The sequence below is a fragment of the Phyllopteryx taeniolatus genome, chromosome 4, assembly GCF_024500385.1.
Source record: "Phyllopteryx taeniolatus isolate TA_2022b chromosome 4, UOR_Ptae_1.2, whole genome shotgun sequence".
Taxonomy (NCBI): Eukaryota; Metazoa; Chordata; class Actinopteri; order Syngnathiformes; family Syngnathidae; genus Phyllopteryx; species Phyllopteryx taeniolatus.
The window spans coordinates 14893826-14965914 of NC_084505.1; the positions used below are offsets into that span (position 1 = coordinate 14893826).

The following is a 72089-nucleotide window of genomic DNA, read 5'->3' on the forward strand; positions in this document are numbered from 1 at the left end:
ATTAAATGATGTTGTTAATGTCCTATACTTGTGACAATGTAAGTGGTTTAAATTTAAATAATATATAATATATGTACATATAGGCGGCACGGTGGACAACTGGTTAGAGCGTCAGCTTCACAGTTCTGAGGACCAGGGTTCAAGCCCCGGCCCCGCCTGTGTGAAGTTTGCATGTTCTCCCCATGCCTGCGTGGGTTTTCTCCGCGTACTCCGGTTTCCTCCCACATCCCAAAAACATGCATGGTAGGTTTGAACACTCTAAATTGCCTGTAGGTGTGAATGTGAGTGTCAATAGTTGTTTGTTTATGTGAGCCCTGCGAATGGCTGGCGACCAGTTCAGGGTGTACCCTGCCTCTTGCCCGAACAAGCTGGGATAGGCTCCAGCACACCCGCGACCCTAGTCAGGATAAGCGGTAAAGAAAACGGATGGATGGATAATAATAATAATTATTAATAATAATAATAATAATAATAATAATAATAATAATAATAATAATAATAATTTTTTTGTCCTGTTCGGCTGTTAGGTCAAGCAGAATGGAGGATCTGTATCCCTTTTATGTCGGAACAATTTTACTGTGTCACAGTGGAGTTTTTAAGCTTCGGCTGTGGGTTCTTAGTATTATATTATATTGATGTTTATTGAGAATCAGAATCGATCAGTCGAACAGAAGAAAGTTTCGAGAGGGGAGATAGAAACGAAGACATAAGAAAAAGCACTCATTTTAAACAGGATGAGAAAAGTCAATCATTACATAGCTACAACAATGAAGCATTAGATATGATATATATGCGAGGGGATACACAAGCAATTCGAATATTCATAAGTTATTTGTTGCAATAACTGAGTGGCCCCAAACTCAGCGCAATACTCCCAGGGGTGTGTGCCTGCGGACACATGCAAGTGAATTGCCACCGTTTTGCATACACAAAGACTGACAGAAGTGTCCTGTAATTTCTGTGCCTGCACCGCGGTGGCTGAGGACCCCACCCAATCAATCGAGGGGCGGATCGGGCCAAGGGGTCCACCCGAGAGTAGCCAGGTGGACGGGACACGTCCCACACAGAGGCGCCCCGACAACTGGCCGCCCGGCGGAAGCATATGTATATGTAATTATTATGAATGATATGTTTTAATAATTAATTATTATTAATTATTATAAATAATTAATGCGGTCTTGGTTTTATCCGGGTAAATGTTTTCATCCTGAAACAGCCATGCTTGAAGTCCTGTTTTTTTTCCGATCTTTAAACAGACGTAACTTCACCAGATGTTACCCGATTTCCACATCCATCCATCCATCCATTTTCTGAGCCGCTTCTCCTCACTAGGGTCACGGGTGTGCTGGAGCCTATCCCAGCTGTCATCGGGCAGGAGGCAACCCTGAACTGGTTGCCAGCCAATCGCAGGGCACATAGAAACAAACAACCATTCGCACTCACAGTCATGCCTAGGGGCAATTTAGAGTCTCCAATTAATGCGTGTTTTTGGGATGTGAGAGGAAACCGGAGTGCCCGGAGAAAACCCACGCAGGCACGGGGAGAACATGCAAACTCCACAGAGGCGGGGCCGGGGATTGAACCTGGGCCCTCAGAACTGTGAGGCTGACACTCTAACCAGTTGTCCACTGTGCCGCTCCGATTTCCGCAATCTATACATATTCAGAAAGCATTTTTCAATTCCTTTTCGGGAAAAGTACATAGCTCAAAACATGGGCGTGCGACTTCCGATAAGTTTCATGCTTGGAGGCTCACATACAGTATGTACACATAATGTATATCCATATATACATATTATATGCATATGTATGTACGTGTGTGAATAAAAACAGTTATAATTTCCCTGGCAGTATGAGTGCAATGTGTATTGTCAAACCGTGGAGGCAACTCTTACTGGAAAAGGGTATTTTTTTGTTTCTGTTTTACACACTATTGTATTCTGTTAGTCAGACAAAAAAAAAAATAGTACAGTAACCATTGTCTGGGTTCAGACTGTGAGGTGGACATGAGGGCTTTTACAATGGTCCTCTGCCATAGTGACGAAACATCGAAACATTTTGACTTGCAGGGCTTAGACGACATCAAAGGGATGATGCATTTTGTGGGCACTGACTATTTCAATGAGAAAGGAATTTAGTTTTGACACATGGGCGAATGTTTAGTGAGAAACATGAGCTTTCGCAAGTGAGCATTGGTGTTGTGCTGAACTTTAAGGCTGTTTTGCCAAATGATCTTACAGTTCTGAAAATGTAATCTCAGTTTCAAGAAATTAGTCAAACCAATGGAGAAAAACTGTACTACACATTATTTCAGGTGAGTAGGCCTTTAAACCATTTATTATACTACTTTAGTCAATGCTAAAATATGTCCTCAGCAAAAAGATTTTCAAATATGATGAAAGGGCCCAACTATTGTAGATCTTCGTTCATAAAAATGGTATCACTATTAGTGATGCACCTGGGGATTGAAAGCTACTAATCCACCAGCTCTCAGTGGCTCAACTAGTCTCTCTACTGCTGTAAAAGTCACTGTAAAATCAAACAGTTCAATCACAGGATCAAGCCTTTTCTGTCATTCTATGTCCTCTTATTTCACCTCCATCCTCCCATCATCTTCATCCGCTGACCTTCTGTCTTTTCCATCCATGTGATTCAACTTTCTATCTCTGTCTTAAGTGTCCCCCCTGGTGTCCTTGTTGCCTCTGTCTGATCCCTCCTCCCTGCACCGACCTCCCCCTGTCTTCCTACCATTTATCTGTCTCTATCCCTGTTGTAACGCTCCCCTATACCCCCATCTGCCTATTTTCCCCTTCTCCCTTCCCTGCACAGTCTGCAGCCTGTGAAACCAATTAGACCTTGTAAGCGGGGGCCTTTTGCCCCTGTCGTGTGGTCGGTTTAACCTGCCGCTCCAAATGGACCTTGCCTGAGAGCGCGACCACCACCTTCCCTGGCTCGGTGGGTGGGTTTGAGATGGTGGGGAACTTGGGGGATAAAGGGGTTATGGAAGGCAGGGCAAGGGGGGGGGGGGGCGGGACCACCGAGCCTCTTTTGAACTGCTATCCTGAGTGCTTTGAAAGTGATAGGATGAGAATCTGTGGACTGTTCTTTAATAACACAGTGGTTGGAGAATTATAATGATTATTTCTCAGTTTCCAGCTGCTGTATTTTGGGTGTGATTACGTTTCCAGGCTGCATGGATACTGTTCAACTTCTTTAGGAATAAACAAACTCCTCTTTTGGCAGCAGACCGTCTCCTTTCACCCTCCTTTCACCCTCCTTTCACCCTCACCCTAACTGCCAGGAATGCTTTTAACAATTCACCGTCAGACGCAAGCAACATAGGACACTGGGAGATTGGTGCATTCCAAAGGGGAGCATTTTTTTTGTGCCACTCTTCACATGTCAATCAGCAACACTATCTCCTCCTTGTCACCCCTTTAACCACCGACCCTCCCTTCGTCACTAAAGACACACAAACATACATACGCCGTCTGTTTTGCCACATCTCAATTTTAGGACATTGTCGTCAAAGTGTTAAATACCCTAGAATATGGCCTCTGGGCGAGACTCCTCCATTCCAACATCTGTGATTCGGGTCACTGAGGAGCACCTGAAAAATGGATTCTAGCAGACCTCCCTTAACAAGGAGCCACTGAAGAAAAAGGAAAGTATTCGTTTCCAGCATCGTAACTTATCCGAGCTGGTCACTTTTACCAAATAGAATAAGAGAATGGCCATAGAGAAGTAAAAAGGAGTAAAAACTGAGCATCATTTTCCAGACAAATCCCATTGTTCTGTTTCTTCATGTTGAATAAACATCGGCTACACTGCATTTACACACGCAAGCACACACACATGCACACACACACACACACGCACACACACACTCACAAACACAGAGATGCAAACACACAACTTTCAACAACTCGCCTCCTCACACACACATAGCCCCCCTTCACTCCCCTCTTTACAGTTGGGATAACAGTGAAATTCCTTGGCACATTATCAGTGCGTTGAAAGCACCTGACTGGTATGTGACAGTGGCAGCTCGTGACAGTTCTCCTTCAAAACGGGGGCTGGGAGGGGGGCTGAGGGATCTGAGTCCTGCCGGATGCTTGACAGAACCTGTCAGTGGGCTTATCGATCACACACCCAGACTATCTACCATGCTGACCTTCATGTCCTAAGAAGGGCCATTTGAGTGGGGAGGCTGTAATAGGAGATGCGGGTAAGTGGGGGTTGAGGGGGTGTCGCTAAAGTCATTCTCGTCACTCGGTGGAGCGACTGGTCCCGGTCTTCCCTTCTGTACCGGCCATGTTCATTTAAGTTTGTTTTTTTGTCTCTGCAAATTCACAATTCTCAATCACATCCATTCAATCATTGAAGGATTATTTCATTATCAGACCATGAACTTCATTGTTTTAACATGACTGAAGTAGCTGAGCAAACGTTATACATTCATACCATAGAATCAGAAGTGGAATTTATTGCAATACAGGAAATCAGCACACACGCATCTTCTGTCCTGGCTTCTCAGTATAATATGGCATCCTGCAGTATGTAATCATAAAAGAACTGAAACTAGGGATGTCCCGATCCGATCACATGATCCGAAATCGGGGTAGACCACGTGATTTTCTGCTGATCGAGATCGAGTGAAAAAGATTGGTTTTATTCAATTTCTGACCTTTTAAATTTCACAAAATAATCCAAAAGTACAAACATCTTCCAAAATGGAACACTTACAGCTTTGTTTTATATTCAGTGTATTTCTTTAGTATCGTAGTATAATATAAGTGACTGAAAGAGTATTTGTGTGCGTGTGTGCATGCGTGACACACCACGTGCGCACACAAACACACGCACACACACACACACACACACACACACACACACACACACAGTCTCTGCCCTCCCTGAGCATGGTTTAAACTGTATAATGACACCCCAAGTGTACTGTAAAACTAAACATGCAACAAAAAGAATTACACAAGGTATATTTGAATACAAGACGCCAGCTTAATACTAACAATTAATGGAAAATACAGACAGGTAATATAGCAATACTCACAAGCATATATTCTTCCAAATCTGTGAAAAAACGAGTTCATGTTTTATCGCGAGATTCTTCTATTCTTTTTTAAGCTTACTGCGTGTATTTCATACAGTAGTCACACCTTGCTAGCCTCATCACTGGCCTATGTGCATGCAAAACAGCTTCACTTTCAAACATTTCCATCCATTTTCAATAGTGTTTGTTCTCACTGGGGTCACAGGTGCACTGGAGCCTATCCCAGCTGACGAATGGTGAGAGGTGAGGTAAAACCCTGTACTGGTCAACAATCAACCGCAGGGCACATATATACACAAACAACTATTTGGACTAACACCCATGTAAAATTTAGAATCTACAATGAATCTAACATGCATGTTTTGGGAATATGGGAGGAAGTCAGGAGCCATAACTCCTTGACAACGATAATCTTTTGCCTCAACATTTATTAGCAAAATCCTTAAAAGACCACGAACATGTCTCCACAAGGGGGCACACATTTCCCATAGAAATGCTACCACAAAACTATTTCACATAGCATTTTTCATTTAGGGCGGCGGTGGCTTGCCACTGCTGCCATGTGTGGCCGCATATATTGCATATACCAGAAACTGCCACTGGCTTGTAGAATATATATTATATTTCATTATATTATTTTAAAATTGCAATTTTGGTCCAGATTTTCTGCCAAAATGAAAATAAACATCATCACATGGCCGCCCTTTCAATGCCCCAAGAAGCAGACACCGTTTATTTGCTTCAGTGGGCCACAAAAAAGTATGGATGGATTTATTCGATAGATAGATAGATAGATAGATAGATAGATAGATAGATAGATAGATAGATAGATAGATAGATAGATAGATAGATAGATAGATGGATAGATAGATAGATAGAAACTCCACGTTCTCTAGCATGGAATGCCTCCAACTACCGGAGAGAAATTCCTTGTGTTTTTTGGACATACTTGGCAAATACAGATGATTCTGATTCTGATTCAGATTCTGATTCTGATGTGTGGGCAAGGTGGCTCCCCCTGCTGGCGATTCGCCTCGTTACAAGACCGTGTCGCCCATGTTCAAAGCAAATTACATCATCAACTGTGTTAATGTGCTCAAGTTGTGCGTGTTTTCCTTGACACGGGCAGATGCATTGACATTAGTTAACTACGTTTGTGTCATGTGTGCTTCCCTGCACACACGCAATAAGCTGCAAAGACGTACAGTGCGTCCAGTCTGCTCCTTCCTCTCTTCCTTCCTGATCTATAAATACTCTCTCATCAGCAGAGGCTGGCTGTGAGAGACATTGACCCCCGTCCTCTCTCTGTCCAGCTCAACAGTGATTGATGAGAGCCTTTGGTGGCGCTAACCTTGCACTTGGGCCCTGGCAGTATAAATGATGGCAGGTCAGTGGCACCAAGCATGGATGGAGGCTCGAAAGTCTCTCTCTCTCTCTCTCTCTCTCTCTCGCTCTCCGTTATCATCCATGTGATGCAGACATCATCATCATCTCCTCTGAGTATAAATAACAATGGATCAGGTGACAGCGCCTGCGTCTGGCCATTGATGGGAGCTTTAATTTCATGCCTAATTTCTCGAGGCACAGAGAGGATCAATGCTCCCCATCACTTTGCTTCTTTTGCTGCAAAGGCAGGGCACATAAAAGGACGAATGTCCCTTTGTGGACACTCACCTAGAGATTTAGCTTACCTGTGAACACGCTGTGTTTGAAATCCTTCGCAGGGTACGAGAATTGCACGAAGGGCTGTATACCTGCAGCTGTGTTCCAACGGTTAAGGTCATCGCCTGCCACTGTGGGGGACCTAGGTTCAAGACCCTGACTGTGATGGATAAAATGCAGTTAACAAATTTCGTGTGCATGCATGTTCATGACAATAAAGGTGATTCTTCTTCTTCTCAGGATAGCCAAAACAATCGCTAAAGCTGGAACAGATAGCTTTGGAAATAACAGCAACAAGCAAAATATGAGCGCACAGCTCCCCACCTGTGTGTTAAAGTGTGTTAACCATCAGCATGGTGATAAATATCAACCCTCAGTCCCTGCTTGCAGCCTCCATTGGGAGACGTTCCATAATGACTTTGTCTACCTATCGATCCAGCTATGATCCATGTACTGTAATTCTTATACCATCAGGCTGAGACCCGGCAATAACTCCAAGTCATGTTTTGGCCCGCCCGTCCACATGACACCTTATTAGTTTGAGTTTGGACTTATGCCTTGCTTCCTCCCTTCCTTTTCTTCTGCTCCTTCCCTGCAGGCTTCTATTTTTTTTACTCCTTGTTCTTCCAAACTAATATCATCAGCGGTGGGCTCTTCTCCCAGAAGACATCTCACTGTGAGCCACATATCTTCCTCTCCTCACTGCGTAGCTCGCAGTATGATACGGGTTAGTGTCTGCAACGGCGCCTCATCTGTCTTTGATTCGGAGCACAGCCCTTGCGGGCTCCCAAGGAGACTCCGCCATCCCTCTTTAGACTCTGTTCTTTTCTCCCCTTTGAGCCACAACTATATTTCACTTCATTTCAACCCATTCCTTTTTAGGCTGGATGTAATAGCTGCAGATACTGTATCTGGGTTTGCTTCTGTACCCTTTTGAGCTTCCTCTGCCTTTTATAAAACATTGTCAGAGTGACAAAACAGCTGCCCTTGGGTGTCCTGGAACAGGTGCAGCTTCGTCCTCGGGCTATTTCTCAATATACCAAACTGATCCTTTTAGAAAACGATAACATCTGGGTACTTGGACAGGAGTTCGAACAGCCTGGACAGAATCGTAGCTCATCTCTTTTTGGCCTGTCTGCCTATAACGCAAAGATTGTCCGTCAACTTGGTTATTATGAGAGCTGATTTAAAGAGCAGCGCAAGTGATTTGAGGTAAACCTGTTCTTTTTGCTGACATGCCTAATACGTGCTAATCAAGGAGCTTGGGCTCAGCACTTGAACCTGTCTGTTGAATGAAGTATTTCACAATGTGAGGGTAAAGGCATAGCAGTGTGGGGGTTTGTTCATTACTGTCGCTGTTTGAGAGACCCTAATGATGTTCCTCCTGGCCACTGAGACACATAACAACCTACTACCTCTGAGGCATGACTGTGATTGAGATGTGAGTAAAAACAAGGAAGGAAAGGAGGGAGCAGATGGGCTCTGCAGAAAATTAAAGCTGCATGTTCTCTACCTTCACTTTATCTCGGCCCCCAAGCCCCATTCTTCCTAACATGCAAGCTTTTCTTAAGCGATTGTAAAGGTTCAGTTGGTCTTGTTACTTCCACCAGGGAAGTTACTTTTGCATCTGTGTATATTTATTTCTTTGTTTGGTTCAGTTAGAACAACTTTCCATTATTTGCTTTTGATATATCAACCTGTATTCTTTTAAGAATGGCAGGTATACGTCAATGGAAGTTCCCTCTACAGTTTGATGAGAATCCCCTCAAACTAATTTTATTTGGATGTGTAAGAGGTAGTTTAAACATGTCAAATTCCTTTTAACATGTTGGTGCAGTGTCATAACCTTAAAATGAGACATTTTTTCACATTCCCACGTGTTTTAATAACGTGCCTAGTATGACATGCAGTAGTCAAAAACCCCTAATGAAGTTAGCCTGTTTTGAGGCGGTGGTGCTGTCATTTGCAAGTGAGGGACTTGGAATTGGATTACGTTGCCATAACAACTTGGGGCAGAGCTAGCGGTGGCTGCACCTGGAGCCCAGATGGGGCTACGTTGAACTGCAAAATACACACTCATCCACGCAAAAACAAAACAAAACATGGATTTTATCAAATTTTCCTTCATGAAGGCAGCACTTCATCACCAAGCCTGAATTACACTTGGCAATTATATAATGAGCAACTCTGCATATGTGATGCATGCAGTGGAAACATCATAATTTTCCATAATATGTCCTATTGAGGGTAAATTTGATCCAGATCAAGCCAGAGGTTTTTATTTTAATTTTATCTTTGTTTTATGTTTAGTTTGACAGTAAACTTGAACTGGGTGGGACATTAATTAAACAGCTTGAAGCCTTTTTTTTTAAACAATTGTTCCCGATCTGCTAAAATGCTGCTCTGCTAAACTGCTGCTTGTTGTGAAGTGAGTTGAGTTCACTGCCACCATACAGTGGTCATATCTCTAATTTTTGCTCGCAAGTCAAAACAAATAATTGGCTGAAAAACGTCTGGTGTCTCGAAAAACCCATAAGTCGGCTCGCTCGTATCTCAAGACACCACTGTTCATATATTTTAGACGAATGTGATCCGATTAGAAAGAACTTTTGTGTATGCAGTGTCAGAAGCAGTCAGGTCAAACTACATGTCTGAGGGAACTGGAACAGATTCAACGTTAATGTTCTTAGGATGCTCCTATAACTGTCAAAACAGATTTGAAGAAACTTGCTGATTGGTCTGCAGTGGCAGTAGTAGTAGGAAAAAATGTTTTATGTAGTGTCAGATTCAGTTATGACATGCTGTCATACACCTCAGTGAAGGCTTTAACACACATTCTGGTTTCTAAACTGTTTTTTTAAATGTTAGAGACCCCACACATGATGAGGAAACATTTGTAATATATAGTCCTACTGCTCTTGGTGTGTGGTGTACTGGAGATGACCAAAACGGCAAACCACACTTATAAATATCTCCACCGAAAACAGATGTTTGTAGTAGTACCAAGACTGACGTTTGAGAGGGAGCATGGTACCATAGGGCATTCAGACTGCTGGAAAATACAAAGAAGAAAAAGTAATAGTTGAAGAAGAAATAGAAGAAGCCAGGCGTTTATTTTTATGGTAACTACATTGCAGTTGCAAACTCTTCTTGTCATTTTTATTGTGGCGAATGATTTGGCCTTTGTAATTGGTTATCGTTCCATTTCCCGTCACAATCACAGAGCCCTTGGAACGGCCGACGTTGTTGATGTACGAGTTAGTATTATCCATCCATGCATTTTTCGTACCGCTTATCCTCACTAGGGTTGCGGGCACGCTGGAGCCTATTCCAGCTGACTCTGGGCGAGAGGTACGGCACACCCTGAACTGGTTGCCAGCCAATCGCAGGGGTTAGCATTACTTCATTAATATTTAGAAGAGCTGGGTTAGTTTACACAGTGGTTGTTCAAAGAATACCTCTCTGAACTGTTTTATACCTGTGTAAGTCATACCTTCACTAAAGATGACTGTGCTCTATCTGACAACCATCCATCCATCCAACACCGCTTATCCTGGTTAGGGTCGCTGGAGCCTATCCCAGCTGACTTCGGGCGAAAGGCGGACTACACCCTGAACTGGTCACCAGTCAGTCGCAGGGCACCTATAGACACGGACAACCATTCGCACTCACATTCACACCGTCACTGAGTGGGAACTGAACCCACGCTGCCTGCACCAAAGTCAAGCGAGTGTACCACTACACCATCAATGACTCATCTGACAACCAGTGTTTTCCCATTCCAGGAAGATGGTTTTGTCTGACTTCCTTGATTTAATCAAATTGGAACTATCCCCCAACAACAAACATACTCAACAGCCTATGCAGTCATTAGTAAGCAATCAGCAAGTCACATACGTATGTGAGACTTACAGTTATGTAAGAATGTACGGACTTTACGATAATCACTTAACCACACACAAAGGATTTGCCGTTGGAAATATTCAACATAAACGTTTTGATTGTCAGCCCCGATCAGTATCCGAGTAACCCCAAAACCACAAGATGATCAATTCAGCGTAATGATTTCGAGACGTCCAATAATTTGGCCTTTGCTGAGTTTGATTGTAAGTGGGGAAAATGCTCAAATTCAACCCGGTCATTGGTATACAGTGAAAACCTGTTTATCGCGGGGGATATGTTTCAGAACCAACTGCAAGAGGTGAAAATTCTAAATATAGAGAGAACATATGTATATATATATATATATATATATATATATATATATATAATACAGTTTGACCTCTCACACACATTAACATATTAAAAACACACTTAAACTTTGAAAAAAAAAAGCTTATGCTAACATTACCTGAACTAACGGATATTAACATAAAATGTTTCGGTAATTATAAACCTTCAAACAACTGCTACTTTAACGGGGAGCAGCAACACATACGTTCAAACCAAGCACACACCAATACTCAAGAGGCACGTGCTCCCTCTTGCTCTTAATTACGCTGCATCTCATCCAGTGGAGCTCCGTGCTGGCGGGCATGTTGCGGCAGAATATGGTACTACACTGAAAGTGCACAACTTGCTTGTACAGTGCAACCTCCATAAAATGGACCCCGATATAACGGATATGGGATAAAACAGACCATCGGCACGGAACAATGTGTCCAAAAATTGTTTCCATTTGTCACTTAAAATGCCATTGACAAAGTCTGTTAGTTCCATAATTGGTCAATGTTGTTTACTGGCGACCCCAGAGATGACGCAGGACATGCTGGAGAGACTATGTCTCTCGCCTGGCCTGGGAACGCCTCGAGCTCCCCACGGAAGAGCTTGACGAAGTGACTGGGGAGAGGGAAGTCTGGGCTTCCCTGCTTAAGTTGCTGCCCCCATGACCCGACCTCGGATAAGCAGAGGAAAATGGATGGATGGATGGATGATTACTAGTGCTGTGGTGCAATGCAGACAGAGAATGAGACTGATGTATTTCTGGGTCACAGATATACAACAATACTATATCCTCCCGTGCCTACGTGGTGGCCATGTTGAATGTGGGGCATTGACATGGCGGCCATGTGATGATGGGTTTTTCAATTGTCTATTGTACATAGAACAGAGAGACAGCGGTTAACTCGGAGGAGTACAAAATACAAGTCTCTGGAGTCTGGAACATGCTATTTTTGGTACAGTAGCAGTTTTGTTGTTGTTCTCAAGCCATTCGCCTTTGGCAATGGATTTAGAACTAGGAAGCACACAAATTCCTCGCGGCTCAGGAAAGCGACTCGCCTACGATGAGTACTTTATGTCAACAATGTCACTATGACCAAGTACACCGGCATAGTAAGTTTGGGTGAAATGTGAAGCTTTTAAGCATTTTCAAGCTTTTTTCATATTTACAATAACTTTGTACTGTACTGGGTGTTTTAGGCCACGAAAAAAAACCTACAAAACAATAATTTTGTACTGTACAGTAATATGGGTGCAGATGGCCTCAACAAAAAAAACAAAACTGCTTCAATGTGACGGAAAATCGGCTATATCACATGACCTCCCCCCGGCCCTATTAGTCCATTCTATCGAGGATCCACTGTATACTGAAGAACAACAACATAAAATGATCACTTCAAAATCCGATGAACCGGTATAAAAGCAGGAAACACTATGCATATGTTAGCCTGTGGAGGCGGAAGACTGTGTTAGACTTTTTCTAAGCCTCATGATTGTCCATCCTCTTCATCCTGAGACACTCTCATCCTCAAGACACACAGTCTATCTCCTCTCTCGACACCCCCCAGCCTTAATTGGGAGTCAGGGAGAGCAGTGGAAATCGCATTAACGCGGGCCCTGTCTGGGTGTGCCATCCATCTTCTTTTTTATTACGCCGCGCCGGGGCTGCCTGGGCGCTGCCGTTCGATTTGTCACCGGCCTCGTTCGCTGATAACAGGCATTTGTCATCGCCTTGCTTCCCTGTTAATGTCATCATCTCGTCCCTGACAGCAGCAGCCCTCCGCTGGGGAGCGCTGGCGACAAAGCACATCCGTCACACGAATATTTCCACGGCTAAGGGGACCGCACACTGCAATAAGCCACATTAAGGCGCTTATGAAGGCTGCAGAGCAGGCACGTGCACGTGCACGCGCCCGCGCGTGTGCTCTTCCTTCAAACGCGCACACAAGCAAGGAGTGTGCTTGTTAGTGCAGCATGAGGAGTGGAGGTGGGGGCAGACAGGAAGAGGAAGAGGTAATTTGTTGCAATTAATTACACAGTGAGTGTGGCTTTGTTGTGTGGGAGCGCATTTTATCTGTTGGACGGCTTCCTTCGCCAGCCTGTGATGCTATTTGGTTGATTTATCGACTGGGTCTGCCGGAGGCCTGTGCGCGCACCGCGCGCTCACGTGTTCCGTAATGCTCGAATGTTATCCACACAGTCACTTTGTTGGGCAGGTACTTTCTATTATGGACAGCCAGAGTTTGTGGTCATCTCTCATGGTCTGAAACACTTTGTCATTCAGCAGCAATCCAGCAACTCCAAAAGTTGGCCTCAGTCCCCCTCCTCGCCGTTTTGGCTCCCCTCCTTTTTCATTCATTCTTTATGTGGCAGCAGACTGTGCCGTAGCAGAAAATGCTGAGATACAGAGTTATTGGATAGCACGGTCAAACAGTGCAGATAAATTTAGCTGATGTTTATAAGACTAGCCTGCCCGACCTATGAGGGGCCATCATCAGGATTACCTCGACACACACTAATGAAACACTCTCATGCACTCGCTTCTCACACACACACGATTGAAATGCTCTCACAGGCACGAAGGACATTTTTGTTCACCCATGTACACTACTGAAATGCTAACACACACTACCGATTGTTTTTTCTCGCTCGCATACTTGACTGAAACGCTCTCATGCACATTACTGACATTTTTCACTCATATCCACTACTGAAACACTCTCACACTCACTAGTAAAACACTCTTACAGGTACTCCCACACACTGCTGACACGCTCACAACCTCTCTCTCTCTCTCTCTCTCTCTCTCTCTCTCTCTCTCTCACACACATACACACACTGCTGACAATGTTTTTCCTAGTCGTGTGTGTTTGTTCAGCAGGGGGGCTGACAGATGGATCAACTAGCCTGAAGGCAGAAGGAAAGAGATCCTTTAGCATTCTGTATGGCTATCAATGTCACATGACACATGGCGCATTTGTTATCCAGGCTGCAGATAAGCACATTTATGATGATGGCAGCTTTCACACAGTGTGAGAGCGCAAGGTTTTACTAAAGCTTGTTTGCAGCAATGTGAAGCACAGGTGGACATTACATTTTTTTAGTTTAGTTAGTTCAGTTCATTTCCATGCTGAGGATGGAATAACATGACATGTGGATCACAGGCTGTTTGCTGCCTGTTAGAATCTATGACATCAAATGTAACATGTTAAAATTCATATCGGAGTCTATACAGTTAATGAGAAATGTTTTGAAATATAGCTGTAATAATTTAAGAGATGTTTTAAAATTGTTTTCCTGGAGGCTTCAGGGATTAGTTTTTATTATCTGTTTTTGAGCTAACTATTCTGTTCATTCATTATTAAGTCCATTGCTGATGAATACATAAATGTGGTCTGACCAGCTACTTATAGTACTTCTTCGAATGAGATTTGATAAGCAATAATGGTACAAAAAAGATTCTACAGCTTTCACGCTGTATAAATGGTGCATGATCAAGCAATAACCCTGCCCCATAGGCAAGTGACACAGAGGAGAATGCCAAAAAGTATAAAACATTTGAAACATTAATGGTTTATAAATTCTTAATTTTACTGAATACTTATCCTTGTCTCTGACTACACATTCTTTTCTACCAGAGGTGTCCAAACCTTTTCCTCTGAGGACGGCATACAGAAAAAAATCTAAGGAAGGGCCACTGTGGCATTATTCGACTTTATTAAACACGATAAAAACAATCCATTACGCAGTTATATATTATGGTTATTTTGAGAAACTGCTCACATACAGCTTTCTGTTAAAGGTGATTAGGAAAATATTTTGGGATTTATCACGATTATGTTATGGCCCGCAGCCCTGTATCCCACCAGAATAGATCTGCCCCTGCCCTAAGCAGATCTCCATATTCAGAACTAAAACAAGAGCAATCTTTAATAAGCTGACATCTTTCAAGCAGTGTTTAGTTGAGGATCACAATTCATCAATAATGTGATATGTTTACAAATCAGACTTTGACACAGACCAGAAAGTGGAGGAAAACATTTTGCTTCTGATAATGAATTGAATGAATCTTTATTTACGTGGGATTATAAAGAGGAAATGTGTTACTATTTTAGTTGTAAATAGTTTATTTGCATATGTAGAAAAGCTTGATAAAGAACCAATTTATTGTTAGTAGTAATGGTAGTCGCATAGTAGTTGTCCAATAGCGTTGCATTCCGCGTAAAATTTTATTTTTTGTCTATGTCGCAGGCTGCTACAAAATGGAAGGCGGGTTGCAAATGGCCCCCGTGCCGTAGTTTGGACACCACTGTCCTATACAAAGAATTATTTTTTAAACATACACCAACAGACATGTTGATAAATAACTCAAGACATAAAATGACTACTACAGTAGCCACAATATCCGTCTCTTTAAATAAAAAGAGACAAACATCACATTTAGAGTGAGAAAAAAGAAAAACAAAAATAATCTTTAGTCAAGACACTCAAAGTACACACTGACATTAATAAAGTGAGCATGTCCCCTCTGAGGCGTTATATTTATACACGTGATGTGATTGTTCATGAACGGTCATGGGATGTGCTTGGATATGCGAAGACTGGACTGGGGAACAAATTCCTGTGAAAATGGCGTATGATGCTGGGAAATGGATTATAATGCTTTGGAAGCTTGATGAGAGACACATTGCCATGTGACCTTGGAGTCACATGCTGTGAAGAAGAGTTTCTAAAACATGCCTTTGTCTTAACAGTATCCATTGTTTATACCTTCTATACCCCTGCCATGGTCACACCTGACCAAACTGAGCAGGTCCACCTCTTACTTAACATCCAGATGGGCCAGAGTCCCATAGCCATTTTTAGAGATTTTCAGAACCCTGTTGGATGTCAGCTCCTCTTCAAGCATGTTGTTCTTGGAGGCAAACATCTGACTGATTTCCATGAAGGTTTTGTTCCTGGTCTCGGGAATGATGAAGATGGTGTAGATGGCCACTCCCAGGCAGATTGCACAGAAGATGAGGTAACAGTAAGGACCCATAGTCAGCTGTAGAGGGCACATATGAGGAGTGTGGTCACGTTGTATCCCACCGGTATACCGTGTACCATATTTGATTGATAGTTTTTTTGGTTTTTGAGTGCAGGACCTGTGTCACAGTTTTAATTGTTGTGATCACAGGAGAAACCAAACCATTTGGCATGTCCTGTGTTTGAATATAATAGGCACAGAAAATCTAAAAAAAAAAATGTTGTATCTGATTCTTTGAATAATCCAAAAAAATAATCCATTAGTAAAGTCATCATTAGCTGCAAATCTAGGGGAAATAAAAAACAAATCAGAGGTCCCAGAAGCTTATTCTTTTTTACCTTGTCTGTTCAAGTACTTGTGGTGCAAAAATGGTCTCACCGTATTTCCTTTTAATGAATATATGGCATTTTTATGTCAAAGGGTTGAATGCTTGCTGTAAACTACAGTAAAACTACACTTTTGACTCTCATTCACTTCAACCAAATATTTGTAGTTTGGAAGTTATTGAATGTGAAAATACTGATAAGCCCAGCTTTTAAGTGATACAGGAATATAAGGAAACTCCTTTCGGTTAATGTTAGCTAGGCAAATATGTTCTTTACAATCTGTTAAATATGTCTTTGTGTTAATTCATTAATTCTCAACCAAACAGTCCACACTATACTACTGTCTTTTGTTTGACATCCAAGCAAAACTGAAACGGATTGTGTGTTCAGTATCAAATGTAGAATTTGGAACTTTTCATTTTGTACACTTCTAATTGTATGATTGTCACTGCATTTGTCATTCCAGCATTGTGACGTTGCCATAATTTTGCACACTTCTGTTGTTGACCAGTATTACTGCACTATTGCACATTTTGATTTCCTATTGAATTTGTGTAATTTATACTTATTAAAAGCCGCTATATAAGCTCTTCTTCTTATTATTAATATTATCCATCCATTTTCTGTACCGCTTTATCCTCACAAGGGTCGCGGACGTGCTGGAGCCAATCCCATCTATCTTCGGGCGGGAGGTGGGGTACACCCTGAACTGGTTGCCAGCCAATCGCAGGGCACATACAAACAAACAACCATTCGCGCACACATTCACACCTAAGGGCAATTTAGAGTCTTCAATCAACCTACCATGCATGTGTTTGGGATGTGGGAGGAAACCGGAGTACCCGGAGATAACTCACGCAGGCACGGGGGGAGAATGGTTAGCATTATTATTATTGGGCAGCACAGTAGCAGACTGGTTAGCACATCTGCCTCACAGTTCTGAGGGCCGGGTTTCAAATTCGGCCTCGCTGTGTGGAGTTTGCATGTTCTCCCCGATTATTAACATCATCATCATCATCAATCTGTAATATACTCATATGTATTAGTATGATTATAATGAGAATGATTAGCAAATTGGGTAACAACCAGTCCAGGGCACATATAGACACACGGACAAACAACTCTTCACACTCACATTCACTACCCGGAGAAAACCCACGCAAACACAGAACATCCTAACTCCACACAGCACGGCCTCAGCTGAGATTCAAACCCCAAACCTCACAACTGTGAGGCAGACGTAGTCACCGCTTTTTCCATCGTGACATCAAGTACCAGCTACAAATTGTTGTTGTAATTCCGAAGTGCGCAGTAATCCCTTAACGTTTGCATTTACCATAAGGTTTGCCAATGAAGATCTTTAGTTAGTTATATCTCAGACTCATGAAGTTCTCCAGACCAAATCTAAGCAGTCGCACATAAAATAACGTGTTTAGGATCACGCGTTTCGTGAATAATTAAGAGTGGAAATAAAAAAAAAAAAAAGGTTCTGACCTCAAGGAAGGGAAAGACAAAGCCGATGGTGAAGTTAGACAACCAGTTGAGACAGCCTCCCGTGGTGTAGGCTGCTGGTCGGTGCGACTGCTTGAACAGCTCCGCAGTGATTAGGAAAGGCACACCGGCTGCAAAAGATTGTGAAAAATGTCAACTTTCTCAATCTCACAGCACTTCTTAAGGCACCAATTCAGTCAGCAGACAATTAAATGCTGGTCAGTATGGAAAGTTGTTCCAACGTTTATTTGATATCCTTAATATCCAGCTTAAGGTCCATGTACTCGTGCACTCTTTGTCCTCAACTAGTAAGTCAATCAGCGCACTAGTAGAAGGACTAGGACGCACTAGTTTTTTCATTGTACTAGTGCACCTTAGTTGTGCTACGAGTGTGTTGAATTATCTTACTCGTGAAGACAAAGAACATTCTTAAAAGCGTTCTAGTACATGGACCTTAAGCTGGACATCGAATAAATATTCAAATGGCTTTCAAGAGGCCAGTGTATAACCGTTGTGATGTTGGTGCAGAAATCCTGTCAAATAGTCTACTGCACAGCAGGTGCTGTAAATTGAAGTAGCTAATAGTTTTCCAGAGATCATAACAATGACTTTTCCTTCAAAGTCATTGAAAATAAACAAGGCATGATGTCATGCTTCTTTTATATGTGCTTTATTTTGTGACGAGGAGGACGTTTGCCAAGTTGGAAAAAGACCAAACCATAAAAAGATTATTTTCGTCAGGACTTGTGGAATTAAGAGTAGTTTAAAAAAAAAATGTCTGTGAGATTTAAATACACAATTCTTCATTGTTAAAAGTGAAAGTGATGAAGGAGAAATATGCATTTTCTCTCTAATGCTCTAACGTTAAGTATTACAAATGCCATCCTCGTTATCTGCGCATGATAATTGCGCAGATGAAGGTTTAATACTGTCAGGCTAATAACTAGGCCATAATTTGTCAACATCTGCGGTATGTATGGGAGGCGTCATGCTGCGTGCAGGCTTTAGTCTGACGGAAGCTGCATTCATCACGCCGAGCTGATGAACAATGAGCCATTAAAAGTCTAATTGCGGCAACAGAAACCCTCGTCTGTGCGCCGAAGTATAGATTTTTGCCTACTTGACGAATGACATTGTGTACGCCGGATTCTCCTCAATTCATCATCCTCGCAGGTCCACTCAACATGACTCCCAATGTTGAAAATTATTGCCTCTTAATTCACTTCACTCAACTCTTTCTCTTGTATTAATGACTGTGGGAATGGATGTAGTGTGGCACTTAATACTTCCTAATTTACAAGACTAATGAAATACAATATCAGTGTGAAGGCAGAGGGAGAGAGGGAGGGGGTGGCGTGGTGGGAGCCTGCATCATCACGTGTGTGTGTCCAGGAGGAGGCAGTGTCACCTTACGCACAGGACAAAAATTGTGGCATAAACCCAAATGTTGTTGTTGTTTTTTAGCGTCCTATTGCATGAAGTACCCATTTTTGAATAGGTGTATATACATCACTATAATGCAGTGCAATTGTGGAATTGTCCCACAAAAGTAAACACATACAAATAAATATATTTTGAATACATATATCGCAATTACATCGATGTGAAATAATAATCATTATAAGGATAATAACAACACATTTTGTCTTCAAAGCAAAATGTATTGTAATTGTCTAAGGCTGAAAGTCAGAATGTTGAAATGTATCTTTTGTGAATTTATCTTCAGGACAAAAAAACTTGAAAGTGGTGCTGGACCAGTGGACAAGCCAGCACACCAATGCTTTATTAGCACTAGTGTGTCAGTGCTCATGTTACCATGCATAGTTGTGTGCAGTATTTGCATTAACTGCTGCACGCTAAAATTTGAGACAATGTTTATTTCAGAATATGGTGTTAGTATTGAACCTGCATTTTCTTCTTTAGCCACTGACCAAAGTGTAAAAAAAATAAAATAAAGCTCCACTACACAACAGTAGGGGGAGCCTGTAAGCAAGAAAAAAATACAAAATCAAATAAAATGGAAACAAACAAAAAACTGTCACTAATTGGTGCTTTCATTTAATATTTACCTGGACCAATGCAGAAGCCAGCAATAATCCCAACAACGCAGCCAACGCTGATGTAGCGCATGAAGGGCAGCTGGTCCTGTGATTGGTCAAACATGTTGTCATATTATTTTAGGATCATTCAAATGTTCATTGTACATTAAAATGACCGGAAACAAAATATCAGGGAACAAACTTGACCAAAACTCATTCCACCTGATTGACTTCTACAAATTACCTCAAATATTTCATTTTGTTCAACTTCATTTGTAATAATAATAATAATAATGGATTCATATAGCACCTTTCAAGGCACAAAGGATACTTAACAATAACTCATGGAGGTAATTAAACTATATCTGAGCATGTGTGTGTGCGTGTGTGTGTCTGTATTCATGTTACTGAATGTATGCTTTGGTGAACAGATGTTGCTTGAGGCAGGGAAATAGAAGTAATTTTAGTTTTTAGGCTAAAATGTGCACTGTCAATACTTATTATGGACTCTAAAGAATCCTACCACAAAGAAATGTAAAATCCTCTTCAAGTTAAAACCCTCTAAATAATTTGAGTGGACAAACAGAATGGCGGTGTACCTGGAAGAGGACCGACACAGTGATCCCAGCACAGCAGAGGCTCATGAAGATGTAACCACCAGCCATGAGCGGTCTCCGACCAACACGCTCAATTGTAAAACACTGCAAGATGGGAAACAAGGTGCTGTCATCAACTGGCTACTTAATATATCATCTGTCATCATATGACAGGTTGTGAAGCATGATCGTGATTTATTAATGTCATACATATACATGCAGGTTTTCTTAGCATGCGTGCACTCACACCCAGCATTCCAGAGATGACCTCAATGGCTCCAGTTCCCACTGTGGTATACTGAATGTGGGGCTCTTTAATTCCAGCGTTCTTAAATATATCATTTGTATAGAACCAAATCTGAAATTGAGAATAACATAAACAAAAATAATAATAATGAACCCCATCTACAGGTGGATGAACATGTGACAAGGACTCCTTTTGAAATTAATGTGTGTATCGTCATTAATCACATTTTGCTGATGCAACTTCTATCTTTGAGGCAGTGTGGACGAGCTCGTGATCGGTCCGATTAAATGTTCCTGTTTTGATGAAGTAACCAATCCAAGCTGCCATGCATGCATGTACACACGTAGATTAAAACTGACTATAAACACAATGAGGAAAGATTAAATGAAACCAGTTAAATATAATAACTGAATAATGAATTCATTTATAATTGTCCATGAATGAGTTTTTCAACTCCATCTTTAAGTTTTACGCTATTCTCGTTGTGGCAGTCGGATGAAGAGAGCAGCCAATGAGTACTACAAACAGCCCGTGGGCCGATGTCATCCCTCAAGGTGCAGTACAAGGGAGGCACCTTGAGGGCCCCGTCCACGAGCTTGCAACCACTCAGCTGAATCTTCTAAACTCAAGAACCAACTGTCCTCTAAGCTCCACTTGGATCCTGTTAATAACTTTGCTGTCGGGGAAAAGGTGAGCTGCATACTGCTCTGAATATCATGAAACTGAAGGTCACGATCCAGAGTTTAGTACCCAAAACTAAAGGTTAAATGGTGAAGCTAATGTTGTTTATGTCTTCCTATGTCCTGCTTTGCTTTTTAACACATCCAATGAAATGACAAAGTAGTCTGTAAAATGGCAAACGGAATCTCACATGAGGAACTCCACTTGTACTATCTGCTGTCAGCACGTTTTCGTGATCTACATTGTCTGGTCTTTTCTGTGTGAAGTGTGAATGTTCTGCCTGTGCATATGTGTATTCTCTCCGTTTATTTAAATATGTAGATTTTGTTTGTTTGTTTGTTTGTTTGTTTTCTTGCTAACGCCAGGAATAGTTCTGAGGTCCATTTCACAGCATGTTTTTTAAGTACTTTATAGCTTATGTGAAGAATAGAATACAGTATAAGGCAAGGTCAAACATTTTATGACTACAATTTATTTCTAATAAATTAAATAATAAAGGCAATCACAATAGCATTGCTAAAGAAACAACACAGCACAGTACAGTACAGTATAGGTTTGATTAAATAAACACTCAAATAGTGTTGACTCTTTTGATTCAGTATTAAGAATAAATGTATAGTTTTGTATGCATGATAATTGACATTCACAGTATACCATTTATGAGAGTCACAAGTGAGCTGGAGCTTATATCAGCCAATCACAGCGCATGAAATATGTAGTTGATGTATAAAACAAAATACCTAAATACATACTCTATATTCTTCTCATTCAGCTGATATTTCTATTTTGTTTTCTTTTTCCTAGTTTTTCTCTTTTCCGTCATCAGATACCCTGTTGGTGTAATAAGACGGCCAAAGAAGGATATGAAAGCCACTGACATAAAGACAAGAAAGCTCCTCACAATGTACGGAGGGTTTCACCCCAAGTGCAGCAGCATCCTGAGACTGTACACTACACAGAAGGAGGGAGGCTGATGACATGTCTCAGGAAGATGGCCCCCAGTGATGAACTGCTAAGTGAATGCCTAAGGAAGCAGAAACCCCATGACGACAAGTAGAATGAAGAGGAACCAGCGTAGCGGGAAAAGCCCTGCACGGCGTGTACTACTGCCAGTTAGGAGAAGTGTCTGGGACGGGGATATCCTACCAGTGGCCGGTCTGGCAGAACAGACGCACTCATCATGGCACACAAGAACAGGCCTGAAGCACAAGATGCAGAGAGGTACAGTGGACATGGAACGTCAAATGCGAGCGTGTGGCATAGTGTATAGGAACATCCGTGTCAACAACGGGCTGGACGTTTAGAGTCACAATGGAAGACACTGGTGGTTAAGAATAACAAAGCTTGGATCCAGTTGGGCTTCCGCATCCAGACTGATAAAAAGTGAGCCTATCATCCAGACATTGTGATGGTTGACAAATGGTTGATGTAGCAACAGCAACAAGAAGAAGATGGAAAACCCGAACCTGGAAAAACATCAAGAGCTGAAAAGAGATGAAAATTTCAGGATGAGTTTAAAATGCACTAAAACCTTTACAGATCAACTTAACTTGGGCTTCTCTAAACCTTTCACTGCACTTATCCAAATGTTGATTGTTTCAACTTGCTGTTCTCTAACAAGGAGCTGAATAACAAAATTCACAACAGATATTTGATCCATGAATCAACTAATATATTTCACAATGTCACAATGGCAAGGTACTCCTCATCAATTATTAGGTGTTGTCTTAGAACAGCAAAATAATGACGGCTGTTTAAATACAAATTCTAAATGAACCAGGAAATTAATTGGTTGATTCGTGGATATACTACTGCCATAGATAAGTATGTGAAAATATGTAATTGATAACAATTAAGGGATATAATTAAGGCACGGTGGACGACTGGTTAGAGCGTCTGCCTCGCAGTTCTGAGGACCGGGGTTCAATCCCCAGCCCCGCCTGTGTGGAATTTGGATGTTTTCCCCGTGCCTACGTGGGTTTTCTCCGGGCACTCCGGTTTCCTCCCACATCCCAAAAACATGCATGGTAGGTTAATTGACAACTCAAAAAAAAAAAACTGCCCGTAGGTGTGAATGTGAGTGCGAATGGTTGTTTGTTTGTATGTGCCCTGTGATTGGCTGGCAACCAGTTCAGGGTGTACCCCGCCTCCTGCCCGATGATTGCTGGGATTGGCTCCAGCACGCCCGCGACCCGAGTGAGGAGAAGCGGCTCAAAAAATGGATAGATGGATGGATGGATATAATTAAATCAGACCGCATGCAACTCTCTATTTTTCTTAATTTTTTATTTATTTTAGTCACTGATTTCTAATGTGAATGTTCGTGAAAAATAGTAGGTGTAAATGTCAGCCTTTGGGACTGATGTGATCAGTCCAGGTCCTGCCTCTCAAGTAAGCTGTTCTGGGCTTCAGCTTCAACCGTCGCCCTTCAACAGGATAAGTTGGAGAAAAAATAGATACAGTTGATGGATGGAACTTGCATATGTTCATTATGAATGCTTGAAAATATATAACACACTCTGCGTTAATGTTCCGGCGTTGCAATCTGGAACATCTGGGATTGGCAGACCCAGCGGGGTGTACCCCTGCTGGGATTTTGTACTAGCGCGTGAACCAGCATGCCTGCAGCTTCCGTTGGCACAGCACAGTGAGTACCGGAGTGTGTTGCCTGTATGTAGACGGGTCAACCCTCCAATGGGGGTTAGCGCTGAGAGAGGAGACCTGAAGATAATGAGGCGTGGTTGTTTGCACCCTGCTTTGTGGGACTGTGATGTATGGATAGGAAGGCACACAAATGGGGGAAGCACAGCGGGGAGCTGCCATAATAACTGCACAGCCTTTGCACAAACATGAGCAAGTTAATCCAACTTTCCCCGACTCACCGCATCAATGCCAGACAGCTGCATGCCGATGTTGACCACTACAATGGTGATGACTTGCCAGCGAACACAGCGGTCCATGAGGAGTCCACACACAGATACCGTCTGGATGGAGGACAAAGAGCGTTGTTCCTCCTGCATCTCCTCCAGCTCCAACTGGATGTTGCCTTTAGCACGGAACCACTTGAGGGCTGGAAGACAGAGGAGAGGACAGGACATGTTCAATCTGGTAGTTGAAGATCAGTTTAATTAAAAGATAATCTGACTGGTTATCAAGACAAATAGTGGTGCAATTCTGATAAAATAACGAATGTGACTTAAGATTTGCAATTGGCTGACAACAAGTCAAGGGTGTAACCCGCCTCTCAGCTGGGATAGGCTGCAGCTCACCCGCAACATTAACGAGGACAAAAGTGCTATAGAAAATGGATGCTTGGACGTGAGATAATTTCATACCTGCAATGGTGGCGTGAACATTTCCCTTTTCTATCAACAGGTACCGTGGGCTCTCAGGAAACCATGGTAACAGTATCAACTGGACCAGGGTTGGAAATATTATCAGGGACATGAGCAGAGGCCAGTAATGTTCCTGTAAGGAAACATCCAGTTCAATCTTAGAACACTTTGCATATTCTGTACACTGAGGTTGAACACCACGATGTTTATACCTTTCCCATCAGCTCTTGTAGCCCCAGGACCTGAGCAATGAAGACCCCGAGACAAATATGGATGCATGGAATAAGACCCAGGAAGCCTCGCAAATTCTTGGGGGCGATCTCACCAAGGTACATTGGCACCACGCTGATAGAGATACCTGATCATTGAAGAGAAGGAACTCACCACGGGCCTTTGATTTCAATTTCTGCTCCTTTTCAATTTGTTGGACTTGCAATCAGACGTTTTTGTTTTTAGCAAGCCAGGTGTGAAACAACACTAATAACACACAGGCTAAATGTTATGAAGCATGCACAACATTTTCAACACATTTCCAGAACGACTTTGAACATTTGGACTACATTTTGGACATTCATGAGACACACAGGCCTACCAGAGTGTACTCCAACAATGAAGCGTCCAATTATGACCATGGATGGCTCCCTCCATGATCGGCTGAGGCCCATAAGAGTCCCCCCGACAAACACCAGCACAGTTGATCTCACCAGCGTACCCTTCCTGTTCAGATACACACACATTTTAACTTCCTTTAGATGAAAAAAAAAGGTGTTTTTAGCCACCAAATTGTAAGTATTTGAAACTTGCCTGCAGTATGACAACTTATGCCATGAAAACACTAACCTGCCAAACTTGGTGACAAGTTTTCCCACTAACAGAGCGCCGATCATTCCACCAATGGCAAAGATGGACACAGTGAGGGAGTACAAGATTGTGAGGTGCCTCTTGTTTGGAATCCAGCCATAAGTTTCTTGAAGTGTCTCATTGTAGAAGTCTTTGATGTACTGAAGGAGGAAAAGAACAATGTGCTGTGTTTGAACCACGAATCATACCCTCCATCCATTCACTGAAGCGCTTATCCTCTCGAAGGTCGCAGGTGTGGAACTTGTCCCCAGCCAACCGCAGGACACATACAGTATAAATAACAAACCATTCCCACTGACATTCACTCTTACGGAAAATTTAGAGCAGGGGTGCCCAATAAAATCGACCTTGTAGATCGCGTGCTGTTTTTGTCACACCATTGTTACTGGCATTGTCTGACGTCAATGTGACAGGGAGCTCAGCGTGTGTGTGGCGTTTGTGTGAGTGTGTGCGCAATTCCGCATGCGGAGGTGCGCTACTGAGGAAAAGATCACGTGAGGTGCGTGCGTGTGTTTATTGCGGCGCAGGTGTAGCGACAGCGACCGGGGATAAGTTAGCGAGCCAAAGAGTGTCCTCTGTAGGGAACTAATGTGCAGTACAGTGTTGCAAATAAAGCCTACCCCCGAAACATATTGCTCCTGTGCCTTCCTTGCTGCCCGCCTCGCACTCAGCTGCAGCGACCTCCGTAACAAAATAGCGCGCAGAAAGCAGCTGTTCAATGTAGACGCGCCGGTAATGTCGGACGCTGGATTATTATTATTTTTTTTCAATATCCGGAACAATCAGCGTTATGGCCGTGACGAGTCAACATTGAGTGATTTTCGCAAAAACAAAATACGGACGTTCCGTAACATTTGGCAGCTCTGATAATGGATCCTACAGGTCACATGTGCCATGGTTAAAGCTTGATCTTAACCACATTAGAAGCATGTCAGTTTGTAACATTGCATGACGTGCACATCTCTGGGATCTTGTTCCAGACATGTGGTGCATACAAATTAGAAGCTGATTCTCTGTGTTTAGCTTTGTCATGAGTAATTAGATATTATAGCAGAGGGTCGGATATACATTTTAGGCATGAACCATTCCTCGTTTTATAGCTCTGCAATCAATTCTATTGCAGACAGGAAGCCAGGGTGATGACGTGAGAGGCCGAGCAATCCCATCCACAGACAAGATTTTGATTCAGCGCTCTGGCTAAATAAACCAAAGCGTTCAATGCTGGGAAAATCACTTCTAAACTAATCTCTGACAGCACCACCGGTGACATAAGCGGTTAGCATGTTTGCCTCACAGTCCAAGCTTCTGGGTTAGAATCTCCGGTGTGACCTTTTTGTGTGGAGTTGACATCTTCTCCCTGTGCTTGTGTGGGGTTTCTACTGCTACTCCGGTTTCATTCCACACTCCAAAAACATGCATGTTAGGTTAACTGAAGACTAGAAATTGCCCAAAGGTGTGAATGACAGACTATGTGTCAGTCTTGTGGTTGACAGGTGGTCAGTCCGCTGCCCTTCTCTCTCTACACGAACGACTGCACCTCAGCGAACCCGACTGTCAAACTCCTGAAGTTTGCAGATGACACCACTGTCATCGGCCTCATCAAGGACGGTGACGAATCGGCATTTCGACAGGAAGCGGAGCAGCTGGAGCTGTGGTGCGGCCGACACAACCTGGAGCTGAACACGCTCAAGACTGTAGAGATGATCGTGGACTTCAGGAGGCATCCTTCGCCACAGCTGCCCCTCACGTTGTCCAGCTGCCTTGTGTCAACCGTCGAGACCTTCAGTCTCTCAGGACCTGAAGTGGGCAACCAACATCAACTCCGTCCTCAAAAAGGCCCAGCAGAGGATGTACTTCCTGCGGCTTCTGAGAAAGCACGGCCTGCCACCGGAGCTGCTGAGACAGTTCTACACAGTGGTCATCGAATCAGTCCTGTGTTCTTCCATCACAGTCTGGTTTGGTGCTGCTACAAAAAAGGACAAACTCCGACTGCAACGGACAATCAAAACTGCTAAAAGGATTGTCGGCACCCCCCTACCCACCCTTGAGGACTTGCACGCTGCCAGAACTAAGACAAGGGCGTGCAAAATCCTCTCGGACCCTCCGCACCCCGGTCACCAGCTCTTCCAGCTCCTTCCCTCATGTAGGCGCTACCGATCAATGCAAACTAGAACTAGTAGACATTCCAACAGCTTCTTCCCTCTTGCGATCAACGTCTTAAACACCTAACCTATAATTCCATTACAACAAGCTGGCAATTTTTTTACTTGAGTTTGTTGTCACATTTCTGTGGGGCCAATTATGTATTACTCGTGCACTCACTGTAGTTGTCTCGCCATGCTGCACTATTTGCATATACTGGCCACTCATGCCAGAGTAGCATCTGCTCCATTTGCACACTGATTGAGGAGTATCTGTAACATTTGCACAACCAACATTGTCCCAGATTATCGCACTACTCGTCACTTTAAACCGCATACACTCCTTGAAGTCTCAGCGCCCCTTGCACAATGGTCATTGCACCGGACTATTGCAATATTAGTCATTCGAACTGCTCTAAGTGCTAGAGGACTCTGCATCTTTTTGCACAATTGTTTTTTGTCAATGTCTTTGTCTCCAAAGTGTTCTGTAAATTGACTGTCTGTTGTACTAGAGCGGCTCCAACTACCGGAGACAAATTCCTCGTGTGTTTTGGACATACTTGGCAAATAAAGATGATTCTGATTCTGATTCTGATTCTGATACTAACCCCACCTCAGTCAACTGGGATATGCTCCAGCATCCCTGTGACCATGAACGGGATCATCAGTACAGATTTTGGATTTTGGATTAACCAGAGTATAAATAATATGACTTGGTAAACAACTCTAAATCAAAGTATAATACAGATATAATGAAGTGCTAGATTTGGTGAAGTACAGCAACCATGAAGCCCACATGCTTCAGCATGGGGTCAAACGGGAATGCTTCTCAGCTCGCTCCGGTTGAACACCGTATCAAATCCAGCAGTGAAGGGTTGATCAAGGCACATGATGGAGGCGCTCTTCAATTTAACACGCAAAGCCACATGACCCCCACATGACAATCAAATACATCCTCACAACACGTTTGTGAATTCAAATGGCATGTGTTGATTCAAAGGGGTGCTTCCCTTATACTGTAAATTGGAGGTTTCCCAAGGAATTATTAAGAGAATGGAAAAACTTGTAGCAGTGATACAAACGTGTGCAGGAGAGTTGACCACAGCCAGATTAAATCCATAGAGCATGGAGCTGCCAAATGACGCCAGAAAAGCCACTGCAAGCAATGACTTTGTGAGGTTCTGAGGAGAGGACAGACAGACAGACAGACTTTATTCCAAATATGCTTGTAAATATGAAAACAAATATTTACACAATTAGGAAATCAAATTCCAAATGAATATATATATATTTTTAAATCACAGTAAAGTAATTAACAATTGTGTATCAATTATGCCTATAATACGGTTGCATTTTTTGAAACTGGTGAATATGTTCTGGACAACTCCCGATTGTGTTAACATGTATATGACATATGTTCGGTAATATATTCCAAAGACAAAAAAATTATAGTAACTTTTGCCTCTCTTTTGGTCTCCTCGTTTAAATCAGACTGTTATGAGGAGGCAGTGCAGTCGAGGGGGATGCTGAAGTGTGTGTGCTGAAGCTCTGAGTCTTAAAAACAAGTGCTCACTACAAAAAAGATATAGGTTAATCAAATATTCTGTGTGCTAAGAAGTTATCAGCGGCATGGTGGACGACTATTAGCACATCTGCCACACAGTTCTGAGGACCCGCGTTCAAATCCCGGCCCCACCTGTGTGGAGTTTGCATGTTCTCCCCGGACTTGCGTGGGTTTTCTCCAGGTTCCCTCCCACATTCCAAAAACATGCATGGTAGGTTAATTGAAGACTCTAAATTGTCTGTAGGTGTGAATGTGCGTGCAAATGGTTGTTTGTCTGTCTGTGCCCTGCGATTGGTTGGCGACCAGTTCAGGGTCACCCCAAGTCAGCTGAGATACAGCAAACCTGCGACCCTAGTGAGGATAAGCGGTAAGGAAAATGGATGGCTGGTGAAGTTATCAAACTGGATATTGTATAATAAAATTGACAGTAGAAAAAAATAAATCATTATTACTTTTTATGGCTGTATTTAAGTGCATTGTAGAGCCTGTACTTTAAAACAATATTATTATTATGGAATACTTTTGCCACCTTTGTTGTTGTGTGTAATTTGTGAATTGGTCACCGCACACAAGAAAGTTTAACAGGTTTGTAGTAAGAACTGTGCTGCATGATGTCACTCAGTCAAAAGACAAAACAAACAAGACAGTAATCAAATCTGTTGGATTGATGTGTGTTCAGTGCAATTCTTCACAATTGGGAAGATCATGGTTTCTGTCAGTGGCCCTCTTTGACATCATTTTACAAAATTAAGGTTTATTCTCATCAAGATCTTTGTGTAAGAAGTTGGTCATAATGGAGTTGCAACAGACAGGAAGTAGAGCCCATCTGGTCATACAGTGCATTTATTGACACGTTAAAGAAACTTAATTTAGCAACGGAAAGCCTGCTGGAGAGTTATGACTACACATGAAAGGAGCTACTTGTGGTTAATGCTGCCCAGTCAGCATTTCATTTAGACTCATTACCGGCAAGATGAGCATGGCTATATATTTTTAGAGGCCTAACATCGAGATGCCAAGTTTGTTTCAAAATAGACAATACTGTACGTCTCACCATTATAACACAATAACTGTGATGTGAAAGATGTAAATGGAAAAAAAAATATATCAGGACTCACCGAGCTGAATTTCTCCTCGTTCAGCATCAACAGTTCCTCCGCCATTTCCACGTTGATGAGCAAGTCCCTCTGTAAGAAATGAACAAATGCTCATGTGTTAGACCATATAAACTTTGACCCGGCACACTCATTTGTACTTTCCCCGCCGCTTTGACACAGCTGGGGGCGTGTTGGGGGCGGAATATACAGAGATCCTGCACAGCACACTATCTGGTCTTTTTTAAAATGATTATTTTCTTTCTTTATTTATTTTTTGCAGCACTCACGTGAGCAAATAGGCATTTGGTCATCCACCCTACCAGGAAACAGAAAAAAACACAATAATAACTACTAACAAGGAAAAGATTCTTCTTTTTGCTTCAGCAATGTATAGCAGTGTTTCCATACTTTTACTGAGCCAAGGCACCTAACATTACATTAGAAATATCTCACGGCACACCACACCACCAAACAAAATGTATCTACAGTATATCTACAGACGGCGTCATCCAATCCAGTCGTTCCTCTCGTCCAGTCAGCGACGAGTCTTATCCCGACCAGTACCTACCTTTTCCGGTAGCTTAATGTCGTGTTTTTTTTAATTTGTTGTTGTGATAAGTCACAACCCCAATTCCAATGAAGTTGGGATGTTGTGTTAAACATAAATAAAAACAGAATACAATGATTTGCAAATCATGTTCAATCAATATTTAATCGAATACACGACAAAGACAAGATATTTAATGTTCAAACTGATGAACTTTATTTGTTTTAATAATCATTAACTTAGAATTTTATGGCTGCAACACGTTCCAGAAAAGCTGGGACAGGTGGCAAAAAAGACTGAGAAAGTTGAGGAATGCTCATCAAACACCTGTTTTGAACATCCCACAGGTGAACAGGCTAATTGGGAACAGGTGGGGGCCATGATTGGGTATAAAAGGAGCTTCCCTGAATTGCTCAGGTCGCATGTGAAGACCTTCTAATTGCCTTTAGTTCGACTGTTCAGAATTTAACATATGACTAGCCATCACCACTCTGCAGTGACTTCATGCTTTAATCTTAAGTTTTAGTTTTTGTATAGCACACACGTGACCTCTGCAAGAGACTGTGGTTGTACAATGACATTTTTCACCAGTAGCAGTTTCAGAAAGTATGATGTGGAAACCCCCCCCCCCCCCCCCCCCTTACTCTACAAGGAGAAACCTAACATAGTTGCATTAGGGTTATACTTCACAACTATATGCCTCAAGTCAGGGATCCATAAATAAGAGGTAGTCCCAGCCAGCCAAGTTCAGTAAACTGAGTTTGAAGTCTCCCTACTACACTAATGAATACCCCTTTAATTGTCATTTTAACGTCACCATTCAACATTGTTGAGTGTCAGTCAATTTAGGCTAAATCAGACAATAAACTTGACAAGGCGAGAACACACACTGAGCAGAAATGCCGTCACTTGCACAGTATTAATACAAAACATTAGATGGTGCTGTGCTGAGGAATGTATGTGAAAAACAGATGCTTTATGTGAATAAAACCGACACATTTTTGTTTGTTTTTTGCATGTGAGTATGTGTGTGTTGTGTGTGTGAAGTGCACATTATTAACAGCCCATTATTTCAATAGACCTCCACTTGAATACCACTGACAGATCATCTGGCCAGAAAAGTAGATATTGAGGCCTTTTATCAGCCAGCTCCCTCTGAGCTGCTGTTGTCTCTTGTGCAGTATTTAAATTCCACATTTGCTCAGACGGGACGGGCTTGTCCCCCATTGTTCGCTCGAACAAACTGAGGAGCTGATCATGTTAAGTGCACCCATGATTGATGACTGCTGATGAAATCTAATATAGTCACAGCATGTCATCATTTAGCAGAAACAGAATTAGAGAGAAAGACTGCGACGCTCGCTGATAAAAGGTGCAAAGGTACTTAATGTTGCTGCGTTAGATTTGCTGCAAGAGAAGTGTGAGGTATGAGCTGTGGAAAGACAGCTGATGTTTGAGCGTGTGACTTCCTTAAGGAAATTTTACACATTTAAAAACCATCAAGTGGAGTGATTGGGCTATAAAGTTCTCCCTGGGGGCACCAGGGGGTCAAAACTAAAATGCAAAAGACTTGAAAGTGAAAGCTTTACATGGCCAAATTGTAATGCTGCACTGATGCTGTCAGAGAAATACCTCATTGAGTTGATGAATAATTGAAAGCTTTGCAGAGCTGAAAGCAATTGAGACTATAAAGACTCCGTGATTGCTAGATGGCTCTCAACAAGCAATGGAAGAAGGAACTGCCTTTATGCAACCTGTGATCTGCCAATGTTTCCACTGAATCCACAGAGTAATAAACAGCAGTAAAAATCTTTTTTTTTTAATAAAACATTTAAAGGAGCCATATACACAACACTTTTTTAAAACTAAAAACGGATGGGTTTTGGCCTGTAAAATTGTATTAAAATTTAAAATTGTAAACCCAGAAAACGCAGCACGTGCATGTGTGGCAAATGTTCAGCGGAGGCATGTGCAATTGCTTGACAATCAAACAACAATGGTGGACTAAAGGGATTGTGTTGTGTTTGTTTACCTTATATTTCTGGAACTAATGTCCTCCACTGTATTAGATGCTTTGTCTCAATTCATCTCTGTGTTGTCCATTTCAAACAAAAAAGGGTCTTCTCAAATGGGGAAAAAGGGCAGTTACTCAGAAGCTCAACAATTTCCCAAATAAATTAAATTATGGATTCCTAATTTCTGCCACTCAGATGTTGGGAATGAGTTTACCAAGCAGAATTAGAAACAGTGAACGGTCAGAGCGAGCAAGGCCTTCTGTGCTGTCTTAAACACTGTCAGAAACACTGATCTAATTTGCAACTAACATTTTAACATTGTTCCATAAAATAGCTGTAATTTCTTCCCAACGGTCTATTATTTTCATTATGTAGCGTTTCTCTTGGCTGCACTGCTTTCAGCATGTGTATGTTAGATTTTTCATTTATTCATTTTTGAACAATCACATTTCAGCCTCTGCGTGCTCCCATGTCAATCTAATCTGTCCATGGCCTTCAGAATCTGTTGTTCTGGCCAAGCTGACTAAAACTATATTGGCAATGGGACTGTTTCTTTAACCAATCAGGCTTTAAATTCGTCCTCACAGGGCCCCTGAGCTGGCCTTCGAAGATCAATTTTATGTTCTCTGATTGCTTGCTGATTGAAAGCCTGTTTTGAACTGCTCCAGATGCTGTGCGTGGCAGAGTTGAGTCCTGTTCAAGGAGGCACATTTTGCCAAACCAACTTTCTCTAGTATCTGGGATGTAATATTGTCTCTGTGGTCCCTATGAATAGAATTCGTCCACACATTCCTGAGTTTCAGACGTTTTTCTACCAAGACACCTTAAATCAGTTCATTTGAATTTCTCGAGCTCATCTTCGTCATTAAGGAAGATCTCCGCCTACTTCTCTGCTCCAGAGCCAGCGCTGTCAACATAACAAACACGTGTGCTCTTACAAGTGGGTCTTCTACACCGAGGCAAAAAATCAGCGGAAAGGGGGCGGTCTTAGCCAAATAGGGACAAAGTGGATACAAAACTGGGTCAAACAGAAGTAGCTGACAGAGGGGCCTGTTTCTGACATGTGCTACCCTGCGAGCTAATGAGCAAGCAAGTTAACAAGCTAGCGAGCAAAAAAAGCTAACAAGCTAGCTAGACTGGGGACGGGTTAGTCTAATATGTAACCGCCTTGCTCGGTGTTGTTGTGTGTGGGATCACATAACAGGGACATTTCAGGGAAGGTTAGCTGTTCTTTAAACACAACGGCACACATTATTCCGCCTGTGGCTCACACTGCAGACATTTGAGCACATCCTGAATGCACATATTTGATTCATAGGTGAAGCTTGAGCGGGACGTGTTTTTCAGCGCATTCATTGGACACACCTACGGAGTCTGATAGCCTGGAGGAGGTCTCTATTTTCATGAATTTGGAACATCAGATAATATATATTTGGCCATTTTTATGTTCATTCAAATTTGGAGGGCTTGTTAACAACACTCTTCTCTGTGGTGTGTCAAATTCATAACATTTATTTTCACTTTACAGGTGGATTAAGTTGGGTTAGTCCCCATAGAAAGCCCGGTTACTAAATTCACGGCCCCCCACTGATGAAAGATGATCTTACATTATGAGGAGATTGCCTCTTTTCTGTTAATTAACATTCCAAATGCCTCTGTGCTCGCAGTCCAATGTTGTGTACTTGCATTTTCTTCATAATGCTCCTTCTACTTTATTTGAAACTCCAGTTTCACGTGACTCAATATTATTTTACTGGTGTCATTTTGTGTTTATGAAAAAACAAAAAACAAATGCATGTTATTATAAAAGTGAATTCGTTCAAATACACTCCTAATAAACGGCTTCGCCTCTCTGCAATGCAATGGCATTAACAGCCAAAAAATAAGGATACATTTATTACACTGCTCCTGCCTCCAGTGGAGACTAACATAGTACATTAAATTTTAAACCCACACATGCAGACGATGATTTGAAAGACAGTTTCAGATAACAAGGAGGAAAGACATTTATGGATAGTTTCTATACAAATATCAATCTAACATGGCATGGATATCGCATGCACACATCATCGTTTGAATGGAGAAACTTCTCCAGCAAAAACTTTCTCGAATTTCCAAGATCGTTGTCTTGTAGCTTTAGAGCCTTGTCAAAGCAGTCCTAAGTCTTGGCGACACTCTGTCATCCTGTTGCCTTCCTTGCCGCCCTTGCTCTGGGTTTTATCCACTTCACAACTACATTAGCAGTTGATTTGGGTGTAATGCATCTCCCTCCTCCCGTCCTTGCCCATTCCCATTGGCTGCGCCTGGCCCCCAGCCCAGCCCACCTGCTCCGCGGCGCTCTGCTTAATGTGACTGGCCGAGGATGATGGATCACCTCCTGTCACGTCCACCTCCTCCTCCAATCAACAACCACCCATGGAAATTGATTGTTCTAATTTGCTCTCATTATTATTATGATATTAAGCACAATATACAGACACAGCTCACTGTCAGATCTGGGCAGTGGCGTCATTAGTTACGGGGGCTGGAGAATATGCCTCAGTGGGATTTCTTCTCGCAGACGGTGAGATGTAAAGGAATCAGCGAGCACAAGAGAAACACATTGCTTTTCATAATAAGATTTGCCATGCAGACCCTTGCTGAGGTGATGTAGCATCTAATTAAGTTCAAATACGAGCATTTGGGAAAGAGACTAAGGAAGATATGATTAAGTTCCTCCATGTTAAGTGTCGCGACCATGCGGTGGACCGTAGAGAGTGGGAGATGCACAAAAAAGAGAACTCTTGTCTAAGCATCAGCAAATGATGCAACTGCGCTGGGGAATTTACATTAGGAACAAGTGGGGCAGTGTCCTACCAGAACCAGCAGATGGTGCTTGGTGATTAAATTGGAAAATGATTGTGTACAAATAATGCTGTCTCATAATCTATGTTGTTCTGGAGCAATTTACTGTTTAATGTGTCTGTTTAACTTGGATTATGATCATAAGCAACTAATGTATGGCTTTTTTTTTTGGGTGCGGGGGGCGGGGCTTGGTTACGAACTATACAATTAATAAGTGACTACGGCTCAAGTAATCTCAGTCTGTATTTAAGTAGAAGTACATGTACATGTGTAAAAAAATGTAAAGAAAAAACATTCACCACAAATCATTGTTGGACAAACAATTCTCTTAAATAAGGCCATGGATGGGGAATATCTTGCTTCTCCAAATCTGTTGCATCATCGTCGTTAATGCTCCTTGGTTCATGTTCGTCTGTTGTCCCAGTCCCTTTTTCTGACTTATAATCAATCCAGTTCTCAGCGGTGGTTGACTTTACCTCTGTACATTTTTTTTGTTTGTTTTTGTTATCTTTACGTTGTGTTGTCATCCCCGGGATTTGAAAAAAGTAGCAAGCCCATTTTGCCAAAGTAGGGAATGTAAAGCGCTGATTTATGTTTTCAAATATAGGGACTTAAAAGTACAAAGTTGAAAAGAAATAAGTAAAGTACAGCTACCTGAAAAATCTACTTACTTAGTGTATTTTGTTCCTCCATACCACTGCGCAAATGTGTGTATGACGCAAAAAAACGGGAAAATCTTATCAATTCTGTTGTCGTTCGATGTTATTTTAGCACAGGATTAGTGGGTAGCACGTCTGCCTCACAGTCAAGAGGTCCTTGGTTAAATCTTGCCTGCGGACCACCTGTGTGGAATTTGTGATGCTCTCCCCATACTTCCACTCAAAAAAAAAAAACCATGCACGTCAGGTTAATTGTCCGTAAATGTGAATGTAAGTGTGAAATGTTGTTTGTCTACTGTATATGTGCCCTGCGATTGGCTCGCAACCAGTCCAGGCTCCAGCTCACCCGTGACCCTAAAAATGACATTATCAGATATTTTCAGTTTTAGTTTTACTGTGAATCTCATACTACTATTTGCTGTTTATGTGGTTTTGTACATTGTTGGAAGAGAAACTGATGTGAAAAAAAGCAAGCGAGAGGAGAGTAGTTTTCCCTGTATGTGGCCTTCTTAAGTGGATGGTACCCCCTTCTCTATAAAGATTCTACTGTGCAAATACACCGATATTAAATGCTCAAGTGCAATTAAGCTCTCTCGGAGTACTTCACGGAGTGGGTGATGTTTTTATCATTCCAGATCATTTGGATGATGTACAAGAATAATAATATACATTATACTGTACAAGTTAGGATCTCAGGCACAACCTTTACTGTTGTTTTCTTTGACTTTGCGCACAACCTTTCTTATTCCTCCTTTAAGATAACATTTGCCCTGGTCATCAGATCTGAAAAGGAACAGCCAAGGTCAGCAGTATTATTATTCAGAGCGCTATTCCCCCCACTGAATTCACAAGCCTGGTTTGAGATGGTACAAATGAGACTCCAAAAGGCCAAAGCAAATACCATGGAAATCTGCTGATCTAGATATTACCGCAGCAGCGCCTCCAGCTGTATACTACTTCGATGTTCCATGGACCAAAGTGTATCCCCAGCCATGCTGTTACCAGCCCAGGGTATATTGGATGGTGCTTACATTAACACACAGTGTCTAACAAACCGCTTACGCTCCTTTAATTGGATTACAAGGAGAGCTGCATTCCCATTGGTGAGATTAGGAAGGTCCGGGCACGGAGCCGACACCGGCAACCCCCACCCTACCCTTGCAAGAGCGAGCGATCTGATTCGTTGTCCTCCCTAACGACCTACAGATGCCAGATGTTTGATTGGTGGACTGGCGCTGGCCTGAGTGTTTATTGGTCCATGACGGTGTAATAAGGGGGGATGCCAAGTCAACTGCCAGAGTGTTTAAGTGTCTGCTCTGATCTAGAGTTGATTAATGACGTTATTTATTTATATACTGGTCTTAACTACACTTTACCAATATACTTGTTCAAACTAAATGTGAAGGTCAGAAGAACACAAAAAGCATATATTTTTTGGTTGTAAATTAAAGACATGTTCATTTACTGGTTTGGTTTGTGAATGTGGTGTAATGTTTTTTGTTTGTTTTAGTACTTGGGATTTGGCGCGCTCTCATTTAGTAAATGTAAAATATACAGATGTGTTGTAAATTAATTAATGAATTAATGAATCCATACATACATGCATACATCCATACATACATACATACATACATAAATAAATAAATAAATGTACAAAAAAACACTGCTGACAACGAATATATTCTGTGTTTAGGTAACAAAACAAAAAGTATGTGGAACAAATTTACAGAAAAATACTAATGTCGAAATGTATCTTATTTAAACATACAAAAATTCAAGATGTAACAAATTAACGTGAGTTGTTTGTAAAATAAAAAAATATTATGAGACAATTATGTTAATTGTTAATTCTGCACTTGAACTTAAATGGAATGAAATTTATATTCATAGTCAGGGTCATGATGGAACCTTCTAAAATGTAATTTGCCATTGAAGGAACTCTGAATTTACATAATATAGAAAATATATTAATATATTTAATTAATATAATTAATATTAATAATATTTTGTTCAAAATGGATGACTCAAGCTTCACCATTAGACAAGAAACACTGGCAATAATAATAATAATAATAATAATAATAGCTGGCACAGTGGACGACTGGTTAGCACATCTGCCTCACATTTCTGAGGTCCGGGGTTCAATCCCCGGACCCGCCTGTGTGGAGTTTGCATGTTCTCCCCGTGCCTGCGTGGGTTTTCTCCGGGCACTCCGGTTTCCTCCCACATCCCAAAAACATGCATGGTAGGTTGATTGAAGACTCTAAATTGCCCGTATGTGTGAATGTGAGTGCGGATGGTTGTTTGTTTCTGTGTGCCCTGCGATTGGCTGGTGACCGATTCAGGGTGTACCCCGCCTCCCGCCCGAAAATAGCTGGGATAGGCTCCCGCAACCCTTGTGAGGATAAGCGGTAAAGAAAATGGATGGATGGATAATAATAATAATCATCATCATCATCATCATCATCATTTAAATATGAAAGAAAGGTAAATGATTCTTGTAGATAATTAGAAAATTAAAACTGACTAAAGTTATTAAAAATATGGTATTGTACTATATTTGGGGGCTAAACGATTTTGAAAATAAAACGATGGCTGGCTAGACATACTACATGCAGTATCTTTTTTATACTATCTTTTTATTGCAAAAAGTGTCTTGCCACAAATAATGACTTTGTAAATTTGACTTCTGACCATGTCACAGTAACATTTTCAGCTTGTGGTGATCAGGCTGAACATGCAGATGTGCGTTTTCAGCTTAGCGTGCCTCTATCTGTGTGTGTGTGTGTGTGTGTGTTTGTGTGTGCGAGAGAAGGCGCACCTTCTGACCTTCCACACTTCGACCTCTCACCTTTGGCCCGCGTAAATTTTCAGGTTTCTTTTTCAGTTTTTCTCCCTTTTCTTTACCCATTACCCAAACCTCTGACCACTAACTTATGTGACGGCCTCGACACAATCTGCTGAAAAGCTGGCAGCTGCTGGCCTCCTGTGAAGGCAGATCCTCTCCATCATGGCGCTGACACCTTAACTGTCGTGCACTCACTCAGTGAGGGAGGCCCCCTGCCACCGCACACACACGCGTGCACTTTGTCTCTTGTGTGGTGGCGAAAGGACAAGCACAATAATAAATACTGGACGTTGTTATTTTACACAGGTGCAACTGTAAAAGCATTGTTGCCCGATACACACCATCTGAATACCATTCTATGCTAAACGCTACTCTTTAACGTCAGGCTGTCCTCCTCACTCATCTATTGACTCACAGTCAAAATAGACACAACTTTCTATTGAGGTTTCTCACATCAACGGTTAGAATCCCAGTTCTCACATACATTACACAAGAGCCACACAAACAATTCCTCTTTTGATTCCTTCTTTGACACACAAATGAATACACACACACACACATGCATACTGACACACACACACACACACACACACACAAGAAACTGAACATTGTGTGTTAATGTATCCCGGACTTCCCCTGCAGGTGACCTGACCTTTACTGTCCTGTTTGCCACAGAGACCGCAGCCAAGTAAGCCAGATGGCATCACAGCTAAATCGGCCTGAACAACAGGCTGAGTTAATATGTAGCTCCAACAATTGTGTCCTCTTGCTGACAATGGAGAGAGTCGGGAGGGAGGAGCACACGCTTGGTCTGCAGCTGAAGATGGACTCTCTGTGCATTCTTAGTGGAGTTCATAAAAATGAACCTTAAACCCACTTGATTCATCACTGTCTCATTTGGGCAGGAAAGTATATGGACGTTGAGCAAAGAAAGGAGGGTTGGGCACCACATGGCGCCAGGGTTTTCTGAGTGAAGGGTGAAGTCAGCAATGACAACTGGAACGATCACCGGTGGCAACATTACACTGCGTTCCGAATTATTAGCTATACACTGTTTTTGTTCATTTTCTTCAAAATGCAATTTACTGTGAGTAACGTTTGGAAAATGAGCAATTATTTTAGCTTCTATAATAATCTGAGTTTTATTAAAATGAACAAAACCATCACAATGACAACAGTATTTTTATTTGCAAAACTTCTCAAAATATAGTGTTTCGATGACGATGCATAGCATAAAAAATTATACAGAAAAAGAACTCTTCGTCTGCTGTATTTTTTGCATTATACAGAGATCTTTTTTATAATGTCATTTCAACCCAAAAACATCTTTACTCAACAAGTTACATGTTGACAAAGGGATCATGGGAGCAACTTGGAGGCCGTCCAAAGTTATGGCTCTTCCTTTTTGCTCCATAGGTTCTCAGTAGGGTTGAGGTCAGGGAATAATGGTCACCACACTAAGACTTTTTTCTTCCTTAATACCCATCCATCCATCCATTTTCTGAGCCGCTTCTCCTCACTAGGGTCGCGGGCGTGCTGGAGCCTATCCCAGCTATCATCGGGCAGGAGGCGGGGTGCACCCTGAACTGGTTGCCAGCCAATCGCAGGGCACATATAAATGAACAACCATCCGCACTCACATTCACACCTACGGGCAATTTAGAGCTGTCAATTAACCTACCATGCATGTTTTTGGGAGGATGTGGGAGGAAACCGGAGTGCCCGGAGAAAACCCACGCAGACACGGGGAGAACATGCTAACTCCACACAGGCGGGGCCAGGGATTGAACCCCGGTCCTCAGAACTGTGAGGCAGACGTTCTAACCAGTTGTCCACCGTGCCGCCTCCTTAATACCCATAACAGCTAAAGCTTCAATTATATATATTTTTGCAGAATTGGATGGTGCGCTGTCTTGCATGAGAACTATTGTTCGGCCGAAGACAGACACGAGATTTTTCTTTTTGTACTCTGGCAGTAGATGGTCAGTTGGAAAGTCTAGTCTCTGTATTGTATCAGCAAAGAGAGCCTGCATGCAGTTTATTTTTGCTTCTGGAAAAGTGATGGTTTTGGAGATGCGAGGATTCCGCCCAGCACTAGCGATATGTAAAAACGCAATTTAATTGAAATTCTATATGCATAATTATTGGGAACACAATTGCGTTTAATGTGACCAATTGCACAATATAGTGATATCCAATACAAGAGCTGTAGCAAATATTATGTCTTTACAAAAATAATAATATTCAGTTTTGATTAATGCTGTCAGATGTATTATTGTGGTTGTACTTTGCAATGGTTTAGAACTGTACATCATACTGAGAGCTGTTCTTAATAATTTGATTACCTGAATTAGTTACACAAGGAGGTCAAACATATTTGTAACAGCATTATATGGATGATGTAGTACATTCAACACAACTGCAAACTACAACCACAATAATGAACAGTGTCAATCAAAACTGAACTTAACATTGGAAAGGCAGAATATTGGCTACAGCTCTTATACCTGACATCATTATGTCATGCAAGTAGCCATAAAGCGCTGGCTGGTCTGTGTATATACAGTAGACAATTAACCCTTAATATGATCAAGTTATGATATTTGGTAACTGCCAAAATGGACACAAGCCGTAAGATTTCTCCAGTCCAATCAACAAAGTTATGATAATAATGAAAAAGTCCTTAATAAATACAATGAAAGAATAGTTGTACAGTACTACAAACATTATATACATATATAAGGACAAGGTATTTAAATGATTTTGTTTTTCACTTATTCAGTGAGTGCCCATTTGGTCATTTAAGTGGGTGTTCCAAATAGACCATGCAATGGCTTATTTAGAGGTAGAATGTAGAATTATTAGCTTTCTCCCCAAAAACAATAAAGATTAGAATTGTTATAATGAGAAATTATTATGGTTTCCAGGTCTGTCATTCCAATAAATAATTAATAATAATGGAATGTTGCAGTCCCGCGATTGGCTGGCGACCAGTTCAGGATGTACCCTGCCCCCACCCAACAGATAGCTGGGATAGGCTCCAGCACGCCCACGACCCGCGTGAGGCTAAGCGGTACGGAAAATGGATAGATGGATGGAGGGATGGGCATGTTGAAGTCAAGCCTTTAAACCCTAGAATTGGTCTTTATCGGGTTGAATTTCCAAGTCTTTCAGTGAGTGCTCTATAAATGGCTACATCTAATTGTTAGAGAATAACAGTAAAATATGTTGTTTACATTTGCGGTTAAATATTATATGATGTATTACAATTATATCATGTGATTATGTGATCAGAGATCGAGCCCTCTCTTCCATGAATAATACAACTGGCAATATCACGAACATCTCCATTGTGGGCCTCTAGTCCAAAGCACAATCACTTTCCTCTGGATGAGGGTAATTTTCTATGCAAATGGCCCACCGTCATTGTTCTCGCCTCGTTAATCTGGGCGTGGGCTCCTTTGACAAACCCCTCAGTGATTGATGAGGTCCTGACAGCTCCAATGTGTGCATGCATTTTCACAGATTGACATCATCATTAAGGAGCCGAGCAAGCAGAGCTCGAATCACTGCAGATTTACTCCCCCCAGCTCCAACCCCCCCCCTCCCCTCACCATCTCATGCACACACGCCACACAGGCACCTCACTTCAACAACTACACACGGGTTGATGCTTGTGTGCTTGCGTCTGTCTCTCTTACTGTCACACACACACACCCACACAAAAGCCCAAACCAGCCCAACAGCTGAGCTCTCCCTTCTGTGCCCACGGAATGGTGCAGGCGGCAGCACTGGCTGCTTAAATCCGTCATCTTGAAGTTAATTGGTGTAGGCTTTAAGCAAATTTCCAGCAGCACTCCCCCATCACTACGCCACTTGATGGGTGAGCCGCTGTCACATGGCACCTATTGATTCACCCAAGGGTGGAGATGACTCCCAAGGTGCTCCCTATGTCAGTGTCACCCTGTCAGGGACCTCCAGATAGGACCTCTCTCAAGAAAACGCTGTACCCCTTCTCAATCTGTGTATAAAAGGGTTATACTTTGTTTGATATCGAGTTTGAACTACTAACTACTGTATTTCTAAATATTAAGTAAATCGTCAGATGCTAAATGTCGTGATATGGCAAAAGAGAGTGACCCCCTGCTTGCCTAATAGTGAGCCAGAATTGAGCTGTTCTACTTTCTCCGAGAAATGGTTGCACAGTCAGTATCTCATCATTAAATTTACGCTTATACTTTATAATAAAGCTCATTTTTACCAGTCTTAGATGATAGCAAGCAATGGTAAACGCAAGATAAGAGGTTTAACAGACTAGAAGTGAGGCAGTAGGTTGAGCTATCCGACTCGTAAAAGCACTCTTCTTGTTGAAATTTATTTACAACTATTGTATAGTTATTTATAATGTTTTAGCACTAACCATATTTGGTAACTTAACACCAAACTATACAGTATATACAATATAGTGTACAGTAGAAGCAGGTGTGAGAAATTAAAAAATAAGGATAATAATAATAATAATATAAATTATATTAATCATTAATCATTAATTATATTATAATGCATTATACTTATATGTATTAGTATGATTATAATGGGAATGATTGGCAAATTTGAGCCATTCACTAGTCCAAAGATATCTGTAATTTAAAGAAAAATTGTGTCAAAGTATGTTGAAGTGTGTCCTCTTAAGGGTTAATGATTTACAAAGAGTTACAACATTGAATAACTAATAATAATAATATACTACTAATAATAAATATCTCCAAATTCAACGCTAAATGTACAAACGAGCCACAGAGTTGAGCATTTCGTTCATCTGAAGTCAATCTTGAGAGTTCATTTGGAAATGGGAAAGAGCTTTGCGTTTGCCCCCTAGCTAACATAAGAAACATGGCGTGCGCTGGATGAGCAGGAACGAAAAAAGACAAAACGCTGCCTGAGTGGAGGCAGCTGCAGATGAGCAAATAAAGCATTCAATATTTATGACTGAAATTAAAATCAGATAAAGATGTCACATATTACTGCGTCCCCGCCCCTGTCTCCTCACTCCCAGGCCTCTGGTCCTGACTCTCTGGTAGTCACAACTCCCGACGCTCTCAGTGAAAGAGAAGCATTATTCCTTCCCAGGCCAATGTCTTCAAAGACAGTAATGAATGCAATGCAGTGACCCAGAAAATGGACTTTAGAGAAGGAGGGGTGGGGGTGTGGGGGGGAAGCAATCTTGCGTTAGTGGCGGAGCATTATCACTTTACTCCCCTCCCCTCACCGTCCTCTCCCCTCCTGGGCTGGTGTGTGCGACTGCGCGTGTGTGTATGTGTTTGTGTGCACCTGCTATTATGTGTGCGTCTCAAAGGCCTTATGTGCCTGAGTGCATTCATGTGAATTTGTATGCACACTTGCTTCTGATCGTGCGCGTGTGAGTGTGTGTGTATGTATGTGTGTGTGTGCGAACCAGTGGGTGAGTTGAAGTCTCAATCAAGAGAGAATGGGCGCAGCCTGACAGGCAGGCCCATTGTGGGGTTAATTAAACACTTCAGGTTTAACACACCATCCCTGTCGTTAACCCAAACACTGGCTCATCACTCATCCCTGCCACACTTCAGTTAGAGAGCAGCACGAGAGGCGGGCAAAGGAGGGCCACAACGGAGACGTCACTGTGGATGCTGAATGTGAGATGGCAGAGGCAATGACGTTTTATTTGGATGGAAAATACCATTACAAAATTCCAGGAATTTGCAAAGTTGGACACTTTCAATGGGAATTAATGGGAATGTTTGGGAATACAGTAATCCCTCATTTAACGCACCCCCGCAATAGAAGAAATCTGCAACCAATATTTCTTTGAATATTTATACATATTTTAAAGCTGTATGAACCTCCTAGACTCTTGATAATCTTCCCCACACTCCTTTTAACCTCTATCATACTCTCAAAAAACACTTTCTATACTCTTAAACACCTTTTAAACTCTTAGACATACAGTAATGCACTGTAATACTGTACACTGTACATTTTACATTTTACTGTACATGTGAATAAACCATAAACTTAGAAAATTGAAGGTTTGATTCTTAATAGGGAACCTAAATATGGTTGGGTATTTTTTTTTTTTTTTTGCATAATCCTAACTAAAACAACCAGATTTCATGCAAGTACAGCAGTATCTTTCACGTGAAGTAAAAAAAAAAAATTGGAGCAATTAAGTAATGGAGTAAGTAAGCAAGTAAGTAATGCCCTCACATGTGGGCAAGGAGCACTATTTAATTGGTAGAAGCTCAACATTAACTAACCATGTATGGAAAAGTCAACTCATTAAACAGCAAAACTTGGAGTGTTAAAATTTCAGGGTTCAATTTTTGGGAGGTGATTTTAACTCCCAAGGATTAATTTTAATATTTAACCATTTTTCAGATTGAAATGGTGTCCAGAGTAGCGTTTATTTCTCAGAGTTGGTCACATGGTGTTCGGTTAGCTCTTCAGCGATATAATGAATTAAGATCCACATTTGCACCTGCACTTCTTCAGCTTGAGAGGGACGGGTCAGCGCCATTTTCCTACGCCTGTATTTTCACATGGTAAATTAAGTTCAAACTTACTAAAATAATTAGGAATTGATGCTGTAAACTGCAGTAGTATGAGAAGAATAATTGCTGTAAGGATGGTGAAAGCCGCTACTCCCAACATGCTTCGCGGTGCTCATTTGTAAATATATTTATAGATGGAAAAAAAGCAACATTTAGCTACAACTATAGTTGTAGCTAAACGTTGCTTTTTTTCATCGCTTTGTTTCTGCCCACATTGTAACAAGTGTGTGTTTAGTGGGCGGTTTTCTTTAATGAAACCATGACTCTGTGTTGTATGATGAATAATGACCTTCCAGCCATGTTCGCCGTACATCCAATGTTTCTTGGCGACTTACCAGCTCTGTAAGTGTTCTCAGTCCCATGAATAATAAATGTTTGTGTCAAAAAGGATTGTTATTTCTTATATATTATAGATATATACATGCACATGTGTTTTTGTTTTATCTACACTACCTGTATTGTTAAATAACAATTTCACTGTGTTAAAAATGTTAACTCTTCTCTTATGATGTCAGTATTTTACACTGTCAGAGTTGTTAAATGACGCTTTCATCGTGTTAATAATATTAACTCGTCCGATATGGTGTCAATATTTTACACTGTCAGAGTTGCTTAGAAACACTGCCACCGTGTTAATAATGTTAACTTTCAAAAGTGTTGATTTAACTCTGAATCTGTGGCTGCCATATACTCTGGGCGAATGTTGAGGTCAAATCTGAGGGTGTTAAATTTGTTTTTACAAACTTGCTGTGTATCACTTCATGCATTTCACATTTTAACATTAATCATTTTTCGTAATAAGTACAAAAGTAAAGAGTAGTTACCCAGTGTTTAGATTTTTTTTAATTTAAAAATGACAAACGTGCAGGGGAGATTATAGCTCACTCAATTTAGCGGACCATCATTTGTAAACTTCCAAACAAAAAAAAGAAGATGTGGTTTAGCATAATGGGAGTTCGACTTGTGGATTATTTACTAATATTAATAAACCGTAAAACTATTATTAAATTTAGAGGCAATTATTTCCCACAAATATTGGTAGAATTTTGAATTGGACATATTGTAACTTCAGGTGCATTTAAGGCTTCGTTGTTTATGTTTCTGTGTTTCTTATAGCCTTTTGTCCTCCATTCACAAATTCGTCTGAAACAGACTTTATGGTAAACTAAGTGCTCTCTATATTGTGCAATGGAAGTCTCAGAACAAAGTGACTATTGTTGCTTTCTGAGACAGACCACATGTGAATAGACATTGTGTGAATTGGAAGATTCACTGTCACCCTGTCATAATTATTTGTGTTTATCAGACTTGGAAGCATGTGTAAATGTTTATATTGGTACAATACGAGAACATACAATACTGTATGTAGTAAGGTTCAGGCTGCTCAAACAGATTCTAATAATAACAGTCAGAAACGTTCTTCGATTTAATATTCCCACATTTGACCTTTTGATGCAGGCAGGGGTGACAGTACAGTGTTTTAACCTCACATCCCTTTTTGTCCTTTTTCTGATGACGATTTTGCTGAATCATACAACCCACTGGTGGTGAAAGTGGTTGGAAGATGGAAGATGGCAGAATGGGAGCAATTAAGATTTGAAACTGCATATTTTTAAGATAATCATAAGTTAACAATATTATTACACTTTAAGTGGTGAACAAAGGTCTTTTAAGTCACAACTTTAGAGTAAGTGAATGAGAAATGGTCAAGTGCTTGACATTTGTGGCAGTTTACCCAACTGCAGTGTAATGGATCATTGCACCACTAGATAGCAGTAGTTTACACCACTGACATCTTAAGCACCCCCTGGGTGGTTGGTTTGCAACAATTTTAGACATCTTTTTGGATCTATAGATATATAGATGTAGATGTAGATGGTGCTGCATGAACTATACAATATGTATAATTATATAGTATAATTATACAATGCAGTACAACTGAATCAGACCCAATTCACACATAGACACAATAAAGTTTTGATTAATCTGAGAAAAGTGTACAAATTTGTATCCTGTTAAAACAATTCATTGGCTCTATCTTAACATGTTAAATAAAAGTTAAGAGCTCGTACTCAATGACTGGCAAAATTGATCATTTGGTTTGCAAAAGACCTCCACTTGTTAAATGAATATTTATTTGATGTGTTTGTCTGTATATATGATTGTTTGTACATAAGGTCTGTGCATTCATTTCTGATTTCGAAAGTGTTCAAAACTGATTGCTTTTAGTGCACAATTCAGACAAACATCAGCTTTGAAATAATTGCCAGCAAGAGTGCTGCTCCCAAAGTTAAAGCAATACTTTTAGCTGAGACGTTAGTGGAAGTTGAATAACACATGTTGTAACTCATACTGTGTCATAAAATGTCTAGTCATAATTCATTTAGTTCAAACCAATCAATTGTAAAGAAGACCTGTCATTTTAATCCAGATGTCGATCAGCTCAGGGTTCCAGTAAGAGTGTTAATATTAATAGAACTCAGTAAATGAATAAATGTCTTCTCCTGTGCAGGGCAGGTGTTTTTACCGGTTGTTTTTACAGGTTGAGAGTAATTAAATGAGCAAACGAGTGTAAACAAGACCACGGATCAAGCGTACAGGATTGCAATGTTTTTGGATGGACAAAATTAGCTTTGCACATGTGTGCTAAATTTGGTTCTACGTCTTCAGATGAAATGATAAGCGCTCAGGTTCTGGTTCTGGGTCATTGTGATCCTGTTGTTTTGGTGTGTTATTGGTGAAACACAACCATGAAGCAGCCTTTTCATTAGCCATTAGCCCATTAGCCCGTTAGCACTCAGGCTGTTGGAACAGCTTGAATGTGTGATGCTAATGCTTCAGGGATGTAACCCAAAGTGGAGCCTTGGAAAAGGGCCAAATAGGAGCAGCAGCACAACAACGACCCACTTCCACTCCACTCGCCTCATATTATCACCTCGCTCTCTTTCATTTACTCTTAATTCCAGTAAGATCTCGAAGATACACGAGTAGATCTCTTCCATCCTGGCGCCATATGTTAGCGAGCAAGACTAATGAACACGTCTATTCGAATGCGACTGAGCCATCTTTCTCCTTCAATTCTCTCGCTGATGCCCACTGCAGTTTATCCCCAGTTTGTTTTTCAAGCATTTCTCATAAAAGTGATTTATCAAAAACACTTAATAGCAAACTCTGCCGATGTTTCATCCTGAATGATTCCAAAGGCTGCTGAAGCTGGTGGTTTTTATGGCTCTCGCTGAAAAGGGTACCACTCGGGGCCATGTTGTGTTAGCTTCTTGTAAAGTACTGACGCACGCACAGACACACACACCATCCACACTGATGTCGACTGGGGATGGGCGGCAAGGAAATGTCAGGAGGGATAGAGGTCATTGCGTTCCAAAGGGATAAACACACACTCCACACGGCTCCTGATTGCATTATCATTTTTCTACCCTATCGGACACGTCTCTGAATGTATTTATATGTATAAACATATTCTTTATTTATATTCTCTGAGGCCACTGCACCGAGGAATGATATTGATATCTAACATTTGGAGCACCATCGTGACTGCCAGGATGCAATTTGTGTTCTATCTCCGTGGAAAAAAGGGGGCCGTGATGCCCAGGGGCGACCATTTCCTTCCCTGCAGTGACATTTTTAACAGGGTGCCCGCAGGACACCGGGATGCAGCCTGAGCCTCGCTCCACCCGTCACGGTAGACAGGCTGAGCAGCGCACCATGGACGTTGTCTTTGCGTGGCTTCGAAAGGCTCGCAGTGGGAGCCTGACTCTATTTGCAGGACAAGGGTGTCTCCTAAAACCTGTGAATACAGCTGAGAATTTAGGAAATTTTAAGGGATTTACTGATCACTTTTTGCAAAAGTGTATCGCAGATTTCATGAGTCTGGAAAGTTTGTTTGTTGTAAGACGGTTTGTTTACTGAACAACACGCCAGTGACATTGTCGACACACTTCCCAGTCATTCCGACCTGAACAAAAAATTTAAAACACTGTATGCTGTATGTATGCCAGGCCAGTAGTTGGCGATGTCATCACAGAGAGCTGTAAAATGTTACGGCGCATCTGTATTTTGTTAAGGAAATCACTGAATACTAACTCGTTATGCCCATAACACGAAGTGAAAGGGAAAAAAAAATCCAGCGTCCGTCAATAATGGTGGCTCGGAGCCAATACAGCGCTCTGCTGGGGTACCAAGACACTTCAGACTCTGCCCAGTAACAATTTCATAACTGAAATTTTATTAAATAAACACTGTATTGTTTAAAAAAAAATTGTATCTCCATAGAGCTGTTGCCCAATCTCCCTGCTGTCCGCTGTTCGGGTACTATGGGGGAATGCATGGTGCACATGGGGCATCACGAAAGGGAGGACAATGAGTAATTAACAGGAGAAAGACAGGGATGGGTGGAATGGTGGTCAACTGGTTAGCACATCTGCCTTATAGTTCTGAAGACTGGGGTTCAAATCCCGGTCCCACCTGTGTGGAGTTTGCATTTTCTCCCCGTGCCTGTGTGGGTTTTTTAAGGGTACTCCGGTTTCCTCCCACATCCCAAAAACCTGCATGGTTGGTTCATTGAAGACAACCCGCAATGTTTTCTCACCAGGCCACTCCTTTTAAAGGCACACATCCATCGAATCAACAAATACTAAAGGATTAAGTACACTTTGAAAACCAGGTTGTTTATTTACACTCTTTTATTGTGTTTTATATTTTTACACACTACTGTGCTAGTTTGCTTTAATAAAAACACTAAAATATTTACAGTGGGTACAGAAAGTATTCAGACCCCCTTAAATTCTTCACTCTTTTTTATATTGCACCCATTTTCTAAAATCATTTAAGTTCATTTTTTCTACATTAATGTACACACAGCACCCCATACTGACAGAAAAAAACATAATTGTTGAATTTTTTTGCAGATTTATTAAAAAAAAAAAAACTGAAATATCACACAGCCGTAAGTATTCAGACCTTTTGCTCAGTATTTAGTAGAAGCGTCTTCTTTTTGGGAATCATGCAACAAGTTTTTCACACCTGGATTTGGGGATCATCTGCCATTCCTCCTTGCAGATCCTCTCCAGTTCGGTCATGTTGGATGGTGAACTTTGGTGGACAGCCATTTTCAGGTCCTTCCAGAGATGCGCAATTGGGTTTAAGTCAGGGCTCTGTCTGGACCAATCAAAAAAGCCACTCCTTCGGTATTAAAGATGTCTGCTTAGGGTTTGTAGGGTCTTTTATAAAGGTGAACCTTCGGCCCAGTCTGAGATTCAGAGCACTCTGGTCAAGGTTTTCGACCAGGATAACTCTGCACTTGGCCGCATTCATCTTTTCTTCGATTGGAACCAGTCTCCCTGTCCCTACAGCTGAAAAACACACCCACAGCATGAGGCTGCCACCACCGTGCTTCACTGTTGGGACTGTATTGGAGAGGTGAGGAGCAGTCCCTGGTTTTCTCCACACATACCGCTTAGAATTAAGGCCAACAATTTATATCTTGGTCTCATGAGACCAGAGAATCTTATTTCTCACCATCTTGGAGTTCTTCCGGTGTTTTTTAGCAAACTCCATGCGGGCTTTCATGTGTCTTGCACTGAGGAGAGACTTCCGTCGAGCTACTCTGCCATAAAGCCCCGACTGGTGGAGGGCTGCAGTGATGGTTGACTTTCTAGAACTTTCTCCCATCTCCCGACTGCATCTCTGGAGCTCAGCAACAGTGATCGTTGGGTTCTTCTTTACCTCTCTCAACAAGGCTCTTCTCCCCCAATTGCTCAGTGTGGCGGGACGGCCAGCTCTTGGATGGGTTCTGATCGTCCCAAACGTCTTCCAGTTAACAATTATGGAGGCCACTGTGCTATTAGGAACCTTAAGTGCAGCAGAATTTATTTTGTAACCTTGGCCAGATCTGTGCCTTGCCACAATTCTGTCTCTGAGCTCTTCAGGCAGTTCCTTTGACCTCATGATTCTCATTTGCTCTGACATGCACTATGAGCTGTAAGGTCTTATATAGACAGGGGTGTGGCTTTCCTAATCAAGTCCAATCAGTATAATCAAACACAGCTCGACTCCAATGAAGGGGTAGAACCATCTTAAGGATGATCAGAAGAAATGGACAGCACCCGAGTTAAATATATTAGTGTCACAGCAAAGGGTCTAAACACTTATGGTTGTGTGATATTTCAGTTTTTCTTTTTTAATAAATCAGCTAAAATTTCAGCAATTACGTTCTTTTCTGTCAATATGGGGTGCTGTGTGTACATTAATGAGGAAAAAATGAACTTAAATGATTTTAACAAATGGCTGCAATATAACAAAGAGTGAACAAATTTAAGGGGGTCTGAAAACTTTCCGTATCCTCTGTAGATGGTTTTTGAGGGGTTGAAACAGATTAAAGGCATTTCAAATAATTGCAATGGGGAAAGTTTTATTTGATAAATGAGCATATTGAATTACCATCTTGTTCAGGTAACAAATTAAACTCATAAGTCAATGTACCACAGTATTTCTAACAATGATCCTCCAAACCTTCTGCGGGCAAGTGAAAATGGCAAACAATCTAGTGAAAATGGCAATGTTTTTATTTTGCGAATTTAAAAAGTTTTACATACAGACAACAGTGTTGTCAAAGTAATTCCTGACCACACGGAACTGCAAATGAAAATATATATAAATACATGCATTTCAAGAGAGTACCACATGCACAGTACCCTTTTCAAATGGTTGCGATTTTTTTACTCGCAGTTGTCCATTCTGAAATTCAGAGGCAGACACTTCTAATGAAGGAAGAGACTTTCAAGGCTGCAGACACTTCTTTTCATTAACAATGATATATATACAGTTTTGTATGCCTCTCTTTTTCCTGCCTACATTTATCAAAGCAACATTAGTAGTGTATCAACATCAATTTGCCATCATGAAGCATGGCGCGGCATTCCACTCATGTGTGACCATTATACTAATGAGGTTAATGGTTCAGCTGTGCTTACCATAAGATGGATGCCCCCAGTGGAACCTGTCCCTTTTTTGGATATGTGTGTCTGCGGTGTATGTGGGTGACTTTTCTTTTGCAGTGCAACAGTATGTAACAATTTTAGCTTCAAATCATTATCACCCATCCATCATTGTGATTGTGATGGTGCGCTCATTTTCTCCTTGCCATGGTGATCCTAGATCCCCAATATGCATGGGGTAGGCTGGACACCTCTATTTTGTTTTCATGCAAACGATAATGTTAAAACTTGTGTCAAATGCTTGAATGAACTTAATATATGATGTTTTAATGTCAGTGTGTAGCACATTGAATACATTTTGTCAATTTCTGTTTTTTTGCTTGCTGCTTGTGTTTTATTTGCAGTAAACAAAGAATATTTAATTTAGGACATATACTCTATGACATATTTCAGTCAGGAAAGGGTTACAAAACCATGTTTAAAGCTCCAGTGAACCACAGGGAGAGTTATTATCTACAAATGGAGAAAACATGGAACAGTGGTGAATCTTTCCAGGAGTGGCCATCCTACAAAAATTACCCAGCGACGATTCATCCAGGAGGTCTAAAGAACTAGAGGCCTGCTTTGCCGCAGTTAAGGTCAGTTTTCATGATTCAACAATAAGGAAGAGACTGGGCAAAATGGCATCGAGTTCCAAGGCAAAAACCACTGCTGACCAAAAAGAATATAAAGCTTGTATTACTTTGGCAAAAAAAAAAAAAAAAAAACCTGAAGGAGAATGTTTGGCCATCAGTTCATGACCTCAAGTTGATGCGTACTTGGGTTCTGCAGCAGGACAATGATCCAAAGCAATGTCTGGAGGTTTTGGAGTGGCCTAGTCAAAGTCCAGACTTCAATATGATTGAAAGTGTTGCTGAATTAAAATAATTCTGCAAGGAAAAGTGGCCTATAATATCTCCACAGAGATGTGAAAGACTCATTGCCAGTTGTAGAAAATGCTTGATTTCAGTTGTTGCTGCTGATGGCACAACCAGTTATTAGCTTTAGGGGGCAATTACCTTTTCAAACAGGCCCCGGTACAGTATCTTTGAATAGTTTTATACCTTAATAGATAAAATCTCCATTTACAAATTGCTTTTTATGTTTACTTTGGTTATCTTTGTTTGATATTCACATTTGTCTGATGATCTTAAACATTAAAGGTCCCATATTTTGGCTATTTAGACCTCCATAGAGTGACTTGGTCTTGGACTTATAAAGTATAGTATATATAGTATATAAATATATTATATAGTATAAAAGTGTACATTTCATTTAAAAAAAACACCTTTGTTTTGTCATACGAGTGTCCAGAAAAGGCCCCTCTGACAGCTACTTCTGTTTGACCCAGTTTTTGATACGATTTGTCCATATTTGGCTAAGACCGCCCCCTTTCCGCTGATTCGTTGCCTCGGTGTAGAAGACCCACTTGTAAGAGCAGACGTGTTTGTTATGTTGACAGCGCTGGCTCGGGAGCGGAGAGGTAGGCGGAGATCTTCGGTAGTGACGTAGATAAGATTGAGAAATTCGAGTGACCTGATTTCAGGCCTCTCGGCAGAAAAACGTGTGGAACTCAGGAATGTGTGGACAATTTCAATTCATATTTCACATGCTTGCTGAGGCATCGTAGACATTACTGAGTGCATTTTTTAACTAGTAACTAGTAACTGTTTCGGAATAAAACATTTTAATAACCCTCCCAGAGCTGCAAAATACACTTTACTACTGTACGGAAGAACAAAATAACACACACTTATTCGTCCTTACTGGCAGTTTAATGGAATCTGAAACAAACAAATCTACTCTATAGCTTAGCATCACTTTTGTAAAAAAATAAATAAATAAATACCTTGTCAGTCAGAGTTATGTGTTCCCAGCCCCAATTGTCCGGAATTATCTTTGAACTTTGCAAACTAATGTGATGAACTAATGACTTCTTGTAGGCTATTACGAGAGGGCAGATTACTGGTGTCTATTTTTTGCTAATTACAAATGGTAAAACCAGTGAAGCCTTTTATAAGCTAGGATACCGTTTATGCCCTGCCACATGCTATTCAGTCTAAAAGTGAAATAACCCTCAGGAATGAGATCGCACCATTTCTTTAACAGATGGGACACAACAGCCATCTGTATTGTTTTAGATGCATTTAGGTGGAAAAATTGTTTGTCTCTGTACCTGTTCAGCCACTTTAAAACAACACACAGAACATTAAGAGATATGAGTCCCCCCACCCCCGTTCGAACAAAGTGAGTGGAGAGCCAATAAACACTCCTGTTATTGATTTTAACATCTTGACATAAACAGTTACAAGGCCTCAGATTTGTTTGTTTTGTTCGTTTGTTTTGGGTTTTTTTCAATTTCAACATCAGCAGTGGTACTGTGTGCCAATGCTTGTTTGCACACAAGCCCAAAACCACAGTATTGGTTCTTAATTAGATTTACAGGATATTAAAAACACAGTAGGTGCTCCTAAACGATGATCATTGGAGACAGTGCTGAAATAGCAGGCTATCATAAGTCTTTTTTATAACATGACTTGAACTGTAACAGTATCTGTTTTTGTTTTTATAAATCGTTTCAATTAATCCCACCAATCTCTGAAAATGTGAAAAATGTCAAATTAGGAGTGCAAATTTGCAAATACATTGTGGTGACTCTTATCAATTTTACCATCTTCAGAATGGCGCTTTAATGAACAAAACAAAGTTGGGCTCATTTGCGGTTAATGCAGTCAAATGCTTTTTCTCAGTGGGTGTTGCCCAATAATCTGAAGAGAGGAAGGGCACTGGGTCTCTGGAGGGTTACAACTTTAATTGGATCATCTCAAACTCCTTTTTCCCAATTTCAAATGTAAACAAGGCGTGTCATGGCACATCTAATGACAAATGAACAAAGCTAATAAAAATATCTCTCAAATCTTTCCCATTGATTTCATTTTTGACTTCATCCCAGAAGCCACATCATAACACATTGTGCTGCTTTATCATACCTCTGATAATAAGAACGAATATGTAACAGACTTGAATGAATGGCAGAACCCCCTCAAGACCCATCTTCTAAATTTGGAGACAGGTAATGATAAAAAGAAAAGAGGAATTCTTATTAATAAGGGTTACTTTAACAAGTATTCACATTAGTCACAAATAATAGAAAGTGATTATATGAAATACAAAACATGTACAAAGATTTAATCCACTCTTAAAATATTCCATTTATGATGATTTTTGTTGTTGTTATTGTTGTTGTTATCATTGTTAATTTACTATTTGCTGATTGTTTTATTTTTGGTATTATTATTACTATTTCATCAGTCAATGGTAACACATTTTGTGAATGGCCATCCAATAAAAATTCAAATACATTTGTTTTCTGGTTTAGGCATTAGTTAAATACATAGGTCATTATCATATAACTTGAGCAAAAACAGTAAAGACACACACACACACAAAAATCTAAATTAGCATTTTTTAAAACAAATTTTACATATATGGGCAAATGTCTACTATACTTGGAACAGCCATGCTTAAAATCCAATTTACAAAAGGTTATTGATGGTTTAAAATTTTTGGCATTCATAGGAAAGGCAATCCTTATTGACGGAGCCCATTGAAATACACTTATTTTTAAAAAGGTAAAGACAAACAGCTTAAAAAATGCTGTGAGTTGCACTATTTACATGTGTTGCCCTTCAAACTCTGCGGATTCAAATACATAAATGATCCTAACTACTCATTAAACCCATTACACGCTTGTCTTTAAATAATCGTAAGAACGGTAAAGATGTGCAATAGTTCCGACACATTCACAAGTTCATACGTATTCATTCATATCTCAGAAATAACACCATTTATTTTACTGTCTGCTATTGTGTGAATGCAAAATGGCTGCCTCATCCTAGCACTGCAGCTCACAGATCCCTCTGGTCTATTGCAACAACATAATGAGGTTCCTCCAGTGGCATTAATGGTAAAGACAGCTTGAGTGACAAAGAAGGAGCTTTTGTTAAAGATTTTTTTTCAAAAGCAACTCTGAAAATGCATTTGTGTTAGTTGTAATGGAAAAGGCATATTAAGCAGTAGGAGAAAAATCCCATGTATCCAAAAATGTAATGCGCATCTTCAGAAAACACGTTGCAAATCCATCCATTTTCCAGACCGCTTCTCCTCACTAGGGTCGCGGGCGTGCTGGAGCCTATCCCAGCTGACTTTGGGCAAGAGGCGGGGTACACCCTGAACTGGTCCCCAGCCAATCGCAGGGCACATATAAACAAACAACCCTTCGCACTCACATTCACACCTATGGGCAATTTAGAGTCTTCAATCAACCTACCGTGCATGTTTTTGGGATGTGGGAGGAAAGCGGAGTACCCGGAGAAAACCCTCACAGGCACGGCGAGAACATGCAAACTCCACACAGGCGGGGCCGGGATTTGAACACCGGGCCCCAGAACTGTGAGGCAGATGTGCTAATCATGATAACTTCATTTGGGACACCTAACGGTCAAGACATTTTTGCATTAAAAGTTTGAAAAATATTACTTAAGATTTTTTTTTCCTGATAAACAATTATGAACTTTTGATGGATAACAACTGCCAATAATTCAAATACTCATATCAGTAAAATGTATTGATTTTCAAAAGAAAATTCAGTGCACCATGTCTTTACCATTATTGATCACATTATATGAAAATGACCCATATAGTAGTAAAAACATTCTAATAATGCTCAATAATTTTATAATAATTGTGTCTGTATAATTAAGACAAGCATCTGAAAAACAAATAACTTTCTCAAAATGTTCCCTCATTTGTACTTAGCATAAACCTTTTCTCTTAACATTAGTTTAATTAATTATAGTAATTATATTAATGCATTCATTTACATTGGAGTAGGTCCAAATCCTATGGTGTTGTACAGGCATATTTACCCTTATTTCTAATTCTACAATACGGTATAATTTATTGGTTTTCAACCAATTTTGCTGGACAGTACTACAGTATATATGCTTTTCCTTTTTTCAGTTGGCCTTGAATGCCTCGTGTTCTTGTGTGGCTCTCCCAGTCTACGTATGGGCGATTACATCGGGCCTTTAAATTTGTTTCCTTGTACCTCAGCGAATGTGTTGAGTAGCTGAGCTAAAGACTGCTGAGCTAGTAAGTTAGCTTAGCCGACCCTTGGGCCTTTAAAACTGCTGAGCACAGCACACACACACACACACGCACACACATGCACACACACGCACACACGTTGGGCCCTGAAAACACATAAAAAGTTTTCAACCCCCGGACACCCAAGTGTACGAAGGGCTCTATCTCAGCTGAGTAGTTTAACAAGACTTGTATCAACGTCTCAAGGCTGTGAAATACGCAACTGACACACAACCACTTGCTCAGAAACTGAAAAAACAAAAAGGTGCTCCATAAAGTTCACGCTGGTGCTCGGTTTATTGGCTCTGGTAGGATCAGAAACGCATGGGCAATGGGAGCACCAGCGCACAGACGGCATATTAATTCGCCGCTCTTCGTTAGAACCTCCGCATGTGCTAAAGAAGGCAATCCTAAGTCATTTGTTAGTGCTGCATCGGCACTTTGACTTTTTCTAAAGCTACTTGACAGCAACGTTAGCCCCTGGTCTCCTGCCGTCTCGCAACAACAACAACAACAAAACAAAAAAAACAGAACATAGACAACTCCAATTTGCAATTCATACACATTTGGGGAAATGTTTAATTCAATGGCTGTTATTCAACTCAGTTCATTAATTAAAGAAAAAACACGAGCATTTCTTTATCTGCATTCCCGCCATCTTTTTGATGAGCTTTCTTCAGGAGTAATTGAGTCCGTTAATTAGACAGAATTAGGCTCTAATTATTCTAAAGGCACAATGCCTAGGGGGTGTAGCGAGGAACCAAATGTGCCATATTTCACCGCCTTGCCACCCCAACAGCTTTCGCTAAATCCCCTCTAACTCTCTTTGATGTCCTCTACACCGCCACTTTCACAGGAAATGGATTGGATATCAGACCTCCTCATTCTGCCACTCTTTTGACATTTGCGCTGCCTGATTTCCAGACAGTAAATGCATTTCATTACAATGAGGTGTTTTACTTTCTCCTGCTCGGTCTTTGTGTTATATTCAAGGGGATGGACATCTGTCTTGTTTATGTCCGCTCTCTCAGTGGCAGTCCTCGGCGATATCACGTTTTTATTACTTTTGCTCTAGTTGGCGTTTTGTCACGCTACGGTTTCAGATTTAAAAGATACCAGATTCTTTCTTTATGGCAATATTTAAAAGATTACATTTTCTTTCCCTTTATATAGGAGTTTTATAAATCATTTGTCAATCAGTTATTAATGGAAATATAAGTTATTTGTAAATCCCTAACAAACTGTTGTCAATAAACAATAAGTGGAGGCTCATAAATTGGAAAATCCAAGCACACTTTATACGTAATTAAAATCTCTAATCCTGTGGTCACCATTAGCTGTAACCTTTTGTTGGGCAAAAGTGAACGCTATTGTAAAATGTAATAGAGCACAATTATATATCACAGAGCTACTGCTACTGTAGCTACTGCTTCAAGTATTTACTCTAATTACCACCTCACTGCTACTATTGCCTTATGTTGTAAATATGTACAAACATTTGTTCGCTTATTCCTTTTGTGTGGCACTGCTATCCATATGGTTAAAACGGAAGGCCCCATTGAGGGAAGAAAAAAAAAGTCTTACAGTATTCCATTCTATTCTGTATTCTATACTATTATATGTATAGCGCTAAAGACTCACTCTTTGACTAGAATATGGTCACACTTATTTAAATTACTTATAATAATGTATAACATCAGAATCATAACATCAATGTATAAACTTTTCATAAAAGGTACAATCATAGTTATAAACAATTGGACACAAGACAAAATGTTTCCTCGTTCATTTATGATGTGATTTTTAATTCTTTTGTGACAATAAGGTCATCTTAACAACCATGAGGTATGCGATAGTTTCGGTTGAGTGTAACTTTGAAAAATGTTCGCCAGTTGTTGCCAGATGTTTACACATTTTTGGAGCGAGAGACCAGAACTCTTCAAATCCGTACAAACAAGATTTGAAGTCATAAAACGTTTGCACTGATGTTACTATTGAACACACAATATATGCACACACACACACACAGACACACACGCACCCATATACAGCTGCTCCAGTCAGAGTCTCGCATGCAGATGTTGAATTGGACAGACCACCCTGAAGCAACGTGGCATTCAGAACCACAAGCCAAACGCGCCATGATGGATCGGGCCGCGCTCATGCCAGCTAAGACGATTGAGAGACTGATGGCTCCCATTGGTTCAGCTCCAAGTGTTAATGGTTGTTCCCAGATTGTAGCATGAAAAGGCCCTTTAGCTGCTCCTAATACGGTATGACGAGGGAAAACACAAGACTGATCCATCTCAAGTCACAAGACACACGCTGGAAATATACCGGTTCAACAACAAAAACAAATGCATTGTGTTTTTGTTAATAACTTACATATTAATATTTTGTGATTTGAAAAAGAAATGAGATCCCCCCCAGAGTCAACACAGAAGCTTACATGTGTCAGTGCCTTTTCTCCTCCTTTGCTGCTATGATTCAAGCATTCCCTCATGTTCAAGGGTAAAACTGTCGCCCCTTATGAAAAGCGCCATAAACTAAACGTTGTTCAGAAGTGTTTTCCTTTATTTTCTGATGCCAGATGCCGCATGTTATATGAAATGCCCCCGTCATATTTTTCATTGTGACAGCGTCATCGCTTTCTCTAAGGGGGCACTGCGGTTAGTTTATCCTCAACCGTTGTATTACCCTTTGAATGTCTCTAAGTTAAACTGCCGCTGACAGCTTATCAGTCAATGTAATGCACAATGCCTCTATGTGTGCAAGCAGGGGAGTAATTCAATATCCCAATGATTCAAGGCAAAAAGAGCAAAACAGAGATTTATTCCGCCAAATGGTGGTGAAGAGGGACATTAACGTCGGTGGAGTCGGAAGAAAAATCTATTGCACGAATCAGGCTTCCATTTGTAATTTATACTGATACTAAATTATGTTTACCAACAGACAAATGGACAGCTAAAACAAAAAGATGTAAATCTGGAGGACAGTACTGATGGGCAGTAAATAATATTTGTGTATTTATTTTCTTCACAGCCAGGCACTTTATGGTTGCTGTTTTCTTGATAAAAGACAACACACAACAACATAGTTTCTCTAATGCATGTATCATTCATTCATTCCATTTTCAATAAGCAACCAAAACCCCCCAAAAACTACAAATAGACGGATTATTTTGTTATTGCTTTTTTTAATCCAACACACACACAAAAACAATAACAACAAAAAACAAATGACAGATTTTTCACATTTCAATTTAAGTCCAAGATCAAAAATACCAAAGGTTACTGGATTTGATTTGAATATTTAATTGCTCGGGTGGTAACGACCATCACTAAAGATATGTTTTATGTTAACCGCCACAATCAGTCATTCACGATCCATCAGCCATATTATAACATGGACAATCATGGATTGTTTCAACAAGAGGAGCACGACAATTGCCTTCACCGATGTTTGTCTGGGTGATCGCATTGTTTTCAACTCAGCCAGAGAATTGGGGCACCGTTATTCTGTGAATGCATTCACACGTGTTATTCTGTTCTTTATTTTTATCCTTATTATTTTTCTATTTTATGATTATTATTTGACGGGCTTTTCCTTCACTCCGTTCCAATTTCAACATGTTCGAAAAATTCACGCCTCGCGTGGCATGACTCATCTGAGCCGCAACATTTTCACATTTCCCACAATTACATTTTTTGCGGCAAAAAAAAGGCCCATTCATTTCCAATGGCACATTCAACAAAACACATTCACGTCGTTCCCCTTCAAAATTCTAAATGTTCAGCTCATTCAATTCCCCTTGGGATGGATTTTCAACATTCCCAAAATTCCCACCCACCAAAGATTTCACCATTTTCACCAAATGTTTCCACTTTGTGACCAACAAAATGTCCAAATTAGGACATATTCTACATCTTTGACTCCTGCGTCAACATTTCTCAACCGATTCAATTTCTACGTGTTCGGCTCATTCAAGCCATCCTGTGAAACACTCCCATTACCCGAATTTCACAAATTTTCTAAATAAATAAAAATGATATGCAAGGAACAATGTGTACAGTATATGCCTCGATTGAGTGAATGTGGCAGCTAACAAGCAAACGTATCTTTACTAATATCTTCGGGTCATGGAAACACGATCAATTTAATATGAAAATCAAATTCAGTCCTCTGCCTCATGTTTCCATTATACAATGACAAAACTCACACATTGTTTTGTTTGTCTTTTGTGTTAGATATATTTCTTTCTCCATCTGTTTGCTCTGTTTGTCCAGTGTGAGGTTGCATTTGGTTTGCACCTCTCCGAGGCCACGCTCTCTCACAAGTGGGGCCATCTTTGCGCTAGCCATGAAATCCCAGCGCCGTAACCTCTGACCAGCTACTAAGCCCTCTCCCAAACAGGCCTGCATAATAAACATAGAGTATCAGGAAGCACATTGGTGTGGAGTAATGTTCATGAGATTGCACGCCTGCACCGCTTCACATTTCTCAGCATTTCCTCTAAGCTGCTGCAGCGTGTAATTCAATTCAAAACATCGCATGCACAATCATTCCATCGGCGTCCACTAAAAAGTGACAGTGGACCGAAATAGCACATAGAAGTCAATCGCACCGCATTCCAGACTTCTCCATCACTTCCACACGTGAATTTCTTACATTTTCTTTTTATCTGGGGCACCCTGGAGTTTATGAGCGGGATCAACATTTTCGGCCCTTTGGAACGACCTTGTCCCCTGTCACGATTTCAGACTCAGAGGGAGAAGAGATCAGAATGGGCTGCTCTCGCACCTGTTCTACCAGATGTATCCACTTCAAGGCTCCATTATCTATTTTTACATGCAACTTTTGCATCATTGCAATCTTTCTTTAATGCTAGTGCTTCAGAGTGAGCCTGAGAATGTTGTGGTTTTAGCTTTGTTCTGAGAGTTTATTAGTAAAAAAAAACTTCAACAAAACCACTCCATTTTATACTTCCCTTAATTTAATTAATAATACGTAAGTAATAATAGGTTTCTAAAATCAAAGAGTGGTTCATAAGGGGTCTGTGAGTTGAAAGCCAATCACAATTTCAATTGACAAGAAATTCTATAGACGTTAATCTGATATATAGAGCCTCTAAAATATTTCTCATTCATTGTGTCCTGATTATTAAGCTATAAATTGCACCAAACATGACTTTGTGGGGATGAAAAAGAGCAGAGTACTGTAAATAATCACATCTGCCAAACACGTGGGAAAAAGTGTCATGGTCTGATGAAACCAAGGTTGAACATTTTGGCCATAATTCCAAAAGGTATGTTTGGTGCTAGCACAACCCTGCTCATCCCCAAGAGAACACCGTAACAATGTGGAAGCATGGTGCTGGCGGCATCATGCTTTGGGGCTGTTTTTCTTCAGTTGAACTGGGGCCTTAGTCAAGGTGAAGGAAATGATGAACAGTTGGAAATTGCACTCAGTCTTAGCACAAAAGCCTTTAGACTTTCTGCTATGTACAACTCAACTGATTTATCAGAGAGAGAGAGAGAGAGAGAGAGAGAACAGAATGTACCAGAGAGAGAACAGAACATACCAGAGAAGATGCATGTTTTACAGTTACTTGTGACCATAAAATAGGACTAATTTTGCCATATGCACAGCCAAAACAACAACAACAAAATCTGCAACTTACCGCAAAGTGTTTTCTCAAGTTACAAGTGGGCTGAAGTGTCCACGTTAAAGCTGTTGTTTTTCGTAGTCTGTAATGTAAAAACGAGTCGCGCGCAGATGTCACGACTCACTTTGATTGGCCCGCAAAGCCCAATAGAAGACTTTGCGTGCGGACATGTGACTTTCTTGTGTTGTTTGATTGGTGAACTTGAGTCAAACATCACTGTGGTAATCACGGTGTATTGGATCAACGGTGCCCAATGCAGAAGTCGAAAACTGAAGTCTAAAAATAGATCATGCACGCCATTATTGATAAATGAAAGCAGTAAGTGCCATGTAAACTATTGTAACAGAGTAAAAGTACAGTTTCTTCCAAACATAAATACTTGAGTAAAAGTAAACAGTATGCTTCATTAAAACTACTCTGACAAGTGAATTTTTTCCAAAATGTTAATTGAGTAAATGTAACGCTCCCATTTAACATGATTTTAAATGTGATTGGTTAACTCTGAACACAGTCACGTCCTTCTTATAAGAGGGTGTGCACAGTTGTGCAACTACATACATTATTTCAGCTGTTTATTTTTAGTTCCCCTCTCAATTATTAATTTGTATTTCAAAATCCAATTGAGATGTACAAGTTACAGGTCACATTAATAGTGGAAAAGTGTTTAGAAGGGGTGTGTAGAGTTTTTATATCCACTGTACATCACATTCATTACTGGTGAGAGAATGTAAATAATTTTGGATGAGGTGATAAAGACTGCCACTGCCATTGTAATTACCAAACAAATTCAGCTCTAATTACAAATAAACTTTAACAAATGAATTGATGAATTAATCACACCGCTCTCTACAGGGGGCAAAGTGATCCTATAGTCCAAGAAAAGCGGAACCTTTCGGTTCACCAATATAGTGGGTAATTTATTAACTCAGCAAACCGGGATTATGATTTTGACTGACTGATTACTGAAACTATATGCCACACACAGTGACCATTCCAATTATTGTTCTGTTTGAAAGCTCTATGTTTGGCATGACAAAAGCACATGCGCACAAACACACATAAATACTGTGCAGGTGTTTCTGAGCAGAACAACAAGCTGTGTGGTTCCTGGGAGCAGCTGATGAAACAAATCCAACTTTCAAAATTTAGTCAGGGATGAACTCCACATAATAAGATTATCTCAATTCCCTTATCCAAACATCTACAAGTGTTACCGACCTAACCTAAGGCCAACCTTTAGGCTCAGAAAAATCACAACCGAGGATCATTTTCTTTTTTTTTCACTTTCAGGTCACTTAAAATAATCACGGTTTCTACAGGGTGTTTCCAGAGAACTTGTTGCAAAGCATGGCTGGAGGGAAAGCAGATACTCCCTTAATCCAGCTGCTGCCGAAGCATCATTAATTCCCTTGATGAACCTGTAATCTGAGAGTCGGTAACCTGTGAACTCTGTCATCCAGAGCAGACAATTTGCGATGAATCACTCAAAAACAGGCTTATTTCTTACTTGTGATGCACGAGCGGTGAAGTGACTTTTTTTATTTTCTTGAGGTGGGATATGAGCGTAGTGCGGTCACGGCCGTTAGTGGAGGCATTAACCGAGTGCTGGAGTCAGTCCGTTTCCTGCTACGCAGGGTTAAGGTGTCACGACTTCAGCTCTGATTGAGTTACGGTCATGCTGCCTCTCAACACGGCTGCCACTCACATTTGCCAAGGCTGCAAGACCAAATAGTCCTTGATGTGGCAATTACACACACGCACGCACGCACATGCACACACATACACCGCTCAGAGCTTCAAGAAAACCTGAAGTCTTTTAAAGCTGACGTGTTTTTAAATTGTTTCTTCAGGGGTGTTATACGATTGGGATATATTATGAGCGATTGTTAGTGCTTGATATCAAACCACATTACACCACATCCTCTAAATGGAACAATAACCAACTCATAATGAAATTAAAATGTTCACATTCTCTCCACACAGTTATTATTTGAAACTCAAGACAGAAACATTTATGCCACCTACGAGAAACGATATAGAACATTTGGGATGCCTAACACTTTCTTGGAGACAATAATATAAAAGTGTAAACAATTTCAAACTTTTAACTATATTTAAGCAATAGTTCAGATGCTTTTCCTGCTCTTGTGGTGCATGTAACGCTGATCCTAACATTGGAACCACACTAGCACAAAAAACAAGTGTCATTTTAAACAAATATGAGACCTCCAAGAAGGACAAACTGAGTGTGTGTAAGAGTGCACTATGCATATTTATGTTAATCCGTTTGTGTGAAGACACCCATAATTAAATGGAGATTTGCAAAAGGTGAAAATTTGTGATATGGAGAGACCATATAAACAACTTTTTTCCATAAATGTTTTACCCCTCCCATTTAAACCTATTAAAAAGACATTTGAACTTATTAAAACACACTTTTTACAAACATTGTAAATGTTTTTGAACACGAGAAAACATTTGCCAGCACAAAATGTATATAAAATACTGTACATATTGTAATGTCTGTGTACATACATGCCTGTGCTATAGGTTTTTGTTTCTCCCAGTGTGGTTAATCTAGTCCCTGTCAGTTTTTGTCACGTTTTTCTTCTTCCGAGCACTGTATGCCTGCGTGTAACAGAGAAGCTCAAGGTCCCATGTCTGCCACTTCAGCACCCCACTGTGCAAGTCTCTCTACCTGCTCCTTCTTGAGTGCCTGCAAACTCTGCGCCCCTTGTTTCTAGTGTCCTTGTACCTTTATGGCAGCCGTCTGTTAAGGCTGATGCAGCCCCAGTTCCTGCTCCGCGGCAGCTCAAGACCCCTGTACCGACTCCACGCCGACCTTTACCAGCACAATGGCTGCTCATTGCCCCGCAGCTGCTGTGGTGGCTAAAACTGCCGCACTTTTGTCTTGACTCTTGAAAGGATCATAACTTTTGGTCTTAGTTTGGGTTTTTCTGGTTTTGTGTTCCCGTGATCCTGTCTGGTCGTCATCTTTTACCAAGTCTGGTCCCCTTTTATCAACGAATCGGCTTTCTCCATTCGTTCATGTCTAGTCAATGTGTGCCTCATTTCCTTGTCAGTCTATTTGTATTTTGTTCAGGGTTTCTGTTCACTCTTTCACCAATCATTGTCGAATGTCCTGGGCAGTAGGTCCTTTCGTCTATGGTGGCGTGTCTGTCCCTTGTTTTTCCTTTCTATATAGCATCTGGTTTAAGACTCATTTGGTTTATTTGTTCCTGCTTGTATGAAGCATCTGCTTGCCTTTTGCTCTTGGGTCCACCTGCCGTCTTTGCCTCCACTCCACCGCGACCGACCCACCTTGTGACAGAGGTAATACCTTCTAAATTTGTTGGAATACACCTTTATTTCTATTGCCAATGAAAAAGGTTACCTTGAGGGATAGTAATTCACCTTATTTAGGTACACAAGTTTATTCGTATTTGAGTGTGGAAATTATGCAGTGGGTACAAAACTTGGGGTCACTAATGCAAATCAAATACAAATCATTCATTCATTCATTCATCTTCCGTTGCGCTTATCTTCACTAGGGTCGCGGGTGTGCTGGAGCCTATCCCAGCTATCTTCGGGCAAGAGGCGGTATCCACCCTGAACTGGTTGCCAGCCAATGACAGGGCACATATAAACAAACAACCATTCGCACTCACAATTTAGAGTCTTCAATTGACCTACCACACGTGTTTTTGGGATGTGGGAGGAAACCGGAGTACCCGGAGAAAATCCACGCAGGCACGGGGAGAACATGCAAACTCCACACAGGCGGAGCCGGAATTTGAACCCCAGTCCTCAGAACTGTGAGGCAGATGTGCTAACCAGTCGTCCATCGTGCCGCAGGTAAAAATCAGTAAATACTTATACAGAGTACTCAGTATGTGATAGTTTATCCATGCTAACATTTTGTCAGTAGCAAAGATGGAAAATGGCTTAATGCTGGGTGTTACCTCCAACTATGGTGGTAAATTGACTGAGCTAAAAACAGAACACATTGAAATCATATTAGTTGTTTTAATTTTGACTCCTTGTTTATGGCCCTTGAGAAGGCTATTTTGGTAAAGGCCTTAATGCGGCGCACCCGGAGCAATGCATGTATGATCGTGCAACCGCACAGTCAAATGATTGGGCGCTCTTTTGACAATCCACTGAATCTGTATGAGTGTAACCATTGATTGGTGACTTAATTCCCAATTCAAATTATCATCCTGGGTCGATACCCAAGATTGACACGAGCCTTGAGCTTTGGTGCGACTAAATTGTACTTTGCTTCCTATTAGCCAACCTCAACCCTCTCTCTCGCTCTGTAATACACATCACACACACAGACACACACATACACACACACACACATCACACACACACACAAACACTTCCCCCATCTTTCTCCACTGTATACTTCCCTCTCGATGCAGCTCAGGTGCTGATACAAGCAGAAATCTTGCACGCTCCATCGCTCCCAGAACACATACACTCATACACATTGCGCACACGCACACATACACACAGATACACTCCCTCATACACTTTCATTCACTGCACCCCTTTGGAAAAGCCGAGGGGAGGTAGCATAAGTCTCCTTGCTGTTTGCTGTGTTAGCATGGCGGCAATATGAAGCACTGGGAACACAATAGTTTGTTTAGGGGCGATGCAGCTGCAGCATATACAGTATGCGGTGCAGGAGGCAGAAAATAAGAGATTATCACGTTGATGCATGGGCGGCTATAATCTTAAATCACCCAAGGTTGTGCCCCTTCTCTCCCAATGAGGATATAGTGGCCAATAAGTACATTATGTCAGTGCAAAAACAGAGAGAGTTGAAGGCAAAGAAGAACGAGAAGTATTAAACGAGGACGAAAAGGCAAAAAGGGACGAGGAGGAGTGGACTGAGTTTGCTATTGTCTCTGCTTCATCAATATCCTCTTATATAAATGTCAACTGTACAATTTCCCTCATCACTGTTTCACCACCCCACTGGCTTTATCCTCTGGTACAAGGGGAGGGACATCACTCTCTCGCATCTCTTTTTATCGTTTTTCTCCCTCCGCACTCCCTAAATCGCTTTACTCTTTCTCCCCTTTCCACTCATTTCTCTTGCATTCCCTCCTTCCCGCTCTCTGTGAGCTCTTTATCATTCTTTATCTCTCCTTCCCTCTCTCCCTCCTGCCTCTTTGCCTCTCATAGCAATGCGTCACTAGCCTGCCCCCATGAAACAAGTCAATTTTCTGCCAGCTCGGCGGAAGAATAAATCTCCCTGGCTCTGCTCAGAGCGATGGGGATATTTATCTAAGTGGAGTGTGTCCTCCTCGGCTCAACGCCACCGACTTCTCGTCTAAGGCGCTTTTCTAAAGGGGAAGGAGGGAGAAATTACTAAGGAGAGACGGGAAGGGTAAAAAAAGGTACAGGAAAGGAAAGGAAAGGAAAGGAAAGGGGGGAGCAGAAAACAAAAAAATGGGGGACCAAGAAATGAAGGGGAAGAGAAGGAAGAATGGGGAGAATTGGGAGGTGAAAATATGAAAAAGATGGATAGCTCGCGAAGTAAAGGAGGTGCCTGGAACAAAGCCTATAGAGTAGCGCGACAGGAGTGAGGAAGGGGCATTAGTCGAGCCTGCTCGGGCTTAAACGGCAGGAACAGGCAGAGATGTGGATGAATGGCGGCCGTCCTCCTCCAGGCCACGCGCTTCCATTGGAGAGAGGGAGACGCTTGGCTTATTGAGCTCGCTGTGAAAAACGGAGAGGGCTTGGAAAGAGGCGACAAGCGAGGATGAGACCGAAAACGATGACTGACCGATGAAGTTGCTGCTTTTTTTCAATGTTTGACCCAAACAAAAATGACAGTGCATACAGAAGCATTCAAAAACAGATGCAGCGTTCCACTGATTAGTTGGATAATCAGCATGAGGTGAATATATTCGGACTAGAATTGTATCTCTTACATTTTTAATGCAGTTATATTTTGCAGTGTAACAAGTCAGGAGATTTAAAAGGCTTGGGGCAGCAGTAGGGTGTAAATGGGGGTGTCTTTTCGAGCTACCAGCATTAAAGCAAAGTAAATAGCTGTTGTGTCTCATTACCATTCAATTTTAAAGAGGACTGTTAGTATAATAAATGGCTGTGTTATTTTCTATGGACTTTGCCCTACCTCAGTATTAAGAGGAGAAATTTCATTTTTCATGCTAGATAAAGCCCAAGCTAATAGATCCTTTGCAATTAAAATGGTCGATTTTGCTTATGCACAACAGGCGCTGTGTAATACCAAGTTTTGGTCTTAATTACCCTCAATAGCTATGTCATATATTGGGACAAAGGTTCTTTGGAGGAAGAGTATGATATTGTAAGTAACAAGACACTTAAGAAAAATCACACCAGCAAAGCATGTAATGTATGTCAGAGTGTAGTATTTCACTTTTGGTGTTTCCATTTACAAAGTTTTCAAAAATAAAAACACAAAGCTGATATCACGAAAAGCAACTTTACCTTGAATATTTACATGTTGGTTTAATGTCAGTGTAACATTATAATTCTTGTGGATATAAAAAAAAAAAAAGCTACTAGTCTGCACTTCTGAGAAATGTGGAAATGTTTTTCAATTATATTAAGGTTAAAGGTTGAGAACCCGACTCACCCTTCTAGCCTGAGGTTTTCTCTAGTTTATGTTAGCCCTAATTGTCATTACCACGGACACGCTTATGGATGATGCCATCAAATCCTTTTTGAATTGGCTATAACATTAATGTTGATTCTGTTGAGTCAGCCATGCACTTTGCTGAACTGAAGTGCTATTTGAACTAGTATCAGTTCACTATGGAGAATAAAAGCAGTTTATGCATTTACACTCACTGAACACTTCATTAAGAATACCTGCACAATCTGTTCCAATTACAAGAATTGCATCAAACATATTAAACATATAATATCTAATTTTCATGTATTTATTTTAGAATGTTTTATTCTTTTATATGTTTTGATGTTCATTTCCCACCACTACCTCTCAGTATGATGCAGTGCATTTCTACACCACTACAAGCCCAAATTAGTAAACATTCATCCATCCATTTTCGAAACGACTCGTCCTTATGAGGGTCACAGGCAAGTTGACGGACGGCACAGTACAGCCTGAACTGGTCACAGGACACATTCTGTATAAACAACCATTCAAACTCACTTTCGCACCAACGGACAATTTTGAATTTTCAGTTCACATGCGTGTTTTTTTTGGAATGTGTGGGGAAGCCGTAGAAAAGGTGAGAACATGCAAAATGCATGTTGCCTAAGCCAAGATTCAAAACCAGAAACCTCTCAACTGTAAGGAAGACACGTTAACCACTAGCCCGCCATGCTTCCCTTATAAATATTCAATCAAATGATCAATCAAAAAAATCTCTGACAGTGTCAATGAAGACTTTTGTTTCAAACATCATTATCTCTTAAATATTATTTACTTTTTTGAAATAGCTTCTTCCTGTATACTGAATCTCATTAAATCTTGTGTGTGCGTGTGTTTGTGTCTGTGTGTGTGCGTCTGTGTTTGTGTGTGTGTAGTTGTGTGTGTGTGCGTGTGTGTGTTCATATTCCAGTTCGGAAATAATTTAATGTGTGATGATAAACAGTTTGAAGTCAAAATATTGTTGTTCTGCTACAAATGATCAAAAAATATGGGTGGTGACACTACTATAATATAAAGTATGGATATAGTTTTTATTTGGCTTGGTATTTTTATATGGATTTAGTCAAGTAAAATAGTTTACTATCTCATCGATTCATCTTGACAACATTCATATTTGACCTGTTTTATATTTAAGGCTGTAATATTTATGTTGTCGCTAGATTAGCATGATGAATGACAACACTTCATTAGAGACAAATGAAAGCTGTCTTGACACGATTATAGTAAAAACAATAACGGCGCTGTGCGAGCCATGCCATGATTGATAATACTGCAGGGGGGGAGGGGGGGGGGGGTCAATAGTGGTGGGCTTAACCAGGCTTTCCCTGAGGGGGTTTCCTTTGGTATTAGTCAGACAAATCCCTTTGTCAACCTCTCCCCTTGCCATTTTTATTCATAAGCATTTGGCCCTAAGAAAGACATCAAACCTAGAATACAACGAGAGGTCAACATCATCTTTGCGCAATGTTAACCTCTGCATTGATGAAGCTAATTCACATTTCCTCAGTCAAGCCCACAGGGGTTCCACAGAAATGGGGGAGGAGGAACTGAGAGAGGCAGTGCTGTGTGTGTCTATGAATACATTTGTGTGTGTGTGTGTGTGTGTGTGTGTGTGTGTGTGTGTCAGCAACCACTTTGTAGAGTGTCCCTCTTGACCCAGCGCCCTCCACATGGGGTTTGTATTGATAGTGTTCAGTGAAAGGAGGGGAAAGTGAATGTTGTCCAAACTGATTGGAATCACAATG

At 41.0% G+C, this 72089-nt stretch overlaps 1 protein-coding gene and 1 long non-coding RNA gene across 2 annotated transcripts; one reads left to right on the top strand and one right to left on the bottom strand.

Annotated features, from left to right (window-relative positions):
• Positions 1-12888: 12888 nt before the first annotated feature.
• LOC133476433 (uncharacterized) lies at positions 12889-22688 on the top strand. The gene is made up of 3 exons (XR_009788052.1): positions 12889-12966; positions 21173-21371; positions 22167-22688. It is a non-coding gene; the product is annotated as an uncharacterized LOC133476433 (long non-coding RNA).
• On the bottom strand, positions 15008-30497 carry slc2a15b (solute carrier family 2 member 15b). Its single transcript, XM_061769818.1, has 12 exons — positions 30382-30497; positions 28782-28880; positions 25538-25698; positions 25290-25414; positions 24910-25055; positions 24698-24830; positions 24245-24432; positions 20682-20792; positions 20438-20539; positions 19869-19944; positions 17803-17930; positions 15008-16000 (listed from the first exon to the last, which is right to left on the bottom strand). The coding sequence occupies exons 1-12, from the start codon at positions 30424-30426 to the stop codon at positions 15776-15778; spliced, it is 1539 nt and encodes a 512-aa protein (XP_061625802.1). The 5' UTR covers positions 30427-30497; the 3' UTR covers positions 15008-15775.
• Between the last annotated feature and the right edge of the window lie 41592 nt (positions 30498-72089).

Excerpts from the sequence above, each read along its gene's own strand:
- slc2a15b (XM_061769818.1), bottom strand. The coding sequence starts at position 30,426 with ATGGCGGAGGAACTGTTGATGCTGAACGAGGAGAAATTCAGCTCG. Across the intron at positions 25,056-25,289 it reads CATTGTTGGAGTACACTCTG|GTATCTCTATCAGCGTGGTG; the intron begins GTAGGCCTGTGT and ends TTCAATGATCAG. Across the intron at positions 17,931-19,868 it reads TGGCTTCTGCATTGGTCCAG|CCGGTGTGCCTTTCCTAATC; the intron begins GTAAATATTAAA and ends AATCTTTTGCAG.